We start from the raw sequence: 57,312 nt of genomic DNA, 5'->3' as shown, positions 1-57,312 counted from the left end.
TTTTTCTTATTTATTCAGCTCTTCTTGTTAGCTATTTAGGATGGATTCAGCCATTTCATTTCCCAGTAGCTCCACAGGAAGAAAATGGTTGCCCTGGAATGAGGTTAAAGGACTGTGAAGACCAAGTGACAAAACATTTCACAGGCAGGCCCCACAGTCTGCACCCAGATTAGCAAATGGGTGCTGAAGTCTCAGACCCTCTAATCCTGGCCTGCTGGCTCAGGGGCTCTGCCCAGGTATTGAAATCCAAATGGAGTTTAATCATTAGGGTGGAGACTCCTTTATCAGTGAATTTCTATTTGAGATAGGGTAATAGAAACCAAATGTCTTTGATGTCAACAGAGGCAATGTGTGCAACACAAGCCACCACAAAGGGAAGGAACCTGCCATCTGCCTCAAAGCTCAGAGAAAGACATTTTTTCTTCCTCATCATCTTTTTGTATAGCAGATTGCATCTATGCTTTCTGTTTAAAGACTGATTTGTGGTTTGTTTGGGTTTTGGGTTTTGGGGTTTTTTTTTTTAATTGAATCCTCCTCCTTTGCAGAGGATTTTAAGTCTTCCGTGGGGCTGTCCCACAAAACAGACAGGAGAGGATGAAGTCATTGATTCTGTGACTCTCAGGCCTGCTGTGGGATTGGTTGTGGCAATACGAATCTTCTTTATAGAAGAAACTGTTGAGGTTTTGCACATTTTGCAGGCCCACCATCACAGTTTTACAGGAAGGCACTATGCATTCACCATTAAAGAGCATACAAAAAGATTGAATAAGTATACAAGATGCAAAAACTACTTTTACACAACTGTTCTAGATGTCTTCTCAGACAGACAAAAGACTTACACACTATTTACAGAGATACCATCCCTGTATGATAACAGAGAGAAAACTATAAAGGTTCACATCAAAAAGTAGTGTCTGTGAAGCCATTGTCACATTTGAAGTCTAGAGCTGCCCATGATGATCTACATAATGCCTGGCATGGTCCTGCTAGTTGCCTGCCACAGTGCTGTGCTCCTGCTCTCTCTTGGATTTTTCACTCCTCACACAGGAGTGTGATTTGGTTAAGCATTTGTAGTCAAAATAGGTTACACAAAAGGCCAATTGCTTCATTCATTGAACCTTGAAAAATGTTTTGAGTTCCTTGATATATGAGGATTACTGAAGAAAAATAGATTAATAACAGCTGCAATAGCAAGTGTGTCTTTTGTCAAGATAGGAAGGTGCCTTAAAGGCTCCAAAATACATTCTTTTGTGGTCATCCTTGTCCAAAAGCTGTGTGTAAAGTAATATCTAAAATAGGGAGAGTGGAAACAAAATATTCACACTGTCAGTGAGTACTCCTTAGCCTTTGAGCACATAGTTCATGGCACCAAACAGAAAAGAACTATTCCCATCAAATACCTATGCAGCTGTCAGGTAAAAATTATATACCAGATCCTGTGAATGGACACACTGATTTATGAAGCAGTTACTCTTTTAAGTAATTTATAATTACCAGTTTAAAATATATTTTCTGAGAATCTCAAGAAGTTTTTGAATATTGTCTATAAACACATTAGAGTTCAGGACACAACTAGTTGTTTTGAATAGAGTTTAGTATGCACCTCTGTACTTGACTGAAAAGGTTTGCAAATGTTTTTAGTTAGAAAGCCCAAAATAATAAATCTCTTTCCAAAATTACTCTTACATAGAAACCTAAAGCTGGGATTTATCAAGAAAATACATTTTCTTTTTGAAATTTTAAAATTCCATTCTATGGCCTTAAAAACAATATGAGTCATGGTTTGGAGAGAAATCTGTAACAACAAAAAAAAAAAAACCAAACAAAACAACAACAAAAAAACCCCCCCAAAAAAAACCACTGCCAGAATTCTGATGTTTAAATCTCAAATTCATGTCCAGGTTTTTGACTATTTCTTGACAAATTTTAGATTTCATCAAACACATTTGCAACAGGAACATTTGCTTTGATTATTTAGCTCTAAATACATATTCAGTGTATGGAACGGGATTACGTTTTACTGTCAAGTTGTTCCAGAGTAGGTTTACCCTGGATATGAGGAAATATTTCTTCATGGAAAGGATTATCAAGCATTGGAACAGGCTACCCAGGGAAGTGGTTCACAATCCCTGTGAGTATTCAAAAGATATGTAGATGTGACATTTAGAGATATGGTGTAGTGGGACTTTGAAGTGTTAGGTTTATGGCTGGACTTGGTGGTCTTAAATGTCTTTTCCAACCTAAATGATGTTATGAATCTATGATATTATTGAAGAAAAGAAATCATGTAAATGCCAGAGGGAATCTTTCCTAAAGAAGATTTGGCCATACTATCTAATTCAGATATTTGAAGCACATTTATGTGTTTGTGAAACGTTACAGAAATTATTTAAATTTTTCTTCTTCAGCAAAGTATTTAGGCTGAAGTTTGCCTTTTAAACAGGGGTTTCAGGTCTGCTGCTTCCCATAGTGTTAAAAGTGAAGCAAGCCTGGCATGCCATGTGTTGTGAAAACATCAGGTGCCAAGAGCATGTCCTGCGGGTGGCTGGGATACACAGAAGTTAAATGTGAAATACTGCCAAGCAACTTTAAAGGGATGGGCTCCAGGCATGCTGGAGTCAGCAGAGCATTCTCCTGGGGTTTTACTTGCTTAACTGATAGAGCTATCTCCAGTGGCAGCTAGAAGCCAGACATAATTTTCAAGACTTAATGTGTTTCTGTCTTATCTTGATGATCAGTAGTTGGCTGGAGACCACAGACAAAGAAAGAATCGGGGATGGGGAATAGACAAGGTGACCGTGTTTACTTTGTCAATGGACTACAAATAGTTGGTATGTACTAACTGTTTACTTGTAGCCCAGACAGTTGTTGCCCTGTCTCCCGATGAAGCAGTTGGAGTCTATTTGTATTCCCTTCAGTTCACAGCGGTTTAGAAACAATACAGTGAGCTCTGTGTTTAACTTCACTTTTTATTTCATTTGAAGCTGTTTGTGACAGTACATGAGAGGGGACTCAGCTATGATAGAAATTGATAGAGGGAAAACTGGCATCAGCCCAGTTGCCAAAAGACTGTAAAAAACTGCTTAATTCTAAAAGAAAGAGGAGCTTTTCTGTAGAGCAGAAATTGTGCCTGAAATGCATGATACTCCATTTGTCAAGTAGTCCTTCTTTCATGAAATTAAATCAGAGCAAAACTAAATTGAAATCACATAAAACTGACTCAAGACTAAAAAGAAATATAGGCAGTATTAGCCAAAGCAGCAAACCAATACCAGATAAGGAATAAAATATCCTAAAATGTTGTATTTTATACCTGGGGGGGAACAGAGAAGAGTGGCTATTACTGCTGGCTGTTTGTGGAAAGTGCTCATCTGGTACGTGATCAATAGTGTAAAGCCCTAAATTCAGACAGACTGTGTTTTGCTCCCACCTGAAAGCCATTATTTGGAATTTGCTTGCCCCTGGAGCAAAACCAACAACACTATTGATCCTGCCATGGTTTTTATGGCTGAGAAACAAATTTCCACTTTCTTAATGGCAACAGTGCCAGCATTTCTTTCCTCCTTTCAGCCACCTTGAAAGCAAACAGCTTCACACAGCATTTAACCAATGTGGTGTTCATTGTAAGGACCAGATGTGCAGCACGCAGGACATGGCCCAAATGCAATTTTGTGAGTGTGGCACTAGTAAGTCAGTACTGGATATCAGTTCTTCCTCTAAAATCACTTTACACAAATTGTCCTGCTCTGCAGTGACAAAAATATTGCTGGGCAAGACCTCCAAAAGCTGAATGGGTCAATGAATATTGCCATGTCAAAGCTCAGATTTGTATGCCTGCATTAGCTGCTAGCTGGTTAGCAAGTTACCTCATCTTCCTGTGTCCTTTCTTTGGCCCTGACTGACTTGGCCTACTTAGGAAATGCTACTTACCCAGGTCTTGTATAGAATTCAGCACCCTTGTGCTTTAAGTGATACTCTTAGAATCTGTGTGGATATTTACATTGCCCTCCCCACTCTTGTAGCATCTGAACGCTTCATATTTGAATGCATTTAACTCCAGCATCTCCCCAGCATTGTTAACCAGGACAGTCTGTGTGTACAGGAGTACAGCACGGCAGGGTTAAAGCTTCCACAAGAAATGTGGCAGTCAGAAACTAAGTTTGGGTCACCCAAAGCACCAAATTTCTCTTTCACAATTAAAGTTTTTCTTCTAAGCTAATCGACTAACAGTAAAAAGGGCAGAGCTCAGCATGCCAGAGCAGTGAGCCTGTAACAATTTCCATTACAGATATATAAGGATATATAGTATTTCTGTCCTTTAAAAATTGAAGCGATGCTAAAGCCGTTGTGACAAATAAATAATGAGGCCTTTTCAAAGGGGTTCAAAGGCATCTATGACTCTACCTCTGCTGTTTTACAGATACCATATGTGGCCTAATTATTTTTTTAGTAAAGCAAATTTTAAGTAAATCCTGCCCTGCAGAGTAAAGATGTTAGTCCAGCAAACCTTTCATCAGAGCAAGGATCACCTCTCCCCTGCCTCCTTTTGTGATTCAGGGTGCATGGTTACAAGCTTTGATCTTCGCCTGGAAGCCTTGCATCTCTGCAACTGGCTCCAGATAAAAATGACTCCAGCCAAATATTGCAACAAATGTTAAGATTAAAACCAAAAATCCCCACATCTGCAAATTTGCTCTCAAGCCCCTGCTTTCTTTGAAGAAAATTTCAATCCTGTTTCTTACTGGGCTGTGATGGGTGGCTCCTGGTTAATCTCTGTCTGTCTCCCTGGTAACAGTCAAAGGAGAGGACACAGAGGTGGGCAGGGACTGAGCCTCCAGCCACTGTTCCTCTTATCATGGTCCATCAGCAGGTGTCCTTTCCTCATATCCAGGAACAATAAATACAGCCTGTGGCTAAGGGAACCACCACACAGCTTTCTTCAGAAGTCTCAAAGACCAGTAGCTGGACTCCAGGTTTCGAGACATGCCTGCTCTAACTGTATGCAGGCACTGCAATTGCCATGATAGTTAAACTGATCTTTTTTTCACTTTAGTCAGTCTTTGTTCAAGCATGCACTACAGACATATATTACTACAGTATTTCTACAATCAGACATACTGAGCCATCATTTTTTGTGCAATCTGAATGTTTAGCTGGTGTGGCAACAGTAAATCACAGTTTACTGTGTTCACAAAATCAATCTGCGTGTATATTTGCTTGATGTTTTTTCCCCACTGTGTAAATGAGCAGCTGCATATTTACAAAAAAAAAAAAAAAGGAGAACTGATAGAGCAACATGGGTGCCACAGGTTATGCTTCTGCCAACATCTGACTGACCTGTAGCACTCTCCAAGTAATGGCAATCTACTCTGCATGCTCACTTTTAATAACTGTTCTGCAAGACTCTTGCTAAAAATGATAAATTATAATGACTTGCTGTCAAACCAAGTTCAAAGGTAACATCTGCTCATTAAAAACATCAAAATAATTTTCCCTTACTTAATGCATTTTCCCTTACTTAAATGTGACCTGTGAGTGTAGTGAAAAGGATGTCAAATTGGTATATTCCTTAAATGTAAATGATGACACTGAAAATGGCACAAGGTAAGGAATTTGACCTACTTGAACCAAGTCACTTCCAGAAGAGAATCAGAAGCTCCCATAAATTATTCTCTTTCCTGACAGAAAATGGCTATCAAAAATGACTGAATTATGGATAATGATCTGGCTTCAGATCCAGCCTTGGACCCAGTGCAGTCATGGGTGTCCAGCAAAGGCATTTAGGCACATTTTTCTCCTGAAACTGGTGACAATTCTTCAGCCCTTGAGTCTACCAAAAGTCAGCTCTCCAAAAGCAAAGCATCAAAAGATAGTTGGATGCCTCTAAGACATAGCTGCGGCTAACAAAAACTTTAAAGCACAGCTCTGCAGTGGCTCAGAAATTACCTACTCCCTGGGAAGCCTGGCAGGACGCTGACTCAGAGATACACAGTTATTTATTTCTAAGACAGTTCCTATGGAGACTAAGTTTGCCAGGATAGGTATTAGCTCTTATTAGATGATCTTTGTCTCACATGCTCTCATTTCGCTTGCCTCTGTTCTGTCCATCAGCTGAGACTCAGGGGACCTCTCCAATCAGCCCCACTGGCTCACAAGGCAGCACACACGGTTTTGGGTAGAGCCAGAGCTCGGCCAAACACAGGCCTGGCATGGGCTGGTTTCATGCACTGATGGGAAGGGGCACAGCAGCTCTCCTCCTGCAGAGCAGCACCAAGGGCACAGCTAGAGCTTCAGTAACACCTCATTACCTGGAGTGACAAAGCTGAGTCAGGTTTTAGGATGAATCGGGTTTTCTTGTAGGTTGTGAGACAGTCACTGAGAAAAACACAGAGAAAAACATCTAACTAATTGAGAGACCAAATACTCTTCCTTACTCTATGTTTTATACATGGAGTATTATGCGTTTAGAAATCTGCCTGTAATACCATGCTCTACATGCAAGAGAAAGGCTTCTTTCACCAGAGATCTTGCCACCTACTTTCAGATGGCAATCAGATGAGAGAAATATTACAGAAGAATATCTCTGGAGACCGAGAGGAATTTGATTAATTTCATAAAATTACAAGACGACTTGGTAGAAACATCAGCAATGTGGACAGGTGCAGGAGCCTGCTGGATAAAGGGGAACACTCATCCAATTTCACACCAGTTGCTGAATGCCAGAGACAGTCAGGTGAGAGACATCATGGTGTCTGCAGCATCTCTGGAGCCTGTGTGAGCTGAGCTCTGTGCATGGGGCAGAGGTGCCTCTGCATGGGAGGTGGAGCTCATGGTTTTGCTCTGGGCACACGTGGGATCCAGATGGCACCAGGAGTTAAAAGAGCCTGCACAGCTGGCTCAGCCTGCAGACCTGCCACTCCTTGGGTTAAGCAGCTTCGTGCAGTCATTTCACTGCAAAATGGTAGCAAGAGCAGCGGTGTGAAAGTGTGGCCCAAGGACATACCTGCATAGATTTAGCAAGAATGGGACTTTTACTGACTTTTAGTAAGGCTCTAACTTCTTAAGAAATACATGGAGCACCTGTCAAAGAGAAGTTATCATCAGGCCTAAGTCAGCCTGGTTAGGTATTCAGTTCCTCTGCTTTGAGGTGAGATAATGGATATAGAGAAACCACATTTGCTGGGATAAAACACCATTCTGGCAACAAAGCATGAAAAGAAAAACTGACAGTTTTTTAAAATATATTTTTAGTTCCTGGGACCTTCCATGCTGTAATTTTTTTCTACTTATTTAAACAGATACTGTAATTTTACCAGTAGCTTAGAGTAAAGAAGGCAGGTAAGGAGGAATCAATGGGGGGTTGTCTTTAGTTTCAAAAAGGCTGGGATTAATAACCTAACATTTAGGTATAAACATGTAAATTATATCTAATGCATTGTCTCAGTGTGCTACATCTCAGTATAAACACAAAAAGCTACCATTTCTGAAAAAAATGTATTTCAATCTAGCATCAGTAATAGTTGATGATACAATATTATGAACATACTTATTTTAGCCTAATATCCAAGATAGATATTATACAGTAAATCCACCTATTAATTTCTGCTAATATTTCCACTAATATTTCATGTAACCAGATGGGGAAATAAATTTTTTATATTAAAAGTTACAGAATTCTGAATGAGTACTTTATCACTCTGTTAGCTGTTAGCACAGCTCTTCACTATGGAGAAGTTGGGAACCAGTTAAGATGAAAAAGGGTCTGAGTAAGGTGCAGCTTACCTATTATAAATAGAAAAGTCAGATAATGAGTTAAAAAAGCTGAAGATCTAAGCAAAGCATTTTGTGGAAATTTTTAATTTAATGAAAATATTTTTTTCCAATTAGTTATAGGTGTTAATTTTTAATATCATTTTTTGGTGCTATGAACAGAAAAAGTACACCTCTGGTATAATTTGCTTTCATACAGTTTAATGTAATTATAATGTATTAATAAATAGTTGAAATGCTGCATTATTTGAGCAATTTTAAATGTAGGCAGCTTCATTCAAAAAAATATGTAATTACTTTTCTCCTGAATAGATACAGATACCCACAACAGTGTTACAAATTTAATTCTGTATTTTCAGGTGTCTATTAGAATTAATAGAAGTTGGGACCTTTAGCATGTCACAGAATAGGGATCCGAATTTCCAGTCAAAATACTCAGTTAATAACAGAAGTCTGTGTCTTTTATAGTGCTTGACCAAAGAAAGTGTCTCTTCTACATTGTAAAACAGTGGAAGAGACAAGGGCCATTAGCACAAGCAAAACATTTTCACTTGATAAGTCAGTCTGGGCTGTTTTTTCTGTCATGTCAGCAGTGTCTGAAGACAAAGGAGGCACAGCATACCCAGGAGACAGCATGTCTGCCCAACCCTGTTTCTGGGAGATCTCTTAATTTGTTTTTGAATCCACATAGCAAACCTTAGAGGTGTCAAAATTTAATATGCTGCATAGAATGCTGCAGCCACTGATACTGTGGGGCATGTGAAAGGCTGTACCAAATCAGTCTCCTTGGGAAACGTACTTCTATACTTTTTCTCCACCTCCCTGGCTGTCACAACAATCCCTTGATTATGCAGTAAGACCTGGTCTTGTCTCGAGTGATTTGATAAGCAGTTGATAACCAACAGTTCATTAAGCTCTTGGGATATATAAGGCACAAGGTTTTCAGCATGCCTGTGCACTTGGAGGGTTTGACAGCTCCCTGTACAGCAGCCCAGGAGCCACTGGAAGATGTTATTCACTGCAAAAATACTTGTTTTTGCAGTGAGTGGTTTCCTAAGAGTGGCAACAGGCTTTGACATTGGATTATCCACAAAATGTGTAATGATACCCAAGGAGATGGGCATGTGCCACAAGATTGGATACTCTGAAATGAGACTTCCCAACCTGATGGGACATACAAGCATGGCAGAAGTTATCCTAAAATCCACCACCTGGCAGCACCTTGTACACACAGACTGTCACCCTCACGTGAGGACGTTCCTGTGCTCCCTGTTCGCACCCATCTGTTTAGATACGTAAGTACCACAGCACAGTACAAAACTCCAGCCTTTATTTGCAAGAACAGGAATGAAATCAAATGCATGTTTATAATAATCTAAAGGTGATCTCCACTTTTTCTGAAGTAATTCTGTTAGCCTTTTTGTATTCATAAGAAAAAAATACTGAAAACTTTTTCCACTTCAACTTTAATTTACATTGGGAACACGAACGGTGTTGTCAAAGGATATAATGTTTTATTTTGTTACAGCTGAACTTTATTCTTATTCATTTAGGGTTGAAGCACCTACTGGGAGTAGAATCAGGCTCATACTGAAGCTTTTCTCAGGTTGTCAAAAAAGCATTTTAAAAATCATAACTAAATATTGTAAACTCAATCCATACACAGACCGCTTGCATAATTTGCACAGCTGCTGCTTCTAGAATTATATTATTATTGAAGGAGGTGAAATATCAGCGAAGATTATGTACTTTGCACAGGAATCACTGTTGCAATAGTTTCTGATATCACGGAGTTAACTGACTGAGCCTGGTATTTCTGCCCACAACAGGTTTATCCATCCTTGCAGGAGTATGTGTGTTGCTGTCCGTGACAGCTGTGCCCCTGTGCTCCTCTGTCATGGACATCCCTGGCCTGACAGCCTGGACTGCGATCGATTCCCTGGAGATGAGGACATGTGCCTGGCACCTCTTACTAAGGACTATAAATACATGCATAAAGGTAGCTGGAAGATGGCTGAGGGGAGGGTGGCCATACCCTGTGTTCCAGGGAGATACAAGGAGATACTAGGGACACTGTTCCCAGACATTCTGTGATCTTGTAAATGGAATTAAGTCTACCTTTTCTACCTTTCATGTTCATGCAGATAGGTGGGAGAGTGCCAGTGTTGGCTGTGTAAGCAGACCTCTGGTGCTGTAAGTCAGCAGTGCAGCAGGCTCTGCTTTGATAGTGGAGGAAAGCAATGAACTCTGCAAAGCTGTGGGCAGTGTCATACCCACAGCAGCACACCGTGTTTGAATTTTCACTGATAAATTTATGTATACAACAAGTTGGTTCTCAGATCAGCTTAGGAAAGTTGTCATGATTTTATCTGATTTTCCTTAAAGAAACATGAGCTATCATGGCGTTAATGTTCAAATCTTCAAATGCCCTCACACTTTCTAACTTCTGGGGAAGAGTAGGATTCAGTTGCAGCTAGCACACCCAAATTCATACATAGTCACAGTCTTAGAGCAGCTGAACCCAGAGTGACTGAGAGAATCAGCCACCTAACTAACCCCTTACCACCCACTGTAGCTGTGTTAAAAATAATACTATATTTGTTGCTTTATTGGTTGCTGATGATTGAGCTTGTCAGTCCGAGCAAGGACTGAATGTGCATGGATTAAACTCCTTTCCATCCCTAGCCATGTTTTCAGAGAAGTGACTTTTTACCTATTACCTATTATCACTGGCCTGTTGTCTATTTTCTCTGTCATCCCTGTGGCTAAACAGTGGGCTCTCAGCTTTGACAGCAGAAGATTAAATCAAATTATTCTAAAAGATAACAATGAGACTTTGTAATTTCTTATCAGTTCTACCAAAGCCTGCCTGCCAGACTTGCCCAGCTGTGGAGGAATTCTTTACACACAAAAGAGTTCTCGAAGTTTTCTGTGACAGTAACTTTGGTAAGTCCTTGCTAATGTAGCTGGTGTTAAAGAGACTAACGACTCTTCGTCTAAATGCTTTAAAAATAGGATTACAGTTAGTGTCAGTTTCTGCAGGAATTTCAAAGGATTAAGAGTTTGGCTGCTAACTTAACTTTAGCTGGTTTCCAGAACATGTTCTTTCTAATCTAAATATAAGGAGGATTTACTTCGCATGAAAGATTTACTAATTATCTAGTTTCCAACCAAATAGCTGTTCTGGTCTAGTTGACTACAGTGTAGTGCAACATGCTTTATGGAAAATATTTCTCTCAAAAGCAGCCAAATAAGCAAGTTTGCCTTTTGTTAGCATTTAAACTCAAAGTAAAGCTTTGGTGTTTTAGAAGTGTATGGTGTATCCTTCTACTTTTGTGCACAAATTTTTTGTGATACCTAGCTTACTGAAAGGAGACTCAGAAAATCATATCAGTAAAAAGAATTCTTACCTCGAGTTGTGTTGGAGTGATGAGTGGAGTTTGCCCTAGAGACCTCCTGGATAGCCCTTTGATGTCAGTGCAAAGAATTTCAGGGACTTTGGCTAGCGTTAGATCAAGAAATACAGAGAAATGTCATAGTAAAATGTGTTGGCGGAGTCAAGTGGGGTAGGTAGATGCCTATAATGAAAAGGGAATAGCTCAAAAATATCTCTCAGCAAGCTATTTTTGCCTAAGGATTCCACACATGGAGAAAGTGAGTTTCAGGAAAATTACTTGGGCAATTGCTGGGTAGCCTTGTGATGCAAGAACAACACAAACAGCTTACAATATGTAATTACCCAAAAGTCTGACATAACATGGTGATGGTAAAAATAAATTTGTCACACTTGTGAAAAATTTTTTTCCTAGTCACCTAATTTAATGGAAAAAACCCCTTTTCTACATAAACTTGATTTCTCAAAAATGTTTTAAACTTTATACTGCTGCTAGAAAAGGCCTCATCATGCTGTGTCAGAATAAATTATTATCATATTTTAAAGGAATTATCCTGCTTTTACTGCTAGTGTTTCTCTCTGCATTTGAGAAATGGAGTGACTAGCTTTTTCTTTTCTTTTTTCCTTAGCAGTGAAAGTAAAGCTGTCCAAGAAGAGACCAGCATTAGAGGACCAAGAGTATAACATTGAATGCCAGGTAGAATTCATTACCCAGGGCTCACTCTTGCCTTATGAAACTCAGAGTATGATACAACAGTGGCTGCTAATTAATGAAAAATGTACAGAGAGGATGACTCCAACCCACCGTCCCATGGTGTATCTCTTTGTGGGGAATATTGAAGAGGGCATCATTTTAGTAAACCAGATTTATCGCTGGCAGAGGAAGGACTCCCAGCTGACTTTGGCTACTCAGAAGTGGAGATACCATAAATGTTTGTAAATATTTATCATGTTATTTGTAAAAAGATGATTATACTTCTCATGCCAAACCTATCTTGTAAATAGGAATGTATTATAAGTTGAATATAAAGCTTTAATTTCCTTTTAAATTTTATTGTAAGTTGAACTTAAACCTCAGTGTTATCAGGCTTCCTTTCTGTAGTGTTACAGCTACTCTCATCCAGTTTGAACCTTGACAGCTATGGATAACTATTTCTTTGAGTTATGATTTTAAAAAAAATTGTAATATGTTCAAAAACTGGCATAAACCAGTTTCAAATCCACCGGACTGCTTTTAAAGTGTTTGTCTATACCACCCACTCTACCATTTTCTCCAGTTGCCTAAACTTTCCCTCGCCTAATGTTTCACGAATCCACCTCATTTTCTCCCGGTGATGGTTTTTGAAAGGAGGCAGCCCTCTGCTGGTTGCTTTGCCGGAATCAGAGTGAAATAAAGAGTGGAATAGTACCTGTAAACACGGTATGGTTGGCCCCAGTCGCAAGAAGATTTGGTTACTGGGTGTTATAAATCAGATCCCTGCTACTGAAAAGTCCCTTTTCATTTTCAGACACATTACAAAAGTCAATGTATAAACTTCACCAGTTCTCCAAATGATCTGCGGGGGACTAATGGAGTCACAATATTTAAAAAAAAAAAAAAAGTTTAATATTACAGTAGGCACATGATTAGTATCTTCATGGTCAGTGCAATACACTGACATTAAAGACTACATGAAGATGGACAGAACTCGACTTAATTTTAGTTTTATAAGTGTGAATAACAAACACAGTAACAGGTGATTGATGATACATAAATTAGAAACTATTTCAGTAATACCATGCTTATTATGATCATATTTTCTTGAAACAAATGTGGGAAAGTTTATGGGCAGTAGATTTCTAAAACCTACATCTATAATGATCTGGGTTTCCAATACGTTGCCCAAAAGTGCAGGTTTGTATCAGGTTCTCGAATTTGATGACACCTGTTCCATCACTTCCTACCATGAGCTGGGAAACCAGTGGAAACCGAGGGACAAAGCGGTCAGAAATGAAGCTGTGAGCACACAGGGCCGGCTGCCCCTCGGACGGGCAGGAGAGACATCAGCGCCCGGGCTGACCTGCTGAGCCACGGCACCTGCGGAAATACAGGAGTAATCCCTTTACTTATTTTCTTTACGTCAGAAGGTACCACAGCCCGGGGCCGTGGGTTGTTTTGCTCTTGGGCCAGTTCCACAGGAAAACCCTTCCAGCGTTTGGGCTCCCCGGGCACAGCCTCAGCGCCCAGGGCCCTCCGGCTGGCGATGCCGCTTTGCCAGCCCCGCCCGGCCCGGCTCGGCAGCTCCGGCACAGCGCGGCCGGGGGAACCCAGCACCGGCATTCGAACCGCGCTCCCGGGGGAATCTAGCACCGGCATTCGAACCGCGCTCCCGGGGGAATCCAGCACCGGCATTCGAACCGCGCTCCCGGGGGACTCTAGCACCGGCATTCGAACCGCGCTCCCGGCGCGCCCGGGGCAGGGAGCTGCGCTCGGCACACCCACAGCCGGGCCGCGGGGCCGAGGCGCACCGCCTCCCGGCCCGGCCCGCCCGCCGGCCAGGCCCGCCTCCTCGCCCTCGGAAGGCGTCGGCCGGGTACGAGCTGGGGTGGCTCTGTGAGAGGCTGCCGAGGGCTGCTGGGCTTCCCGAAGGGGAACGGCGGAGCGGGGCGGGCCCGCGGCCCAGGGTACGCGACCTCCGCGTCTGCCGTGTGATCGCATCCGCTGGCCGCGCGTTGCCTTCTTTATCTCTCCTCACTGTCTCTCAGGGGTTTTTAAAAGACCGATAAAGTTTTAAGCGCAGCAGACCGCTGTAGCTGTTCGGCGCGTGGTGTATGAAATCCTGTGGCTCGTATTTAGTGGCTTTGTAGCTCAAGTTCTCTCAGCAGCGGTTTGGCCTCGCCCCGCAGGTAGGTCTGTGGCGTGGAGGGAGGAGGCGGCCTGTGCTCGGAGCCGGGCGGGCCGGGGGGCTCGGGAGGCAGGGTACCCCTGCTCCGGACAGGCAGCGCTCGGGAAGCAGGGTACCCCTGCTCCGGACAGGCAGCGCTCGGGAGGCAGGGTACCCCTGCTCCGGACAGGCAGCGCTCGGGAGGCAGGGTACCCCTGCTCCGGACAGGCAGCTCTCGGGGAGGCAGGGTACCCCTGCTCCGGACAGGCAGCGCTCGGGAGGCAGGGTACCCCTGCTCCGGACAGGCAGCGCTCGGGAAGCAGGGTACCCCTGCTCCGGACAGGCAGGCTCGGGAGGCAGGGTACCCCTGCTCCGGACAGGCAGCGCTCGGGAGGCAGGGTACTCCTGCTCCGGACAGGCAGCGCTCGGGAGGCAGGGTACCCCTGCTCCAGACAGGCAGCGCTCGGGAGGCAGGGTACCCCTGCTCCGGCCAGGCAGCGCTCAGGTCTCCAACACTCGGGTACTGTGAATCCTGCCTGCCCGCACCCCATTGCGCTGCGTGCAGTTCTGTCAGTCTGAGTCCCAAGTGTTCTTTGATTTCATTCTGTAAGTACAAAGTCTAAAGTGCAAAACTGCCTTGCAAGCAGGTATGCTCTGTACTTATATTCTCACTTGGTAGTGTAATAGTAACCGGTGTAAGTTTACGTTTGATGTGAAATATGTGTCATGGGATTTTTTGTTCTGCTCAGTCTGTAGCAATGGCTTCAGGAACAGCGCTGATTTATGATGAGGAGATGACCACTCACAAACTGCTTTGGAGTGAGTAAGTCACTGCTGTTTTTATTAATAGATTCTTACTAGAACTTGTGAGAGCAGTACCAAATAAATGCATGTTTTGTAAATGTAATGGGAAGTACCTAGTGATAGGTACCCTGTCATTTTCTGAGCGAACAGAAAATCTTTCCTTTAGGAGAAAAAAAATTACTTTATTCCCAATTTGTATCTAGATACTGTAATGACAATCTGAAACTGGATTTGAGAAACTGTAGGCATCCAGTCTGGGAGGCATTAATAAGAAGTGTTAGGATAAGGCATCTGAGTAGCCCCTGAAATGAAGTATTTTAGCTAATTAAATTGTTTGTAAAGCTAAAGTATTATTGATCTTGGAAAAAGTATGTAGATAGACTCACTCAGCTGAAACCTGTCAATTAGACTCAGTTAGAAATTAGTATATTACTTAAATTTGTATAAATTAGAGCACTTCCTTTGCAGTGCTCAGAGTAACGATCCATTGTTGTCTTCTCTCTCAAACCTACTTCTCTGTTCACCTTCATTGTAACCTACAGCTTTTAATTTCAGCATTCCCATGTCTGTAGTTAAGCATTGCAACTCTTACCAGTGAGAGAGGAAACAAAAAATGATGCTATTGTATTGGTTTATTCTTGGAATTTTTTTTGCTTACATATTTTAGAATAAATTTCTGACTCAGTTCCAAAACAGAAAGTATTTAAAGATTTTTTTTTTTTTCTATTTACTCTCATGTGCTTCTTTTAGGGTAATGAATCTTCTTACAATAGGGAGTTAAAAGCTAGGCTTCATGAAGTATATTCACCTGTTCTCCTACAGTATTATAGTAATATAATTATTGCTTATTTTTTAGTCCCATTTGTGATATTGAAGTGCCAGAAAGACTTTCATCCTCCTATGAGCAGCTTAAAAGTTACCATCTTGTGGAAAGATGTGTCCATGTGCCTGCCAGAGAAGGAAGTGAGGAGGAGATCCTGTTGGTTCACAGGTCTGAAACTTAACTTTCATTCAGATTAATTCAAGGAAACAGCAGATCTCTAATCTCCAGATCATATTTTGATCCATCTGAAAAGAGTGCTCCAAAATTCAATGGTGTCCATTAATTTTAATGGAAAATGTGTCACAGTGTTGAGTATGGTGTAAGTGCTGAATTATGAATCTGCTGTTCCACTAAACCTACATTTTCACTCTGTGCGATCTTAAGCAAAGAATGCTGATTTATACATAGGAATAAAAGTAAACTTCTAAAAAATATTTGTAGTTGCTTACTTAAGTGTTGTGTTAATCTCTCTCTCCCCTTCAGTTCAGAGCACTTGGAAGTGGCAAAAAGCACTCAGACAATGAATGAGGAGGAGCTGAAAAGAGTGTCTGAAAATTATGATGCTTTTTTCTTTCATCCGGTGTGTAAGTTAAACTGCTTCCTCTATTGGGAGTTACAATTATTTGTGTTACTGCATCTGAGTGGCATTTTTCTAAGTAGAGGAAAATCAAAAATACATTTTTTGCTGCTTATGTAGTCTTGCATTTATTTATGTTATTATGGTTATCTGTTTCTAGTTTAGTATAATTCTGTAAATTGGTCAAGTGTCCTGTCATCTATTTTGTGGTTGTATCATACCAGTATAACGCACTACTCAAATTCTGGTTTTATTTTTGTCACTTAATATCACTGCAGACCATTAGTGACCTGCAAATCACATTTTGGTAATAATTGCTCTTAAGTGTTGTGCTATAAAATGAAGATGAAGTCTTCTGTGTTATGTTTCCATAGGGTTTCATTCCTTATTTTCTAAGATGCCTTGTTATTCCACTCAATGCGTCCATCTCATGTTTTTTAACTGCTCCACAGAGAAAATTCTTATAAAGATTATCGTGATCACTGGTAATCCTAGGGGAAAGCACATTGAAATCTGTGTTGCAAAGTTCTGTTTCAACTATCTTCATACAGCTTCAGTGGAGTAGAGTTAATGTGAAGACAGTTTACTGATGGGATGCTAAAGCATGTCATGCATGCTGGTTTAAGCTGATGAGTTTCTCCTTCTCAGAGCACTTACCACTGTGCCAGATTAGCAGTAGGAGCAACTTTGCAGCTGGTGGACGCTGTGATGTCAGGAAAAGTGCGCAATGGAATGGCATTAGTAAGGTAAGAAAATATGTGAGAAAGTTTTCACTTCTTAGCAAAATTTCTTTCGTTGTGAATGACTTCGTAAAACTTTGGTTCAGGCCTCCAGGTCACCACAGCCAGAGAAATGCAGCTAACGGGTTCTGTTTGTTCAACAATGTCGCTATTGCAGCAGAATATGCAAAACTGAAATATGGTCTACAGAGGTAAGTGCATGGTTGACTCCAGAGACGTTTTTCATATGTAAACAACAGTTAGACTTTGTACTGCTTTAGATTAATGTCTAGAGTTTTCTGGATGTCATGTTGCTTTTGGTTCAGAGCAACATCTTTTGTTGATAGCTTCTGTAGATTAAGGTGCTGTGGCTCTTCCTCTGAATGTTTTCTTTTACTGATCTGTACAGAATCCTGATTGTTGACTGGGATGTGCACCATGGGCAAGGAACTCAATATATATTTGAAGAAGATCCAAGGTTTGAAGGATTTTTTTCTTCTTTAATGTCAGCTGTTTAAAGATTGACTGCTTTTATAGAGAATAAGATTTCTTAAACTTCTGAAACTTGCAAAACATTCACCTTGCTATTTTAGTCTCTCTGTTTTTCACTTGTTATAAAATAGAGGGAAATACCTAAATCAAAATATACTGTAAATCTGTTCTGCATTAAAGAATAACAAACAAAATGAGCAATATGGTTACCTTGGTTTGCCAGTACTCAGATAGTACATCTATTCTCTATTCATAAATTTCTCAGTTAAAGTCTTCAAGTAGTAGTTAAATAAAATACATGGGTTTTTTTTTTTTTTGTTTTTGGAAAAGCTACATAAGTAGGTTCTAGAAACAAGTCTCCTGTTCTGAAAATTCTGTGTATTTGATCTGTATGGAGTGCATGCCTACAAGACATTTTTAGCATGTTAATTTTTAGGTTAATTTTGGCATAGGACCTACTGTACCACTTTTCACAGTCTAAGTCCTTTGAGAGAACTAAGAAGAAAGGACAGTTTTATTTTCTTGCTTTCAGGCAATACAGTCACCAGGTTCAGGATATAAAGTAATTTCCACAATCTTTTTGTCAAATAGGACTTTTTAATTTTTTTTTCAGTGTTTTGTATTTTTCTTGGCATCGCTATGAACATCAGGAATTTTGGCCATCACTCAAAGAATCCGATTATGATGCTGTGGGTCTGGGAAAAGGAAAAGGTTTTAACATAAATTTGCCTTGGAATAAGGTAAATATTGTTTACAGCACGACAAAGCAAGTGCAATAGCTTTGTATCTCATGCTTTATGTAACACTTTCTGAGTAAGTGCACTGCTGCACTTGCCTGGCAGATGTCTTACACAGTGTATATCCTTCCTGTCAGGGGAATGTCTGCTGGAAAATATGGCTTAGAATGTGATAATGTTTGAAAGATAAAAGGTAGAGAAAAACTTACTCGCTCATTTTTACTTGAATATCTTGCCTAGCCATCAAATCAGAAAGTGTTTCAAGAGATGGTTACATCTGTCCTAGTTCAGCAGAGAACTGTAACTCATTGAGATTAAAAATGGTGGGTATTTATGCACTTTACTTATGTAGAGGTTCTTTTACTGTACTTCATAAGTTTCCCTAATCTTTAACTTTTCCTATCTTTCCCCAAAGTCTTGAAGAACCTTAGAAAATTTGTCATTCCAACAGGAAAACGTGACCAGTGTTTCTCATATTTTTCAGGTTGGGATGGGAAATGCAGATTATCTTGCTGCGTTTTTCCATGTGTTGCTTCCAATGGCTTTTGAGGTAATTTCTTACTGCCAAAGAGTACTTTCTAAGTGTTTCTTAAGCAGGTACCATTGAATATTTTACAGGAATGCAGTAATTGCCAGTAGCACAGTTAATACATTTATTCTGCTGGTATGATGTTGCCCTGATCAACTGAATAGTATTTATGGAATTTTAGCTTTTAAATATTCAATATAATGATCTGCAATTTCTCCAGCAGAAACAGAAATAGTGTAAAAAGAAAATGTATTCAAGGAGTATCCTTATTGGTGCTCATATTCTAACTGAAATAACAGCTGATCATGGTACAGTTGAAATCCCGTACTAAATTGAAAATATGACTTAAGGATGTGCTACAACTGTCTCTCTTTTATAACAGTTTGATCCTGAACTGGTTATTGTCTCCTCTGGATACGATTCTGGAATTGGTGACCCTGAAGTAAGTAACTTGTGGTCTTTGTGTTGTCAGTTATGAATCTATTAGGAAAATATTCCTCCTGCTTTAATGTCCTGTGGTTGCAAAGTGGAATTCACTTTGATCAAGATAAAAATACATGCTTGAGTCTTTAGGCTGACCCAAGTTCATTAACACTACAAGAAGACGTAAAGAGAGATTATCCCATATGTGTAATTACTGTGTTGCTTTTTTCACCTTCCTTAAATGCAGTTGGTTCAGCATTCTGTTTCATATAATGAGAGGCAAATGTTCTGGTATTCTAACTCAGACTTGGGTATTTCAGTTTGTTTGTTTGGTTTTCTTACCAGTGTTTTTGAATCAAGGTGTCATCTCTTAAAATTTTTTCTTTGCTTTAGGGTGAGATGAATGCCACTCCTGAGGTTTTTGCCCACCTGACCCATTTCCTGATGCAGTTAGCTAATGGAAAGCTGTGTGTCATCCTAGAGGTAAAGGCTTTTAAAATGTACCGCCAGGGGAAGGGTCTTTTATTAGAACTGTTTAGGGTAAACTAGAAGCTAGGAAGTGAAACTTCTCAACAAAATAATTTCCTCTTTTTATCTTTCTTTTGAGTATCAGAAATTCAAAAATGGCTAAGATTTGACAGCGGTCTTACACTTTAGAGTTTTAAAGCAAAGGAGCCATATGCTCATCATTCAGAAAAACATATCCTCCACAAATCTGTTCAGTTCTTGTGAACAGTGATTAGTCTACTGCTCTTGACAGTCTCAAACTTATTAAATGTATTTAGTGAACAGGCTGTTTTTACAAGTGTGTCCTATTCCCAGAGACTTTATAAAACCTTTACTCTAAATATACCCTTAGTAATGGAGGACTTAGAAAATTCCCTCTTATTGGTTTAAAGACTGTATGCAGGCTCTTTAGGAGCTCTTTTTTATTCTTTTTTTAAAACAATTAAAATGTTTTCTCCTTTTGAAATCTAGACTTCAACTCCCTATTTCTGCTGCATGTTAGAAAACTGTGGCTTTTCAAGTAAATAAAAGTGTGTGGAAATATTGCTGCCAACAAGGTCTTCAAGAGTGAACTGTATATTGATTGACTCACTTCACCTCTTGTTTTGCATGACCTTTCTTCCATCATCCTTCTCTCTCGCAGGTTATTAGACATATTTTTGTCTATTAGCAGAAGTGCACATAAGCAGTCACTCCTCCCACCGATGGTGTGACTGCTCCCTAGGTGATAGATAGCTTCCTGCTTGCCACCTGCAGTCTTAAATCCATCTTGTTCTCCAAATTCTGCCAAACTATTAGGCAACCACATCTTAAAAGTGTCAGGCTGTGGGAGATTTCTCTTGTACAGCCATTTTAGAGGACTGTGATAGCATTTGCCATCTAAAGAATCTTCTACAAGGATTGTGGAAGATGGCATGTTGTACATGGGAATGGAGAAGGCATGTGTTTTCATGGCAAAGTAATTACTGATTTCTGAAGTTACTTGAACTATGATGAAGTGAGTTCAATCATGAGATGCCAGTGAAGTTTAGCAGGTAGCTACTAACTTACTGTTTTCATATTGAAAAACCATGTACTTAGATATACTTGTATATCATCCTCTGTTTCTGTAAATACAGGTATATTTCAAAAGTATAGTTTTTTTTCTATGTTGCAATTCAGAGAGATGTTGAAAGTACTTGTCCCTTATTTGACACAAAATACTTTTTAGGGTGGATACCACTTGAAATCATTGGGTGAATCAGTCTGCATGACTGTAAAAACTTTGCTTGGAGATCCTGTACCTCAAATAACGGGAGAAATGGCACCTTGTCTAAGGTAAGCATATAAAGAATTTTAGAACACCTAATGTGTTTATCAAAGAGACTAAAGACATGCATGCTTTGGCATTTTGCTGAAGTAAGGTTTTAACATGATAGTTTATAATATATTATTTTCCACTTTGGATAACTTGCATTTTTAAAAAGTCATCCAAGGTACAGTTTTATATACTTTTGTTTCTGAAATTATTTCAAGTTGTGAGATCTTACAGTATAAAACCGTAAGTCATTTTATCCTTAGACCTTTTTATCCTATAGAAATCCATCTCACTCAAGGCTGAGATAATCCTGCTGTAATCAAGGCAATACCAGTTAACTACAGCCAGTATTTGGGAAAGTATGCAACTGCAAGGATTAGTGCTTCAGATCCCAGGGCCCCTTCAGTTGCTGTAGTACAGCAGTAGCTGGGGCTAACCTTTCCCTCATCAGTGAGAGTTGAAGCTATGAAAGAGCCAGTCTTGATGAATACTTGTGTTTCTGGAATTTGGAGCATTGAGGCCTGGGGTCCAAAAGCATTTGACTATGTAGAGCTGTACCAACATAACTACATTTCAAGTCTAACTTCTTTTTAGAGACACTGTGTTTGCACAGTGGTGAATCTGACCTAGTAGAGTGTTCTGAACCTTGGGCCTGAATCAGTCTCACATCTAAAGAGCGTCTTTCTCTCTACCTGTCTGTACTATCTCCTCCACATCTCCATGTTCTGTCCTCCATTTTTCTCCTACCTCAGTAGCTGTCCTGTGCCTTTTCCAGCAGAAATGCTCCTCATGCACTTTGGTGGCAGTAACTACCAGTTGGCTGTGTTAGGTTAAAACTCAGAGGTTAGATCAGTCAGGGCAGCAGTGTGGATATACATAGCCTGTGGGCTGAGTTGCATTTGGTAAACTGATGGAGCAAAGCTGGTTCTGCTCCTAGCATATCCCATAAGCCCTCTGTGTCCTCTTTTTCTTCTCTACCAGCTGTGGTATCTCAGGTTGCTATCCATCCTATGTAACAGAGAGTTGATTACATACTTACCCAATATATCAGTCCAGCTCTTGAATGCTTTACAAGTAATCTCCAAGTAGGTGGAATTTCTTCTGGATTTAATATGACCTGAATTATCAGTCCTGAATATGGACTGATATCAGTCCAGCTCTTGAATGCTTTACAAGTAATCTCCAAGTAGGTGGAATTTCTTCTGGATTTAATATGACCTGAATTATCAGTCCTGAATATGGACTGATATCAGTCCAGCTCTTGAATGCTTTACAAGTAATCTCCAAGTAGGTGGAATTTCTTCTGGATTTTATATGACCTGAATTATCAGTCCTGAATATGGACTGATATGTTGGGTAAGTATGTAATCAACTCTCTGTTACATAGGATGGATAGCAACCTGAGATACCACAGCTGGTAGAGAAGAAAAAGAGGACACAGAGGGCTTATGGGGTATGCTAGGAGCAGAATAACCAGCTAATGTAATAGGACCATTTGCCCATTGTGCTGCATATACCAGTGATAATAAAAAGGAGACTTCAACACAAGGCATAGCAGGGTATGTGATTTACTTGGTTCCTGAACAGATTGTCTTGCTTTTGAGTCAGTCAACTTAAATCTTTACATTGTGTAGATAAAATCTCTTGGCAAGTCATTGACAGACAGGAGAAATTTTCCCTGAACTCAGACAGGTGTGCTTCCTCCAACAGCAGGGTTGGGATTTCACTCAATGTGTAAATGTGTGTACATGTTGTATGTATTCTTCACTTTTCTTTTTTGACTTTTTAATATTTTCAAGCAATTTTCCTGTTGACTCTCATTCTCTTTATCTTTCTGTTTTGCATACCTGGAAGAGATCAGAGTTTGTTCATTTTCAGTTGGAATTTTTGGTTTTGTTTTTTTGTTGAGGTAAGTTACGAATCCTCTATTTTCATCATTGCTGATACTATTAATCTGGTTTCTTTTGTAGTGCTGTTGAATCTATTCAAAATGTGAGAGCAGCACATAAACCCTACTGGAAATGGTTGACGTATGAAGGTAGCTTCTCTTTATTCAAACAAATGTTATTGATAAATGGATTTATACAGAAATTGAAACTTATTAAAATTAATACCACTGGATTAAAGTGACTGAACAAGCAGTTATTCATCAAGTGACTGATGAAGCAGTATGAGGCTTCATTCAAGGTCATGTCTTCAGCTGGTCTGAAAAGAACTTTCTGAAGCTGGCAAATACTAAATGCTAAAAAGTAGTACTCTGATATCTTTGTTTGAGGATGCTGGTTTTTGTGTCAGAAATATAGGCATAAGTTTTATTACAATATATGACCTTTCACTAGATTAGAACAAATGTAGTAACACTGAAAAAAATAACATCTGTGTCAGATAACATTATAGCTAGTGCATGGGAGTAAATAAGCATACTATTAATACAGATATATTCTATTTTGTAAATAAATATATCCAAATATGAACACATTGCTTTTAAACTAATACCTGTGAAACCCCTCTTTTTCTCTAGATACATCATTTTTACAGAATTTGAGCACCAAATCACACTTACTAAAGAAGGCTAATTCAAATCCCTCTACAGAACATGAATCTAAGATAACTAACAACAACAAAACCGTCAAAGTAGAAAAGTTTTTGGAATTGCACATGAAAAATATTCTATTTCCAGTGCCTCCCATCAAAACAGCAACAGGAGAGCCTGAAGGTTCAAAACATTTTCTCCCTGCACATGTTCATTTGGTGAAGGAAATGGATAAAACTGAAATAAAAGCTCTTGTCAGGTTGGTCCTATTTATTTAATTTTCAACATAATTAAGAGGATGAGAGGTCTCTGTACAGACTGTCATCTAGCTATTTGTCTGCCATGGTCATCTTTTTGGCTTTAGACTGCTCAATTACAGCCAGAATTTCTTCCTTTGAAAAATAAAGACATTTATGTTGTATAGCATTCATAGGCTGAAATCCTTTAAAGAGCTAATTAGAGTACTTTTCTCTAAAACTCTTTCAACTGTGATAGGACTGCTAATGCAAAAGTATTAATTTAGAAAGAGATTTTGCTAGGAAGCTGTCTTAAAGCTTTGTACTCAATTTTATCTGGAAAAAATACCAAACTGCTCTGATTTGAGAAACTCAATGTTTTGTCTTGTCTTCATATAATTTTGACAGAACTCTGTTTCCTGAACATCATCAGACATATTTTTTTCTTTCCAGTGCAGCATGGAGATAGGTTTAGGGAGCAGAAGACTGTCAGGCACCAGTGTTGTCATCTTTCTGCTAGAGCTGGGTTTCTGACAATCAGTGTGTAGCACCTATACAAAATGTACCCCATTAATACTAATTGCAAAGCACTTTATCAGTGTCCTTTTCAAAGACATTATTGCCTGTAACCTAGTTTTTCTTAATATAATTTATTTTACAGTGCCTTTTATGCAGACCTTGTGAAAGAGGACAAAACTTTGCTCTCTCTTGGCAGTATGTTGGCGATCCTAGATAAAATACTTAAGAAAGAGGTAATAATATATTGCCTTGATCTTGGAGGGGAGGGGTGGAGTTTGACTCCTGATTTTTTGCTTCTACTATATTTCTGTCTAGATATTAGTTGTTGTTCATCTCCCTAGTCCACTAATCTCAGCTAGAATGTGTTTAGCTATGAAAGTGAACATGCAAGATGAGAAAACAACTATTCAGGGATAGCTGTTAACCCCAAGCCATCTTTCTGATGATATTTGGGCAAGTCATTGTCCAGACTTTCTGTATGTAGTCACAGAATAAGTCTTTAAGAACCTTCTCATTGCTCTCTGACCTACAGGGGAGCCAGAAAATAACACTTCTAGTTGAGAGGAGCAGAAGTTGGTGTATCAAGCACCAGTGAGCAAGAAATCTGAAGAAACGTCTCAAAACTTTCTGTGTCTGAATGTGCAAAGTTTCCACAGAGTAAATTTTGACTTACATGTGCATGCACACACACACACTCTTTAGTGGTGTTTTCAGCAGCTCTACTCTATGCTGTGATTCTGAACAGAGTAATTCTAGTTCAATATTTTGATTCTTGCAGGGCCAGGAGTGAAGAGGGTGCAGGCTTAGAGGGTGCATCTTTGTATTTAAGTGTAAATACTTGGAGGAGCATAGAAGAAAAACTGCAAACACGTTAAAAAAATTACATCATAATAAGTCACTCTTCCTTTGAGTGAAAAGCTCTCTTGAAAGTACCAGACCTGCAAGGAAGAGTAATTACCACAATGGCCTCTTCCTTCTGAGACATCTTGCTGTTGGAAGTCACACATGTAGATCTTGGGGACAAATTTCTGACATTGTAAACTGCACATAGCTCCAGGAGAGCCTATAAATAGACTTTTAAAAATGGTTACTAGCAAAAAGAAGTAGAACTTTTAATGAGTTGAGGATGGAAGTTAACTTTTTGTGCTGACAAAGAGAAGTGAGAAGGCGAAACATCTTTTTGCTTAACTTTCATGTAGAGTTCAAAGCACTACCCACAGCACAAATGAACACTGAAGGGTTGACTGAACAGTACTGTAATTGTATTTTCCAGAAAAGAACAGATTGCTAAGGTTAAAAGAAGAGTCAGAATATTCAGGAGCAACCTCCTTTTCACAGGGCATATTTTTCTGCTGCAGTTTGCAGACTGTCTAGAGATCCAGTAAACATGGCCTTCTCCTGGAAAAGCTATTTTTACAGTTGCCTTTTAGTACAGCACTGTATTTTTGAAATAATAGCGCAATTTATGGCATAATAGTCAAATATGGCCTTTCTGTAGAGAATGAATTAATAACATTTTTTTAAACCTTTTCTTCTTGTTCCTTATGATTAAAATCCCTTGATACACATAAACAAGGAAAAAATACAGTTGTTGCACTTAAAAAATGACATGATCTTTGCAGCATTAATTGCTTCTAAATGAAAAATGTTTTTCGTAGGTGTGTAATGGAATTGCAGCATCACCCACAGCTGCTCTTTCTGCTGCTGTTGCACTAAGACATTCCGTTCGTTTTGGATTTCAAAGGTAAATTTGTATGTTTTGCATTTAGAGACCTTTTACATAATATTAAAATCAGATACTAAGTGTGACAAATAGGGCAAATTGTCTCTGAAACTTTGATTTTAAAACAAATAGCGTGTCCCTATGCATAGCATTTTCAAAATGTAATCCAGATAACAGTGTGTATGCCAACAAAAAACCTTTTGCCTTTCTAAAGGCAAAATATTTGGAAGGATGATTGCTGTGCTAGCCTACACATTCTTTGTCAGATTTCAATTGGTTTTAGCCTGAGGACAATTTCTTGATTTTGTTTTTCCTCCCCAGTATTTGATGTGAGAAATGGGGCTCTCTTGAGCTGTCCTAAATATGTTTTATATCTATTTTTAATGGACCTTATTCAGAAACATATACATTCTTTTTAATGCTTTCAATCTACATGCAGACTTTTATACAAATTGCACTAACTGAAATAAAAATTACTTGCAAATGTATATATATTTTTGTTTCCTGCAGAGTGCTTTGTGTATTTGTTGGAGACATGCAGATCATACCAAACACAGAAGATGGGTGAGGTCTCTCTTGCATTAGGGGATACAGTCCCAAGGGCTTTCTAAATGTTCCTAAGTGTCCATATGTGTGATGAAATCTGCACTAAGGAATCAGTCATGAGCTGACATTCATTAAGTTTAGCTTGAGACATAATACAAAACATCCCCAAATACATCTTCAAAGATAAAGTATTGTTTCTAAATGCTACTTTATGCATTTAGTAGTAGATTTAAAATGTAATCCTTCTGTATGAATTGAAATTTAAATTGTTATTGAAAATTGAAAATAAAACGTAATAAAGAAGGAAATTATTAATGATAATAGGATCTGTGTGCCCTATAACTGCAGGAGGCACATACTGCTGATGCAGAGTTCCTTACTGAATGTCTTCTTTACTTATATATAACTTTTTTCCACTTCCCTTTTTTCTTAGAAGGAATTTGCCAATAGTCTTTAATCCTCTTTTTAAAAATACCATAAAAATATTTCAGTTTTAATTGTTTACATTCTGGCATGCAGTAATGTAAATAGTTATTTGCTCTTGTATTATGAATTAGCATTTAATGAATGATGAAAGAAAATATCCCATTTTTATCCCATTGGGAAATATTGGTTAAATACTCAAGTGTAGTTTTTATTTACAGAAAAATGCTCATCATACACATCTGTGAGAAAGAACAGTCTGGAAAGACCAGCTCCAAACACTGCATTTCTCTAAACTGGAAAGAGGTAAGATTCATTTTCTCGAAACAACATAGGAGAAAAACTTATTAAACTGAAATACTAGACTATATTTAGAAATTTTTAAAATGACATTGAGAATTACACCCCTTACTCCATTTTGGACCTTTGAAGTTTTTTTTTGCCTTTTTTTCCCCTTGCCAGGGTACTACTCCTTCACAGAGCTTTAGAGTGAATTAGAATGCATAGGTTTGAGGAAACCTTCCATAGTTACTGCACTTCATCTTCAGCAAAGCAGAGTTACAGTACGAAGACACTAAGGAAAATCTGAATAATCCCTCATGTTTAATATAAAAATTGCTGGGAAAACAGATCAGTATCCTGTTTCCTGGGACAATCAAAAGCTTTTTGAGCTTCACCTCTCTATTTTGTTTTATATCTGGGAATTTGGGGCTTTGTATTTGTGCTAACCAATTTCTTGCTGTTATTAAAGGATGCTGAAGGAAATGATTTCTTTGCTGCTGTACTTGGATTCATTCTTCCTGTAGCATATAGTTATCAACCAAACTTAACATTAATAGCTGTTGGACCAAACAGGAATCTTGGAATAAGTGGGATTTCTCTGCTTGTTGCTTTACTACAAGGATTAGCTGAGTCTCGAATTTTTGCCATCATTGAGGTAAGAAGTGGTGCCAAGCTGTGGTACTTCCAAGTGTCTATATTTACCCTGTCTTTGGTACCCCCGAGTTCACAGCACAAACTGCCCAAATTTCTTTCTGTCCTGAGAACAAGACAAGACACAGTTGCACACCAAGCTGTAGGCAGCTGTCAGCAGCCTGCACAATGGAGAAGCTGAGGCATGAACACAAGCCCATGGTTATAGCTGTGGACCATAGAAGTTCTGACAATGTGCCATAAGTTCCATTTTTATCTGGGATCCACAGCTCAGAGTTGTCTCCTGAAAAGAGGCACTTCTGTCTGTTAAATCATCTGGCTTCTTTCCATCAAATGTGATTGAAAGCAGCCTGTTGACCTGTTCATAACAGACCACTAAGTTTTCTCCCCTGTCCTGTGCTTTGTCACACATGACTTCCAGTGTGTGGAACATAAATCAGAATGGCACATACCTTTCAAGTGAACTTAATTGTGAGAATACATAACTGAGGGCCAGTCTACCCAGCTTTGTGTTTCTGGTAGAGCGCACAGAGAAGAATATAAAAAAATACAGGGAACCTTTCCTAGGCTAGCTTTTTCCATATTTTACCACATTAAGAAAGCCTAAATTTAGGAGTTGGAGGCTGTATCCAGACCAGTGATCAGTGCCAGTGAGCGTATCTTCCATGAATTTGTCTAATCACATAAAGAACTCAATTTACACTCTTGGCCTCTCCAGCATCCTGTGGTTTTGAGAAACACAGCTTCTGTCTTTGATCTGTGAAACAGTAAGTTTTGGTTACTGTTACACCTTCTAGTTCTTCTTCAATGAGAAACAACAAAAAATTGTTCATGTATGCTTATTCTAGTCTGTTCCCCAGCAAGTATCCAATTAAAGCCATGCTATTCATTAAGCTGCCAGTTAAATGGATTTTGACATAATTTATTCTGTAGTTTTCTCAAATGTTGTTTAATTTACAGTGCTGATACATAAATTGTCTAAGCAAAAGTAATTTGTACATTGATATGCAGTATCCATAAATAATGTATTTGTACATTACTAATTAGCAGTATGAAATGGAGAGAATTATTGATAGTCTGAATTGTAAACTCAGACAATAAAAGGATATTAGGCACACATGCTAAAAAAAATTATTGATACTTTTATATTGGTACCCTGCAGGTAGTTTCATAACAGGATCATGATTTTCTAATGCACATGCTTGGCTTTTTAGAATACTTGAAAACAAAAATTCTCTCTTAAAAACAAACTAGGGTTACAGTCCTCCAAATATAATCTTCATATAGCATCAACATTTTAAAGTATAGTGTCTGCAAGAAAATTACATTGATTTAAACTGTGAGAAGTACAAAAGAGTAATTTCTTGATTAAGCAAAATATATCACTATTTTCTACTCATAGAAGGTAAATGGTGCTTGAAGTAAGCAAGTTCAGCTCCCCTTACATTATAATATTTTCTGTCCTTAACCAAGCATTATTTCTTTTCAATCATAAAGGGAAAAGTGAGATTCTTTCTCTACTTGAAAGAAACAAGTTTTACAACAGATAAAAGTTAATTTACATTTTTCAGAAAAAACTCCATTTGAACACATTTTTATTTGAAAATGGGAGGTTGCTCATTCTTGCTACTAATAATAGCAATTTAATTACAAGATTTTGTTTTAAAATATTTCATGTATCATTGAAACAAAGACAGCTCGGTTCACAGGGGTATTTTTTCTTCCTAATTAGGACACGGAAGTAAATTTAATGCAAACTATAGCCAAAGCATTAGTGGGTGCTTCTACACCTCCCTTTGGAATTTATGTACCTCCTTCCCAAGAAAAACTAAATAAAATAAAAACATTAAGAGACCAGTTTCAGCAGGAATGGAAAATGCTTCAGTGTTCAGGTAAGTTGTCTGATTTTATCTTAAACTCTTACATAGTATAAGTTTCTGAAAAGATTATTTAATAAATACAGCTGGGTCCTGTAAGTCAGTGGGACATTTAAAGTCAGTGGGAGCAGATTAATGTGAAAATGGTAAACTCTGAATGCTTCTGATTCTGCCACTTGAGCCACAAAGCACCAAATTTCATAGCATAACAACTGTACTCTTGGGACTTCAAAGACTGTTACTCCAAAATTTTGGAATGAAATTACCAAAACAAGTGCTTAATGAGTGGGTAACAAGATAGGCCCTGGCTCTGATTGCTAATGTGTTTTGTGAATATAGTGCCAAACCAGGTGATATTTTTATTTGTTTAACTGTCCACAAATAATTTCATGTAACTGAATAGTGATTAGTTATGCTGCAAGTACAGTCACAAAGAGCTGAAGATTGGGCACTGCATTTGTATAGGAATCAGGTTAGACAGGTATGAATGTTTTCAAGCCTACTTGCCTAGAAATGTTTGTCTGCTGAATGACTCTTGTTTTCAACAGAAAAAAAGCAATTATAAAGGTGGGCATCTCTCGCTAAAAGAAAAGTCCATGCTCTCTTTCAGAAGAAATGGCCAATACCAGGGGTGTGGTTCCAATAAAAATGTTCTTGTGGGGTCAGGAATTGTGGTATGAGCTTGATTAATAACTGGTTTTCTTATTGCTGTTCTTTTCAGTGAAGGATGGAATTTCAAGAAATTGATTTCACTTCCAGAATCATTTTACAAAGCAGAAGAAAAAGAAAATATGAGGACTTCACTCTGCCCTTTTTTTTCTAACATAAATTGTCTATATAACAAACTCCAAATCTCCAGAGATTTAGTAGTGGCCTAAGGCTACATCATGTAAATTCTCAAAATTAAACAAACATCCCAAGGCAGTAGCCATGGTATGCCTCGTTTTGTAGTATCCCAGATATGATTTAGGGATCATGTTCAAGAGCACTTTTCTCTTGTTCAGAAGTGACTTCAATAATTTTACCTTTTGATTTCAGACACTTCAAATTATGTTTATACTGGTTTTGCTACTGGGATCAACTTTATACAGTCTGGAATAATTAAATCTGTCTTTGCAGCTGTCTTTTTTAATTGTTTGCAGTGGTTCCCTTCTTGTTTGTTTTGGTTTTCAGATATTGCTGGAGGGGCAATGGTACCCATCCTTGAACATTTTGAAATTAAAATCTTTTTCAAAAGAAAATAAAAGCCATGTGAAAGATTATCACTAAGAAGAGCTGAAGAACATGATGATGTTGTGTTTCAGTTTAGAATTCTTTAAATTTCTAAATCCAAAAAAGTATTTAAATTGGAAACTGGCCCATGACCAAATTTTAGCTTCATCACTTTTCCTTACAGGAAATTTGTTTGTTTCCTAACGGGAGATTTTGTCATTCTTCCCTCTGTCACTCTCTCCCCTAAATGCCTCCTCCCCCTCTTTTTTTTTTTTTTTTTAACTCAGGATTTTCAATGCAAAAGCATTTTCTGAGAAATAGCTCAGCTCTTTCCCCTTTCCCTGCCTTTGTTCAATGGAATTCATCATGTTTGAATGACTTAAATGTTGCATTTTGATATGTATTTTTCTAAGCCTTTATTAAAACATTATGTAAGGGGGGGAAAAGCGTACTCTTGATGGAATTTGTTCGCAAAGACTGTCAGAAGGCTGCAGTTGCCTCCTGCGGCTCGGGACCAGCGTGGTTCATTGCTCTCTGGCGCTAGCGTGTTGTTATTTTTTTATCAGCTGAGTGCCGACAACGTTGATGGCGAGTAGCGCAGGAATGGCGCACAATTCGTGATCGGTCCCAACCGGCGTTTTCAGTATCGCAGTTTCAGTGCCGGTGCCCCAGTGTCGCTGTTTCAGCGGCGGTATCTCACTGTCGGTATCTCACAGTCGCTGTCTCACAGTCGCTGCCTCAGTGTCTCTGCTGCCGGCGCCCTGCGGCAGCGCTGGGCCGCGCGGCGCTGCTGTGCCCCAGCGGGGCGGGCCCTGTCGCGCCCGGGTGACGTCGGCAGCGCCGGGAGGAGGCGGCGGGAGGAGGCGGCGGAGCGGTCCCGCTGCCGCTGGTCCGGGCAGCGCCCCAGGTACGGCCCGGGCGGGGCGGGACGGGCGGGACGGGCCGGGGGCAGCCCCGCGGGACAGCGCTGGTGGCGGGGCGGCGGAGGGCTCGGCGCGCCGTGCTCGGGCCCAGCGGGATGCGCGGGGTGAGCCCCGCCGCAGGCAGCTGTTCCGGGGTGCCGGCACCCCGCGCCTCCTCGGCGGGCGCTCCGGAGTGCCGCAGCGGCGGCGGCTGCGCTCCGGCCCAGCCGGGCGGTCGCCTCCAGTCACCATCAGCAGCCGCGGCTGCCCACGTCCTCTGGGCCGCGCGGCCCCGCGGCTGAGGGCATCGCCGCGCGGGAGGGACGTGGTGCATGTCTCCTGGGAAAAGGTGGTGTTCCCGCAGGAATCCGGGATTGAACCAGCACAGCCTTCTCTTGTCTGTTTCAGTCTGCTGAGAAAAATTGGGCGTCTGGAATTAAGCTTCCTGCACCATCACCTCATTGATGATCAAAGTTAAAAGTGTGGTTTTTATAGCTTCTGTCCTAAATATGTGGGAGATCAGTTTTCTTTCCTTCTGGGCTTTCTCAGTTTAGGTTAAAGCATACTCATCGATTTCTTATATACCTTACAAGTTTCTTCCTTTTCCTGCTATTTTTCAGGTCTTCCTTCACATGAAATCAGACACCCAGACTGTAACTGCCAAAACCTGACAATTTCATTTGAAATGGAGAGCATCACTCAGTTGTTCAATGATTTGTGTGAAGCACACTTGACAGGTTTGCCATGGAAGGTTCATTTAGGCAGGCAGAAGATCAGCAAGAGAAGGGCTAAGCAAAATCTTAAAAGGGTTGCTTATAACGCCCTGTTCATGAACCTTTTTCAAGATGAGGCTCATAAGCTGCAATCAAACGTTTCTAGACTTCCAGTGAAAAACAAAATTTTGATGCTGTCTTTCAACTTGAGAGTTGCTGGCCTGGGTGCTCAAGCGGATAGACTGGAGAATCTTGTGGAGGAACTAGAAACAGCTGAATGCTTACCATTTACTGAAGTTAATTCTGTCTTAGATCTCTTGGTACAGCTTGCTGGAACAGGTCCTCCTCAGCTGGTACCACAAAAAAAGGACTATTTTCTGAACAACAAATATGTTGGGAGAAATGTGAAATACCAGGGTTATGATTATTATGATGTGAGTGTGTTTGAAGCTGACATACAATCTCTGATAACGAATGAAGAATGTCAGTTCAACGACACGATTCAAAAGACACTTCAGATAATGGAGGCTGCACCCGGCACTGGGCTCCCTGCCATAGGGCTGTTCTCACAGAGCTATCCTGCTGGGGACAAGTTTGAGAAAGAGACGCGCGTCTCACTCTTCGGTGCTCTTGTCCACAGCCGTACATATGATATGGACATCAAGCTGGATTTACCACCAGTGCCTGACAATGCCGATTTGTCTGGACTTGCAATTAAAGTACGGTATCATTTGTTTTGGACTAACGAGTGTATGCATGCTTTTGTGTGCCACTTTGAAACTGTAGTTTAAAATGTAGGTAATAGTTTAGTTGGTGATAGAAGCGTACAGCACTGGAATTTAGGATGAAGCAGGGATCCTTTCCTTTGCAGAAAGGTTTTTCAACATGGAGATAGATGAGCAGTAACAAAAACCTGGGTCTTGCCCTATAGCTGTGTCAAAACCCATATCTGCCCATAGACTTTATGAATTTAAGACATCAGCTGTATCCATGCTTTCCCTACCTTAGCAACCTTTTGCTTGCATTTTTCTCTGCTCTGTTGAACTCCTCTGCTTTGTGCTTACTTGTTAGTGCTCAGACTGACTGCGTAAGCATCCCTGTCTGAATGTTTGTGCTTTGCTGTTCAGATCATGTTATCTAACTTGCTGTAGTGTTGTCTTGGCTTGTATCTTAAAGCATCTTTTCGCATTGAATGTCCGGTTCTTGTTATCCTTTTACTTTTTTAATGTGTACAGTTTCTGCTGTATCTTTTTTTCCATTTTGCTGTCCATTCTGTTTATTCTTGCTAGTTTATTCTCATAGAAGTACTAGGTGCACTTCTAGGGTTTTTTTTATTTCTTTCCGTTTTTACTGTGTGTAGGTAGGCTTATTTATAGCCTACCTTTAGATCCTCATCTTGTTCCCTCTACTTAACATATGGATAGATCTTGCAATTCCCTTAATTCAGAGCCTGAATTGAAATTTGAAGACAGACACATTAAATAGAAATAGAAGAACCTTGTGCCATTCAATGTGCACATGTGGGTGTAAATTGTAACCTTAGGGGAGGCAGAACCTTTTTGAATTAGTGCTGTACTCTTTCCAGCTGACTGGAAAATTTGGAATTTCTTGAGGAATATGCTGCTTTTTATATGAGTGTGATTGTCTTTTACTAAAACAGAAAAATTCTGCACATATGGTTCCTGTTGAGTGGGAGTTGAGGATGTGGTTTATACACTGTTTGGACACTTACAGATTTTTTGCATATGAATAAGGGAATTAACTATGTTAGTCATAGTTAACAAAACGTTTACAAATTTGAAGATTTGGGGCCTGGATCATTTGCCTTGAACAAACGGCAGAGCATTATGATTTTATTAATGCTACATATTGTTGAATATCCATACCTGAAATTCTCACTTTGTAGAACTATATGCTTACCAAACAAGGAAGTTTTAAGTTTAACACCAACAAGCTTAGTATAGTATTTTGAAGGTGATTGTTTTTTTATGTATACTCATTAATACCTGTAGAGACTCATAAAATGAAAAGAATGCTTACAGTAATGATTTAAAATTTGTGTAAAGGGAGGACAGGTGAGAGAGGTTGGGTCATGTAGAGGCACTTGGTCGCAAACAGTGGCAAAACATCTTTTTTATTAGTGTAAGTATCTTCATTAAAATGTTCTCATGTCTGACATTTGAGCTCTTTCTGACAGGTTCCCCAAAGTATAGACCAGTCAGAAGATGAAGGATTCCAGTCAGCATCCAATCTGACTCCTGATTCTCAGTCAGAGCCGAGCATGACTCCAGACATAGACTTGTGGGATGCAGTGCTTACATATGGACCCAGCAAACGAAGATGTTGGGAAAGAATTGGATAGTATGTGTCTGATCTTGCTGGTAAACTTACTGTGCACCATATGCAAATGGATGAAAGTGCATTGCACCTTAGTTCCAAATAGCATCAGGATAAATAGTGAAATGGGCATGTGTAATTGACAGAATTCAGTACACTGCATTAATAGGGATAAAGGAATAAAGGTTTCAACACACTAGTTCTTAGAGTGCAGCAGTTTCATAGGAAGAGATAAAATCATCTTTGTCAAAAAATGAAGGGATTAGGAAAACACTGTATGAAATGCAGCATTTTTCTAACTATTTTAACTACTTATTTGCTGTGCAATTTGTCTGGCTAAAATGATTCCCGATTTTCAGTTTCAAAAGAGAAAGTGGTAATTTTAGAGCGGTAGAAGAATTAAACAAATGTCTCCCAGTATTGTAGAGTATTGTATTCCTTTTCCTGGCCTGTAGACAAACCAGAAAATTATGACAGATTTCTTGATGGTCTAGTTAGACTTCTAGTTCATTTGGCTGTTGAGTAGAAGATGCGTCTCCTGAGAGAAGGTTCTCTACAGTCCTGTTAAGGCTTCCCTAAAATGGAAGATAAAAGAAAAGGCAGGTATGGCAGGTATCTTCCTTACATTTCAGATGGACAGTGGTATGCCTGATTCTTGGAGAAAATTTGCTCTGTATTTTTTCTGTAATTTTAAATAATGATCTAGTGGTGTACTATTACAGTGTTAAACAGTGGTTTTTCAGCTCTGAGCCTTAGAAGGTCAGAAACTCAGAAGTTCCCTGTTCTGATTTTTCAAAGCCACTGTAGCCCCCTTGTGCTTTTTTCCTAGTGCAAGACAATTTTTCATGTTACTGTTTTGACTGTAAGGGTTTAAGGGTCATATATAGACCATATACATGACAGATTTTGTGTAATACCGGCTACTAGAATTCAGAATTTTTGGAATAATTGGAAACAGAAGTTGTTTGGAGGGGATAAATCTTCACTGTGAAGAGGTAAAATGTGTTAATAAAAGTTCATTCTAGCACTTTGAGCATGTTTTTCTTTAACTTATTTGAATATTAGTGTTGAATGAACCATGGAAATGTGGGTATGTTGGCCTCATTTTCCTAGTATGAAAACTGCATCAGGGAAGTCCACAAAAGCAGCTGGTAACATGGATTCTGTCTCTTAACTGATGATCAAATTATCTGCGTGTTTCTTCTTGTATACTGAGTTTGTTCTTTCTTGTATACTGAGTTTGAGCTACAGTTTCATTGAATGAATATTCCCTTAAAAATGTACTGTACTGCAAGTAACTTACGTGAGGAATTCTGTCTGTGTAAAATTCTGAGATGCTTTTTTCTTTCTGTGTGAGATGTATTTCCTTCTTTTCACATAATCACCTTGTAATGTTGTGTTTACTCTGACACAGCCCACCTGGTAAAAAAGAGGAACCTTATCTTACTGAAGCTGGGAGAGAAGCTTTTGACAAATTTTACAAACTTCGAGAGGGCGAATTGCAACTGTTTACTAGTACTGTACTTCAGCTTCCTCAGCTTGTGCTGATGAAAGAGCCTGAACTGGTTAAGGATGTCTTAAATGTCCTCATTGGTGTGGTATCCACTACATTTTCACTCAATCAGGTATGGAAGATTTTAATCTCTACTTCTTAGTCAAATCCTTTTGGTTTTTTCTTCATAGAGGTTTCCTCTCCAATACATTTATTTCTCTTGAGATCCTGCAGTTGTGGCTAGTGTTAAAAGGTCATATGTTGCCTAATGTCAATAAGGCAGTATTTATATATTGAAGTTTCAATTATGTTAGGCTAAGAGTGCTTGTAGTTCTCTAAGGGAAAATAGATTTATGAGTACTTGAATATAGATGTGTAAATAATTTTGTAGATTGGATTTTCTTCAAGGAGTTAGATAATAAGTCTTATTCAATATGTTTGAAGGTATCATTCATACTCTGAAATTTGGCTACAATTCAATGTTTGTCTCACTGTCCTAGCTATATAGTCTCAGTCACTTGAGTATCTAAACTGAAAATTTGTGTGCTATTGTTTTTGTGTGTAAATGTTTTCTATTTTAAATCAGAATACAGCTATGAAATAGTTGAATCTACCTTTTTTTTTCCTCCCTATGTCCTTTTAGGCTGCTCAGTCCTTTGTGATAAAGGAGGGGGTGTATGTATCTGGAACATCACCAGAGACAATGCATAACCTGCTCTCGGAGGTTGCGGAGTATGGAACCTATTACACACGGCTAAGTCGTTTCTCTCTTCAGCCAGTTTTGGATTCCTCATACAGCAAAGGACTTGTGTTTCAGGTAAAGCAATTGTGTTAAATCAACTGGATTTAGTGGGCCAATTATCTGAGGTAAGAGAAGGTGACTTTGGTTTTGTTTTAAGCTGGAATTTCTGCATTCTGCCAAACTGCAAAGTATTTTAAGTGTAATGCTCCATCCCAGGTCAGCAATCAATAGTGCCACTGTGTTTAAATTACACTTGCTTGCTTGCTTAGTTGCTTACTTGCGCTGAAACATGCAGTAAAATGTCTTTTTTACCCAAAGTGTGATTTGTTTAGTCATGTTGTTCTGTTGTGGACTATAGAATTATAATTTTTAAATTATTTAAGAACATTACGTATTTATAAAATTAAAATACAAGAACTTTCTGAGTACACTGTGTGTTTATATATATGTAATCTTTTTTAAAATTAAAAACTGAAGTGGAGAAATAGGGTACTCAATAGCTTTAATTACTTCTCCTTGGTTCAAAATTAAGTGTAAATTTTCCTTGTCAGTCCTCTGGATATTATGTTGAGCTGTACATACACTGTCTAATATTTGGTGATTTAATCTCTCTCTAATGCGTAGAATTAAGTTAGGATTAGTTATGAAAATGTATTCATTCTGAATATTTGATTTACAGCAATGTTATTCAATTTCTGTTAAGGAGGTATTCTTGTTAGATAAGGTTCTAGATGAGTTTTTTGCAGTATCCAGTTTAGGCATAAAAGTAAGGGGACAGGTTTCCTTAGGTTGGTATTACAGAGAACGAGGAGGTCCTCAAAGGGCAAGTCAAGAAGCTGAGCCAAGATGCTTTATTACACTGTGCATGAGTACAGACTCTGTGCACTGGATGTATGAAGAGTGTAGAGGAGTCATCTGGCTAATTGGAATGTCTGAAGTTGCATGGACCCTCACTTGTCCCTCACTTTAGTGTACAAGTCCCCCTTATCTGCATATGCCATTTATTTTAGCAAAAGGTTTGTTTTCATGATGATGCAATTGAGATGAGACATTGATAGACTATTAACAACTTGTATGGTAAGACTTTAAATATTTTTCTCTTCATGCCAGGCATTCACAAGTGGACTGAGAAAGTATCTTCAATATTACCGAGCCTGTGTTTTGTCAACACCTCCTACTTTAAGTCTTCTAACAATCAGCTTTCTCTTCAGAAAATTAGGTCGTCAGTTGAGGTAAGAAAATGGTATTAAATGTTTATGATTTTCATAGCAGAAAAAATGCAGTCTCTTCACGTACACTAAAAGAGACCATATTACATAGGCATTCTTATTTAGCCCGTCAGTATTTTTGCTTTTTTTTAACAGAAATTTTTTTTATATATCCAGAATATTCTAGGGAAAACATATAAGGTCTTAATAGTCAGTTTCTTTGTTAGCCCTGTTATTATTCAGCAGATACAGTATGGTGGTTGTATATACAAATTCAGGAAAGTTCATCACTGGGATCTTGGAGACTTCTGGTTGAAATTTTTATATATGTTTTAATACTGTTTTTTAGGTATTTAGCTGAACTTTGTGGCATAGGAACAACAGCACTGGGGATCAGTGGTGGATCTGGTGCTTCATTTCCTACGGTGATGTTTTGTTTGATGTTTTTATGTTTAGTTTGGGTTGCAATGTTAATATTCTTCAAAATGATCTTGGATTTTACATGAGGATACTTAGTGTTGGTTTCTCTGCTAGCAAAGATATGATCCTGGACCTCCAGTTAGAATACTATAAGTATCTCCAGATACTTAAAAATTTGGAATTTTGTCCTGTGTTTTCAATCCCTAAAATAAACAAAGGGCCCAAAACAAGCTTTCTAGTCATGTGAATCCAACTCTAAACATACTGATTTCACTCTAGAGACTATAAAGTGAGCTTGAAGTAACTAACTCAGGTAAAGTGATCTTGACTGCAGATAGATGGAGGAAGTGAGATGAATCCTGCCTTCTGTGTCTAGTGAAACATGTAAAGCCATGCATTTATGAGTATTTTGTTATTAAAGTTGTAGTGAAGTTTGCTGCCTAATGTTACAATATTTTTCATTTTTAGGGTGTTAAATTGCTTTCATATCTGTACAAAGAGGCTCTCAACAATTGTAGCAATGAGCATTATCCAGTTCTTCTGTCTTTGTTGAAGACAAGCTGTGAACCATACACAAGGTGTGTCCATACTGTTTTCTGCATAATTGAGTTTAAGAGTTATAAATTGGTAATCTGGTGAGTAACTCTGCATGTTTAACAATGGCATTTAATATTTTCAGAGAAAAATATGTCTGTATCTTAAATATATATTAAAATGAATTAATTTTGCTGTTCTTTCCCTCTCTTTTTCAGCTCAGTAGCAACATAAGGTGTTTATGTATAACCAGATTAGTACATAAATACATGTAAATAAGACTTCTTTCTTGCTGTTGGTCGTGAAGATTCATACTGGAATTTAAGACTTGGATACACTACTTGTCTTTTTTTTTCTCATATCTGATTTAAAATCCTGAAACTGGAAACTGACAAATGTCTCATGTACAAACTGGGGAAGGTTATGCTTTTCTCCTCTGTCTTTTTTTTCACGGGCTTTTTAGTAAGCAAAAACGAATAAAATATCTGTTGTATGTTAAGTAGATGGAACTAACTGATAATAGAAGTAATTAAAAGTAGAGTTCCTTAGATTGCAACAGTTTTGTTAAGCAGTGCATATGAATATAGAAGTTATTACTTTATAGACTTCTGAAGAGATGGTAATTTTTTAATAGCTGTTTACAGGAATTATAGCTGTAGTCCATCATCAGTTTGCAATGTTAGTTAATAGATGTAATGATACCTTGAAGAGAAAACAAAAGTCTGTCAAAATGCTCTAAATTTTAAGATTTTGCCCATGGCCACCCTTCTTGTGTTTTCTTCCTTCTACATGAAATAATCTTCAGAGAAGCTTAATTTCAGATTTACCAGAAGACTGGCTGAAATATCTTCACAGCTCCTACTCTGCTATTTATAGAAGGAAGTCAGATTTTTAAAATACCAAGGGCATCACATGGAACCTAAAAAAATCTGGAAGTATCACACTAGTGTGATTCCTAAATTGATTGCAGATATGTATTGAAACGTCAATTATACTCAATCAGGACTGCACTGGAAGGAAGCCTCTATTATCTGCAAAAAGTGTTATCCCACTCATTTATTAACCTGAAAGAAATTAAATAATACATGTTGTTGCTCAAATAAACAATAGAAGCATCAGATTTAATGCTTGAAATGTTCTTAACTTTTTCCTTACGACTTTAAAACTGAACAGTGGTTGCTACGTTAAATTCTTCCTCTTTGCCGCATACTATTAAGTAAAAAAAAATCTTCAAGGACCTCTGAGCCTTTTTACCTATAACATCAGATTGTGTTGTATAAAAAATTGCAGGTTTTTTATTTCTTCAAAAGTTTGGCCCACACAGAGATAATATGAAAAAGCATGACTAAATATTGCAGAACAGTCGTTCTCATTATTGCATGTATATTAAAAACGCCTCTAGGTCTGGGGGAAAAGTGCTTCGTATTGCATCTTTGTTTAATGCCCTTTTAGTTTCTCCTTGCTAAAATTACCTCTATTTAAAAGAAGTCCTTTCTGCATTTCTCTCACTGTGCTGCAAAGTTTCCTATAAGTTTCTATATACACTTAGTAAATTGATATGCAGAAAGAAAATGATTGTTTTAATTGAGGCACTGTTCTCTTATCTAAACTAATTATCACTGAAATGTTCTGTTTAAGAAAAGTGTAGGCCACAATCTCTTGTATATTTAAATAGCAGTGTCACATCACTTAATTGCTGGGCTTTTTGTCCTGCCCATAGCTTGTGTCTTTTGGGATTTTAAAGAACATACAAACTGCTTGGTTGTAATAAAGGTGGGAAGGCAAGAGGATTGATTTTCAATATTGTACAATTTTTTTTTTTTAGATTTATCTATGATTGGGTATACAGTGGTGTATTCAGAGATGTTTATGGAGAATTTATGATTCAGGTGAATGAGGATTATCTTTGTTTCAGAGGTATAGTATATATATGGACCATTTCTAATTTACATAATTTATGCTGTTATTTAAATAACTAAAATATATGTTTTCATGTTTTTGTTATGTAGATAAACATTACTGGACTCATGGTTATGTTTTGATTTCAAAAGAAGTAGAAGACTGTGTCCCTGTATTTCTTAAACATATTGCTAATGATGTATACATATGTGGGAAAACCATAAATTTGCTGAAATTGTGCTGTCCTAGGGTAAGTTCTGGGTTGGTTCCTTTCTATTACATTGAGAAAATCATGCTTTTTTAGAGCAAGAGTCCAGGTTTTTTGCAAGTTCACTCCTTTATCAAAAGCCAGTATTGCATAAGTAGGATCATGAAAGGCAATTACTTGCTCTCAGATACTTGTTAGTTAATTATCCATTCCACTTGCTACCACCACACTGCAGAAATACACATTTTAACAGATTTGTTGTATACAATGCACATGCTATATTTCTTACTTTTCTTTGGATTGAAACAGAAATGTTTTAGGTGTCCAAGCAAGTGCCTTCCACTTCTTGCACTACTCCTTTTTGGTTTAAAGCTGCCTCACTTACCAGGTCTTGGCTCAGTTCTGCATAACTCTTCCAGCTGTATCACTAAATTTTCAAGAAGTGCTTAAATAGTTCAGTGTATTGATATTTTGCAGAACGATTCTTGTCCTTGATAGGAAAAACATGTTCAACTCCTTTATGTCTTCCCTCTTCTCTCTATATGTTTAAAAATAAAACAACCAGAGAGCTGTCTGAAGTCTGTAGACATTCCCAGGTAGCCAGCATTCTCTTTAAGATGAGAGCTGCTCAATCTCAGCAGAGCAGAGCCACTCATTATCAGCTATTTAGTATCAGGTATAAGCCTATTACCTCTAATGTGATGTCTCTCTGCCTGTTCTCCTGAATCTGCTCTGGTAACCATTCCCAAACCATGACTCAGGTGTACCAGTGGTACCAGGCTCTTTATAAAAGTGTCAGCCATCATTTCCACGATAAGTTACAGCTTTATCTATCACTAATGCAGTATCTTCCCCCAGGTCATATGGCACTCAGGCTCAGTCATTTTCCATCTGTCTGAGAGTGCCAGGCACATTTCATCCCTTTTTGATAATGCCCTCAAGATGGGTTTTTCCTTCTGACTAGGCTAGTAGTACATTCCCAGAAATATAGCCCTGGGCATCCCATCTTCTGGCTTTAACCAGGAGACTGGGGGAATCCGGTGTGAGTCTGCATGTGTCCTTGTTTGGTTTTTTCTTTCAAGCTCAGTTATCTGTTTTCTGCACTTAATAGAGTACCTTCAGAGATTTAGGCATGTTGAGGCAGAGTAGAAAGACCAAGGATACGTAAAGATTAGTGCTCTGCAGTGTGCAGTGGCCATGGATTTGAGAGTTATGTCTTGTGTGGAGCTCTCTCCTGTGGATGTGTTAGTTCTGTCCCAGAGAGTTCCTACTGACTGGGGATCTGGGGGGGCTGTAAGTGAACAGAACCTAACTTTTGACAGGAGAGATGCGTTCAGAGCTGAGTTACTCATGCTTAGTTAATTTAGATATTCAGAAGAGGAAAATTTGAGACATTTAGAACATGATTAGTATAAATGTATGTATTAGATTTTCAGCAGCAAAGACAGACCTCTAAGAATTTGACCTGTGATCCAAGTTGTGGAGCATTGTACCTTTGTCTCCTACTGTGAATTATATAAGTGCTAAGAGATGATACTAATAAAAATTTTAGATCCTGTATGGAGGTTTGTGTCAGTGTCTTGAAGCATGACTAAGTTAAAAAAAATATATAATGTGAATTCATAATATAAAACTTTACACTTTAAAAAATGTATATAAAAGGAAATTTCTCATTTTTCAGCATTATATATGCTGGTCAGATATACCTGTTCCCCGGATTTCAGTTATTTTTTCTCTTGAAGAACTGAAAGAAATAGAGAGAGATTGTGCAGTGTATGTAGGTCGAATGGAAAGAATTGCCCGATACAGTTCCATAAGCAAGGAGGAAAAGGTAAATGAATAAAGGAATAAATACCTCATTATGATTGTTTTTAAATACTCAAAAAACTCATTTTTGTTATAGCTTCTAAATAATTCATATTTATAGTCAGAATTTTTAATGGATTAATTGCAGTTTTAATTGCTGTCAGAGCAAATAAACTTACTTAATATAGTTTTTAAAAGTATAGGTGGTGTGTTGACATTTTTTATCCTTTCATGTATTAAATGAGTGTTAGACTTCAGTCTTAGTTCTTTGCAGCAGCGGATTTGTCCTCCTACTGAAAAGATTGTTAGATTCTAATTTAACAAACGAGACAAGCTAATTAGTAACCAGATAAGATTATTTGTAATTTCCATAGCTATTTGTTTTTTCAGAACATTTTAGCTACAGACGTCTGTCTTTCAGATTCCATCAATTTAGTGCATATCAGATGGATTTGGTTTATTTTGGAGTATTAACTTTCAATACTAGTTTGTAGATTTTCCATTTACTTATTTGTTTTATCCATATTTTTGTATTGTATTAATTTATTAATTATTATTATTAATTCATTAATAACCATTAAAAAATGGGCATATGTATTTGCAACAGTGTATTTCAAGTCTAAAATCGTAGAAGAAGTTCCACCTTGGTTTTCTGGTTGGTTTTTTTTTTAGGATTTGCGTGTGGAAATAGCCAAACAAGAATTAATTGTTCATGCTCGGGAAACTGCTAGCAAAGTACTAAAAGCCATTAGTGGTAAGTTATAGTGGCATTTTATGTGTTTTCTAGTGGGTTTATTAATGTAAACTAACAGTATCTTCATTTTAATACAGACAAGCAAATATCAGAACGAATGGCTTTGGATGCAAAGAAACGGGAACAGTTTCAGAAGCTGAAAGAGCAGTTTGCAAAGGACCAAGAGGTATCACTCTGTGTTTCTGGAGTCCAACTTTAATTTAGGCAAATTAATGACAGGATATGTTGTACTGAAGTTGGATTAATAGCTCATGGTGTACAAATAAAATCTTCTTGCAGATGTGTGTGTTACAGTTGGTATTGAGAGCAGCTTTTAAAAGTGTTAAATATTTATGCAGCGTCGTCTTGCGATAAAGCAGGAGGAGATTGATGATGATTTCAGCTATGCCCGAGAGCTCAGAGAGAGAGAAAAAAGACTGAAAGCTTTAGAAGAAGAACTGGAAAAAAAGGCAAGGTAAAGATATCTGAGTAGTCTCCAAAACCATCATAAAGACCTCAGGAAAAATTACTGTGTGTTAAAGTATATGGTAGTAGTAGTTCCCAGACATTGTTCTACAAGGACAATGTTTGCAGTTAGAACATGGATGTAAGGATTTTTGGTAATCTATGAGCCAGCAGTTTTGTTAGGAATGATTTGTGGCTGAAATATCTGGGACCCATTCATTTCTGCCAACCCTATCCAGTGTGGATTTGTTATAATCAAAATTTCAGGAAAAATATTTAACTACATCTTAAAATTTAAAAGAAGAGTCCACAGCAAAAATGGTCACATGTATGTCAAAGCAGAAGTAAAAAGCAGATGGAGTTAGATTGATATTTCACTTTCTCCTATTTTATCTAAAATTACTTAAGACAAACGAGTGACCTGCTAATAATAGTTACAGAAATACTTGTTGACTAAGAATACAGTCCCGTGTTTTCCACCTGATTATTCTCTGTGACTGAAGCCTCTGGCTTCTACATTTTAAAAACCAGTTCTCGGTTCTGAAGCGCTAAAAAGTCATATCCTTTAGAAAGGAACATGAAAATCAGTATATAAAAAAATCCGTAACTTAGCTTTATTTTTATCTTCATATAGGCAGGAATTAATTGACCATTATAGCAAACTTTCTGATGATGCAGCCCGTAGAGAACAAAGAACATTATGGAAAATCCAGCGACACAAGTTGGAAACAGCCCGTCTTAAGTTTCTCTTAGAAGATCAAAAACGCATTGAGGTACCTCCTAAAAAGATTTAAGAAATGTAAATGAGAAAATTTGGTACTTGGTACTTAAAAGGTTTTTGTCTTTTTTTTGCTTGTAGGAAATGCTTGAAAAACTTCCAGATGGAAATTACAGGAGAAAATTAGATATTATTCCTTATAAACAGTGCCAGTTGGCTTTGGATAAAAACCCTATTGAGAAAGATCCACCGTCACAGGTGAGTTTATTTTCTTACACAAACTTCAAGTTGCTGTTCCAAGTTTCCCTAAAGGGACTTCATTTCATGGTTCATTTCAGTTCAGTAAGCACACGGTTCACTGTAACAGCAAGGTGAGTAGTTATCATTTATAGTACCTCAGAAAAATTGGAAAATTTTCAATCCTATAATAAGGTGATACCCTAGTTAGTAGGTTAATTATGTGGCTAGCCATACAGTATTGTAATTATTTCTTTTTTAGGTGTCTTTTGTGAAACCTCTGCATTCTGAAGAGACAGAATCTGAGCCTGAACAGGAATGTGCTGCTTCTGCTGACAAAGCACTGCCCGTGCCAGAGCCAGAAAATAATAATGCTGATGAGCATTTTCAGCCTAAACCAACAGGATCTGAAAGCAATCTCCAAAATTCAGAGAAAGCATGCAGTCCTCTAGACAGTGCTGCCTCTTTGCCTGAATCCAATGTGAGTATAGAAGATTTCTTATCAAAGTCACAAGGTGAACAACCTGTTGCTGTTAGGATGCAAGGATCTTCGCTAGATGAAGCATTCCGAAATATTAACTCAGATCTTTCTGAGACTTTGCAAGTAAGTGAAAGTCAGTCTGTCTCGAAAGGAGCACCAGAAGAAGACAATGCACCATTGCATCAACAAAGCGAGTATGATTTTAATACAGTTCTCAGACCATCTGCAGCTTGGCAGGGACATGTTAGAGTTGGGGAAAATGTATTTGATGTGGAGGACAGAAGGCCTCGGTGGAACATTCATGGACATGCATCTGATGCCAGCATCAGAGTGGGAGAATATGTATCTCAAGTGGACACTTATCAGCCACGTTCAAGTCCTTATGGGCATTCTTCAGATTCCCACATAAAAAGCGGCAGCTATACTTCTGAAGTTGAATCTAGACGACCCCGATGGAATATTCATGGGCATGTTTCTGAAGCTCATATTAAAATTGGGGAATATGCTTCAGAGGTAGAGACCTCGAGGCCTAGGTGGAACATCCATGGACATGCTTCAGAAGCCAATATTAAGATTGGAGAGTATGTATCAAATGTAGCTCCTACAAGGCCTCGATGGAGCGTCCATGGTCATGCATCTGATGCCAATATCAAGATTGGTGAAAATGTGTCAGAGGTGGTCTCAGCTAGGCCTCGTTGGAACATCCATGGGCACGCATCCCAGTCAAGCATCCAAATAGGGAAGTGGGCCCCATCTACAGAGAATGATCCAATACCTCATCGTAAAACCATTTCAGGTTCTTCATCTGACTCCACAGTTCAGACACTTCTGTACAGTGAAGAGTTATCTCCTGCTGAAGGGAGCAGAAAGGAAGCAAAACCATTACAAGTTAAGGAAAAGACTTTGCCACAGTCGCGGATGTCTGACGGTGTTACAGACTTCTCTGATGCTAATACTAAAGATGATATAAATGAAAATGCAATAGAAAAGAAACATGAAGGTAAAATAAAATTCGGTTTGTTCAGCCAGCATTTGTTTAAGAGCTTGTGAAGGTAACTGTAAATGTTTATTTTCTGAATGGGGACTTACTACTTAATTTCTTGCATAACTTTTCATATAGTGCTAGAATTCAGAGGAAAGAATTTGAGCTTAGTGTCTATATGAAAGAAGCAGAGCATTAAAAAAATTCTAGCCTGAAAAACAGGACTTTTGGGGTTTTTAATTTGAGAACATGTATAAAACTGCCTGGGTGGGGCTGTGGGGAGGTACTGTTACTGGTGTGGTTGTTTCCATGATAGTTTGTGCAGAAATTTTGAACAACTTCAGGTGTAGATCTGAAGCATTAACCAAGTATTATAAGTAACTCTAAGTAAATACTGTCTTTATTTGTATTTACAGTAATTGCAGATGTTGTCAACAAGGACCCTTCTCCAGATTCCTCACAGAGCTTGGAGGTAAGAAACAAAAGTAGTTGTTGAGAGGATTTATTTTTCCTTCGAAGAATTGAACACACTGGTAGTTAAGGTAATAAATTTCTCTCCTAATCTAGTAGTCACTGTTAAATCATATTGTCTTTATATTTCTGAAACATAGAGGTGAGTAGGCTCTTCTGTTTTCATTTGGAACAGCTAGGCAGTTACCTGTAGGAGTACATTAAGCCTGAGTAGACAAAGCCAGCATCGCTAATAAAATTTTTTCCATTTATGAATTTTAGAAAGAAGAACCTGAAAAAGTCATTCCACAAGATACTGGGTCTCAAGAAACTTTATTTTCTGAAGCTAATGCTCCTGCAGCTAAGGAGGAGGAAGGGGAAGAGGAAGATACATGGAAGAAAGAACAAGCTTACCTGAAAGCCTTATCGGATCAGTATTGTATTGAAAAGTATCAAGATAGTTATGATTTGATGTGTGAGTAGAACTTTTGGAACAGTAGATCAATAGATGATGTGGTAAATTTGAGCAAGAAACCTGAGTGCCAGCAAAACCTGTGACTTACCTGTGAATTACCAATGTTATGAACTCCTGTAGCCAAACAATTTGCTCCTAGGCACAAAGATGAGAAATACATGTTTATGAGAAAATCGTGGTATGATTTTCTAACCTAGAAGTGTTCGTATGTAGAGTTTAATAGGAACATATAATTAGGCTTCTTGAATATAATAACTTACAATGTTTGTGTATTTTTAAATTTAGCAGAACCACCAGTTTCTCATCTCTTGCATCATGTGATACCAAGATCATATACATTTCCTGTGGATCCTATGGTGCAGTCTGCAACAGACGAAACTGCTGTACAGCTGAGTGAGCTCTTGTCTCTGCCAGTGCTGATGAAACGTTCTATTACTGCTCCACTTGTATCTCAGTGAGTATTTGTTAATGTGTTATATTTTGAGATGGGAGTTGCAGATGGATCTCTTAAATATGCACTTTGCTCCAAAAAATAGTTCAGTAAATAGTCCATTGCTAATTAAAAAGTTCAGATCTGTGTGATAAATAGTAACATAAACTCAATATTTATGTGCAAATTAAAAATTTGAATGTCTGTTTGGAATATAAGGGCTCAGAGGGAAATGTTCACTCTCCAACTTGTAGATTACACAGCAGGGATTTTGACACCATTTGTTTCATTGTTCTTTTAAAAAGAAGGTGTAAAATATGTGTGCTAGATTTTATTTGAAAGGTGAAAGCTAAGGGAGTGAAAAAAGAAAAATCTTTTGATTACTTGAAAGTTCATCATATTGATCAGTGTATGTTTCTATGGGAACTCCAGCTTCATGGCTGTTTTGAAATATGAAAATACAGTTACAGTTACCTGTTCTTGTAATTGTTGGGATATATAGGGAAACCACATATATGTTGGACTGTTTAATTAGTATATCTAATAGTACTTTAAGTAAAAGTTTTTGTTACTTTGTGCAAGATTATCTTCTGTCATGAAAACAGTTACTCACAGACACTCCTTTTAAAATCTGCATTCCTGTAAGTTTGCATTTCCACCTGCTAGCTCTGAGTATGCTATACTCAAAGTTTGATGCAATGTAGAAAGATGTTATTGTCTAACTTAATTTTAGATACCTGGTTGGCTACCAGAATGATCTGTGTACAGATTCACACATCTAGCAAACCAAAGTGAGGAGCCTGACTTGTGTGCTGCCAGAATTAGCCTATCCCTGATAGGCAAGTTAAATTATTTAAAGCTAGGTTGAATACCTACACTATCCTGTAAACTGTAGTATAGACCTAGTATAGACCTGCCTTTAATATCTAGTGACAGAGATTAAATAAATTGATTTTTATCAATTAGTATATTCTTACTGGGGATTTAATAGTCTTTCTTAATATATTTGTGTAGGTGACAGAGATAAGAAGGCTATGGATAAAATGTTGCTCCAGGCCCAGAAATATGTTCTAAAGATCACTATGTAGCCAGTCTTAAAACACTTCCCCAGTACTGTTTTAAACCCAATTACCTGAAGGGGTAGGTTTTAATTCTGGTGTATTCTGGATAAAGATTTTTTTGCCTATATGAATAACATCTTGTCTTCGATATCAGAGTTAAGTACTGGAGCATTAATCAGATGTAGCCACAGCTGAATGTTAACTATAAGGAAGGAGTTACACGTAAGTGTGATACCTTTTCTGTGTTTTTATTCTTAGTGTTTCTCTTGTGAACAAAGCAATAGTTGATTACTACTTCGTGGAGCTGAACCTAGAGAAGCATTTTGAAGCACTGAGACACTTTTTGTTAATGGAAGACGGGGAGTTTGCTCAGTCACTCAGTGACCTGTTGTTTGAGAAGGTATTTGCATTGTTGTCTTAACCCTAGTGTTTGGGTTGTCTGCTTTACTTTGATACCTCTGAATTGATTTGGATGGGGATGAGGGAATGGTGTGAATTAGAATCTTGGCTTGTGCCATTTTCCTCTTTTGTAATGTGTTGAGAAGTCTGTAGCAAAGAGCTCTGTTAACATTGTAAGGACAGAGAAAAAATGTCTTGGACAGATAGACACTCATGGAAGGGTATTTCACTCTTTCCTGTGAAAATTGCTGCACTATTCTGTCCCCTCCTGGCTGCTGGCAGCAAGGCTGGAAGAGCCTGTTGCTGTTTGCTGAAATCCAGTGGAATGGCCTACCTACTCTTTCCTTAAATATCCTCAAACAGAGAGCAGAGGGGAGGGCATGTGGAGAGAGTGCTGGGCCTCTGATGAAGTAGTGTTTTCATGACTTGCTGCTATGTTCACGGAGAAGACAGCAAGGTAGGATGGATAGCCTGGGTTGATATAGGTGGTTGCCAGTGAAGATATGTGGCTGTATGAGAGTTAATGCATTTCTCTGAGTCCTGGAAATGCTTTGGACTCAGCTAGGGAAAGCACTTGGGGATTTAGACTTGATGAATAGCTTTATTTGTAAACATCTGAGAGTGCTGAGGTGATGAGATAGGCAGATTGAGGTCAGATAAATTCCAGTTGGTTCCCTGGCTTTCTGAAGACTCTCTGCAGGAGGAACTTGGAGCAGCTCCTGAATCACAGCAGACATACGAAAATAAATCAGTGCAGGTATGAGATTACCTTCATGCCGTGAGCAGCAAATAGTTCAGAAGTTTCCTCTTAGGCTGTTCATGCATCCATGTGGCAGAATTAAAAACTTCTAGTCAAGGTGGGATAGTCACCACTTTGCCATTCTGCTTTAATTCACCTGTGTTCAGGAGCCAAGACTTTTTATTAATATGGTGTAATTGGGATTTTTTTTTTTTACCACTAGCTTGGATCAGGACAAACACCTGGTGAATTGCTGAATCCACTGGTTCTTAATTCTATCTTAAATAAAGCACTTCAGTACAGTCTTCATGGTGACACCCAGCTTGCTTCCAATCTTTCTTTTGCCCTCAAGTATCTCCCAGAAATGTTCAAGCCCAACGCACCAGATGCTCTGAGTTGCTTAGAGCTCAGGTACAAGGTAAGAAAGAGCAAGTGGAATACTGCAGTTACACCGTGGTTCTTACGTACAATGGTAAAGTGAATATGTTCATAAGAATGCAGTATCTCTAAGAATGGAGTAAAGTAATTGTATAATGGAAACTACAGGATTTACTTAGCCTGACCACTGCATTACATTATTAAAATACATAATAATTGTTGAAATAGTTGTGTTTTAAATAATCTTTGAATTTCTAACAAAAAGTAGTATGATCAGCACTGTTATTTCTTGTAGGTTGACTGGCCTCTGAACATTGTCATAACTGAGAGCTGCATGAATAAATACAACAAGATCTTCTCCTTTTTGCTGCAGCTGAAGCACATGGTGTGGACCCTCAAGGATGTTTGGTTTCACTTAAAGCGCACTGGTAAATATGATGAGTGAACAAGAGAACATCCTGTTTAAAATGCCTTCAGCACCCTCTGCTAGACAATTGCATATACACAGTCATGTCAAACTTCAAAAGCCACAATTTTCTTAAGACTCTTCTTTGGCATTTTAAGCAGACCCTACTAACAGAAACCTTAATTTCTTTCAAAATTCTGATTTTAGATGGTCTCTGTGGATGATAATACATTTCTGATTTTATTTTCAGCTTTAATGAGTCGTGCATCAAATTCTGTTCAGTTTCGACAGCTCCAGCTGTATAAACATGAGATGCAGCATTTTGTGAAAGTAATTCAAGGTTACATTGCTAATCAGATTCTTCATGTTACATGGTGTGAATTTGGAAACAAACTGTCTTCTGTGGGCAACCTAGAAGAAATTCACAGAACACATGCTGAATACCTCAACAAAGCAATATTCAGGCAAGCTACCATACTTATTTTTGCTTCAAATCTATGTTAATGAAGTGGCCAGTTGTAGTCTAATGTATTTGTGCAAAACTGACTTTTATGTGACACACTAAGTAGTCTTTACATATGAAAGTGTTCTTATGTAAGAAACAAACTTCATGGCATCTTACAAGGTCTATACTTTGATACTTTTTCTCAGCTATCCATCCTTTTCACTTACCGGAGTCCTTGAATTACCTCCCTCTCCTGTTCTCCATGCCTCTGCAAGCTTCCAGTCTACTCAGGACAGCTCTAAACTAAGGGCACACTTGCACACACAGTTCTTTTTCTTTTTCACCCCCTCCTTGTTAATAGCCTGTTTAAATTACTGCAGTTCCATTCATTGTGAGTAGTGTGTGCAGTAAGCCTTGCTAGAGGATTTAGCTTGTAAAAGCAATCTCCTGTACATTGTATGTGCTTTTAATATATGTGCAGTATCAGGGCCGGACTTGGAAGGGACAAAAAGAAGCCTCTGTCCAGATTTATGAGTAGTGCTAGAGGCACCTGTCTTTTAAGAATCACAGGCTTTTAGCCCCTTGGTTACTGTATGTGAGGCAGAGGAGTGATGTGACTAAGAGGAAAGGAGTTTATTTGGTTTCTTCTTGAAGACTGTACACTGAAATGATAAAGTGGTGAGATGGAGGGAGATGATGAGGAACAGAAATTGTAAATAAGGAAAGAAATCTCTCATGTCTCTCTCAGTTTTAATCAGAAAAGACTTACCTAGAGCTGCTGTTTGGGTAACAGATGGTAGAATGAAAGTTTAAGGAAACTCAGAGCATGATGTTGTTAAATATAATTTCTTTTGCAAAGGCAGATGTCATTCTAGAAATCAGATACACAAGGGCAAGTATATGGTTTTTGGAAGTGCAAGTAAACTGTTTTAGATTTAGGCACCTTGTTTAAAATTTGTTGGCTGCAGTCTTGGGGATTTTTTTAAGCAATTACCTTCAACCTAAAGGATTGTCACTCCTTTGTATTTGTAGTCTTACAACCAATTAATTACATCAACTAATTTCTGAGGTCATTTTTGTTCTGTTAGGGGTCTGTTGACAGAGAAGGCAGCCTCTGTGATGAACATTATACACAGCATATTCAGCCTTATTTTGAAGTTCCGCAGCCAGCTCATCTCTCAGTCGTGGAGCTTTGATGCAGGGAAGCAAATGGCTGTTCATCCCAACTTTGGTCTGATGCAGCAGTCATACAATACCTTCAAGTATTACTCCCATTTCTTATTCAAAGGTAAGAAATTGCATAAAATCTAGATAGAAGAATAGGTCAACTGATAACTGGAATGTTTTGGTAGTATAATGTAAAAGTAGCAAGATGAGTATACTCGGAGAATGTTGGAAATGTAGTTCGCAAATGAAAACTGCTTTACTGTGGTTTGCAAAGATCTGCCATATACATCAATTAAGATGTCCACACAGGAAATCTAACAGATATTTCAAAACTGACTGTAAGTTTGTACTAATTTACAAAATAAGTATTTGGTGATTAGTTCTACGTATGTGCATACATTCTTTTTCTTTTCTCTGGAATTGAGTTCTGGAACTTTATATTGGCAGCAATGAGAGGTAGTTAGATGCCACTTAGAAGTAATTTTAGATATATATGCACTAGTTGAGTTCTGTCACTGGTATGAAATTAGAAAATTCTGATTCCTGTGTTGGAGTAAAGCTCAGAGAGCCTCCTAGCACATGCTCCAGGTGAGTGTTTTTAAACTACGTGGATCATTTGGCAAAAGTTCTTTCCTTTAACATGATAAAATTTCGTATCACTGTCAGCTTAGGCTATAATGTTATGAAATGGTTACCTTCCATTTCTCCTTCAGGTCTTGCTTGTGTTTTTAGTGCATTTCATATCCTTCCTCTAGTACAAAGGTGGTTCATGGGGTTTGGGTTCCTTTTTTTTTTTAGGAAAAAAAACTGAATCTTGAATTCCTGAAAGAGGTGCAACTGCTTTTCTTAGATCTATTTTTCTAGAATATTTTCTAGTTCAGACTATATTCTTCAGGAAATGAGCTGCCCGTTTTATTCTTTAAGGGTGTCCAAAAATGGTGTCAAAGGACCAAAAACAGATATTTCAGGATGAGTTAGAATGGCTGCTTCCAAATTCTGCAGGAAGTCAGAACACCTCTGGGAGCCACCTAAGCCCATACTACGAGATCTATGGTTGCTTCATGGACAGAGATTAATAGACCATTCCGTAAGGAAATTTGATGAGTGACCCAGTTCTTTACACCCTCTTTATTAAGCACTACCAAACAAATATGTGCTTGTTCATCTCCACTTGTACCTTCAGTCACCATGTATTGTAAAATGCTCTCTTTGCACAATGGGTTGATCCAGAATCCATTGAAAGCCAATACAAAGATGTCTGGACTTCAATGGCTTTGGCTCGGGCCCTAACTTCTAGAATACACTTCCCCTTCTTCCTTGCATGCTGCTGCTGCCTGCTAATTCCCTTGATATTAGTGCATGGGATATTTGTGAGCTTAGGGAGGTTCTGTTGGCTTTTTTCCTTCATAACTAAGGATGTTTAGAGCAGTCGGTTTGTTCGTTCATAGAGCCTGAGGGGTTTTTCCTAGAAATTTCTCTTTGGTTTTCTCTCTCAAAATGGACTTTGCTCAAGAAAATGTCAGCAGAACTGCTTCTTTCACAGAGGTCACCAGAGGACCTAAACATGCTTCCTGGTCAGTTGAAGTTATGATAAGAACACACTATTTTATTGTGAAAGATTCTATGATTTCTATATTTCTATGAAAGCAACTTGATAAGGAAATGCTCTATTAGAATAATACACTTTCACTCAGAACTGATACATAGTCTTTCTTTTGCATCTTATTTGAAATATTTTATAATTCCAGAAAGAAATACTGGACTTTTCTTATGTTAAAATATACATTTGTTTCTATTGGCCTCAGATTTCTGCATTATACTTTTTTTTTTTTTTAATTAAAAGGCACATATACAGACAAGGATGACTTTACAATATTAATCTTAGTTGTAGCTTATTTTATTTTTTCCGTTTTCTTCCAGTGGTAACAAAGCTTGTAAATAGGGGATACCAGCCACATTTGGAGGACTTTCTGCTGCGAATCAACTTTAATAACTACTACAAGGATAACTGAACTCTACAGAGTAAGGATCAGTGATAGCACAGTAAAACAGAAACTATATGTATATGCTTATAACTTACACAAGCTTATGCAAATACCACACAAGAGGCATTTTTCTTCAGTGAAATAGTCTGGCATCTAAAAGCTTGAAGAATATAGCCACCACATACAGAGCATGATGATGCTTAAAATCCACCAACCCTGCCAGTTGTTTGATCTGCTGAAAATTGATGTTGTCATTATTGCAGAGATAGAAAAGCTGAGTGCCTGCTCTTAATACAGGAGAGAGTGCAAAACTGTATATCTGTGAATGTGTAAATGTTGTATTTTCAGTGGTGTGAATTTCCTTCAATGTAAATACATGTATGTGAAATAAATTAACAGATACTTCCTAAAACTGTGGAGAGATGGGTATGAGGTACAAATATTCCCACAGATATTTGTACCTGTTATTTGATGTGGTTTATTTTCAAACTGATACTAATTCTTAATCTAAATATAACTAATTTCTTCAAGGCTCCTAGTCACAGTGGAAGAGGATATGATACGCCAAGGTGATCTGGTAGGAGAAGTAATATTTGACTATTCAAGCACTTGGTAATTGTTGGATTACTTGTGCCAAACTTAGTTACTTTATCCTTAAGTTAAGCTATGCATCTTACTTTGTCATGATTATTTGAAACACTTGAAACAGAAATTCAGCATCACAAAAGCAAAATAAAGCTTTAATTCCCAACATATTCCAACTCCTGCTTTCAAGTAAAGGATCAAATTTTCAGTTTGTTAATTTTCCTTTTCTTCTTTGGTTTTTTCCCCCTATATTATGGAAAGAGACAATTGAACTTTAATGTTATGAGAATGTTATAGAGAGGCCTGCAGCTTTGAAATATGTTGATTTTGAGTCACAGTTGCTTAAAATGTGGATATATTCATCAGAAATTCGTTGTCTCATTAAGGGACAGTTACTTAAAGCTACAGGCCTAGCTAGTATGTTACCAGGCCTGTGGAGTATTGAATAAAATTATTTTCTGATGATGCCTAGGTAGTTCTGATTTTTTTTCTGAACTAGAAGTAGGTATTAGAGTCAGAATATACCAACTGTGAAGTTGACCTGAGTGTTTCTGCACCTACTCTGGTTCCAAAGTCAGTGTGAAAACATGGTAATGCACAGTTGTAGCACACATCTTCTATGTTGTTTCTTTATCTGTGCTGTATTTAATTAGCTGTCTGCCTTCTGTTCTACCAAAAAGGGGATTGCAAGAGCAAGTGGCTTGCAGACTGAGCTGTGTTGTTGCCCGGGGAGGCAGAGAGCTGTATGTTTACCTGACTTGTTCTTCAGGAATTTATAGGACTGGGTATGTATGTGCAGACTGATGTCTTGTCCTGAAGCCACTGGACTTCCCCTCAGGGAGCAGCCTCCCAGCCTCTGCAGAGAGCAGTATCTGATGTTTGGGATCTTGTCGCTTGGCACTACACTGTGACTGCAGAAAGGCACAGCTTCAGCTTTCCCATGAACCCAGTGTAACTCCTGGGGAAAACCACAGCTACCTGCTGTCAGCTCTCCCAAATGCCTGAGGGCCTTAGCTGGCCAAACACAGGTAGCAAAGAGAGGCTAGTGGCAGCACTATTTAGAATACAGACTGTGATCTTACACTGGATGTGACACCATTGTGAAATGCTCCTGTTGGGTTCACATCTGTGAACAGTAGGGTTAATAGTAAATCTTTCAGGAAATAAGCATGAACAAGAATATTAAAATTGCAATTTGTATTACTTTTAACAGAAGAATCATATCTGTAGCACTTATTTGGAGAAAAAACCAAACCTGACCCACAAACAAAAAAAGCCCCCAAAGCAACCTACATAACATTCCAAAATACGAGCTGGCAGCAAAACATTCAGCAACTGTAGGTTTACAAGCTCATGAAGCAGAGTTACAGTGAAATCTCACCAAGACATGAAAAGGATCCCACTCTCACATGAGACTAGCCAGACATTCATCTCCAAGAGGTTCTCATTGCAGTTTTGTAATCTGAGTACTACTCGATTTTATGCAAGGGTATTTCAGGATATATGGTAGAGCCACAGGCTAAGTCTAATCAAGTATTAGACTTGTCTAAGTCTAATCAAGTATTTCCACAGAAAGCTTTTGATAAGAAGAGTCACTACTTCATTTTGAGCACAACTCAATGGCTTTTATATAACCAGAGTATTTGGCCAGTAAGAAATACTATTTTCAGAACCTGTTGCAAATACAAGCTGTAAAAATTAAGAAGTAAATTATGATTTAGGTATTTAGACTCCCAAATGCTATAAACTGTATTGCCTTCTCTCTGAAGAACTGAGCTAAGTGATAAAGTTTTAACCTGGACAAAATTTGGTCTAACTGTCCTAAACAACCTCCTGCTTCCACACTGCTCCAGGAACAAGAACAGAAGAAACTCAGTATCATCAGAGATTAAACTGCAACCCACCTTCTGAAATGAGAGCACTGGAAGAGCACAAGCATTCCACTTGGCTTTGGATCATTATGCTTCTTCAAACACA

The 57,312-nt window shown here is 38.4% G+C and overlaps 3 protein-coding genes across 8 annotated transcripts; all 3 read left to right on the top strand.

The window, feature by feature from the left end:
- The first annotated feature begins 8,778 nt into the window (after positions 1–8,778).
- LOC146443270 (secreted frizzled-related protein 2-like) lies at positions 8,779–12,362 on the top strand. The gene is made up of 4 exons (XM_085079290.1): positions 8,779–9,065; positions 9,600–9,772; positions 10,624–10,716; positions 11,794–12,362. Exons 1-4 carry the CDS (start codon positions 8,779–8,781, stop codon positions 12,102–12,104), a joined length of 864 nt encoding a protein of 287 aa, XP_084935416.1. The 3' UTR covers positions 12,105–12,362.
- Positions 12,363–13,707: 1,345 nt separating this feature from the next.
- Positions 13,708–31,009, top strand: HDAC10 (histone deacetylase 10). Of its 4 annotated transcripts, XM_085041727.1 has the most exons (22): positions 13,745–13,828; positions 13,910–14,050; positions 14,778–14,851; positions 15,689–15,823; positions 16,139–16,235; positions 16,881–16,978; positions 17,059–17,163; positions 17,361–17,429; positions 18,057–18,183; positions 18,665–18,730; positions 19,092–19,151; positions 19,526–19,615; positions 20,850–20,956; positions 22,907–22,974; positions 23,458–23,728; positions 24,367–24,457; positions 25,883–25,968; positions 26,458–26,511; positions 27,138–27,222; positions 27,668–27,853; positions 29,582–29,741; positions 30,448–31,009. In XM_085041727.1, the coding sequence occupies exons 3-22, from the start codon at positions 14,787–14,789 to the stop codon at positions 30,471–30,473; spliced, it is 2,046 nt and encodes a 681-aa protein (XP_084897853.1). In that variant the 5' UTR covers positions 13,745–13,828; positions 13,910–14,050; positions 14,778–14,786; the 3' UTR covers positions 30,474–31,009. The 4 variants fall into 4 exon arrangements, with proteins under 4 accessions (XP_084897860.1, XP_084897850.1, XP_084897856.1 ...); XM_085041734.1 differs by having other exon boundaries at positions 13,708–14,050; positions 14,778–14,847; XM_085041724.1 differs by having other exon boundaries at positions 13,708–14,050.
- A 689-nt stretch (positions 31,010–31,698) lies between these two features.
- On the top strand, positions 31,699–55,162 carry TUBGCP6 (tubulin gamma complex component 6). Of its 3 annotated transcripts, none has more exons than XM_085041714.1 (27): positions 31,699–31,845; positions 32,461–33,272; positions 34,751–34,914; positions 36,305–36,515; positions 37,026–37,199; positions 38,235–38,356; positions 38,682–38,757; positions 39,221–39,330; positions 41,112–41,203; positions 41,296–41,435; positions 43,075–43,224; positions 43,872–43,953; positions 44,031–44,119; positions 44,292–44,407; positions 45,032–45,170; positions 45,257–45,373; positions 45,615–46,833; positions 47,232–47,287; positions 47,548–47,740; positions 48,026–48,194; positions 49,490–49,631; positions 50,593–50,787; positions 51,043–51,175; positions 51,404–51,617; positions 52,687–52,886; positions 53,690–53,852; positions 54,686–55,162. In XM_085041714.1, the coding sequence occupies exons 2-26, from the start codon at positions 32,526–32,528 to the stop codon at positions 53,839–53,841; spliced, it is 5,202 nt and encodes a 1,733-aa protein (XP_084897840.1). In that variant the 5' UTR covers positions 31,699–31,845; positions 32,461–32,525; the 3' UTR covers positions 53,842–53,852; positions 54,686–55,162. The 3 variants fall into 3 exon arrangements, with proteins under 3 accessions (XP_084897840.1, XP_084897842.1, XP_084897846.1); XM_085041716.1 differs by lacking the exon at positions 54,686–55,162 and adding an exon at positions 54,214–54,489; XM_085041720.1 differs by lacking the exon at positions 53,690–53,852.
- The last annotated feature ends 2,150 nt before the right edge of the window (positions 55,163–57,312 follow it).

Source organism: Lichenostomus cassidix, chromosome 1Aa (genome assembly GCF_008360975.1).
Source record: "Lichenostomus cassidix isolate B80296 chromosome 1Aa, HeHo_3.0, whole genome shotgun sequence".
Taxonomy (NCBI): Eukaryota; Metazoa; Chordata; class Aves; order Passeriformes; family Meliphagidae; genus Lichenostomus; species Lichenostomus cassidix.
This window is presented reverse-complemented; position numbering and strand designations above follow the sequence as displayed.

What these genes read in the sequence shown, in the direction of transcription:
- LOC146443270 (XM_085079290.1), top strand. Translation starts at nt 8,779, where the DNA reads ATGTTATTCACTGCAAAAATACTTGTTTTTGCAGTGAGTGGTTTCCTA. An exon ending in GCACCCATCTGTTTAGATAC is followed by an intron (nt 9,066 to 9,599) that starts GTAAGTACCACA and finishes TGCCCACAACAG; the next exon opens with GTTTATCCATCCTTGCAGGA. An exon ending in TAAATACATGCATAAAGGTA is followed by an intron (nt 9,773 to 10,623) that starts GCTGGAAGATGG and finishes ATTTCTTATCAG; the next exon opens with TTCTACCAAAGCCTGCCTGC.
- HDAC10 (XM_085041724.1), top strand. Translation starts at nt 14,787, where the DNA reads ATGGCTTCAGGAACAGCGCTGATTTATGATGAGGAGATGACCACTCAC. An exon ending in AGCTGTGTGTCATCCTAGAG is followed by an intron (nt 19,616 to 20,849) that starts GTAAAGGCTTTT and finishes AATACTTTTTAG; the next exon opens with GGTGGATACCACTTGAAATC. An exon ending in GAAATGGTTGACGTATGAAG is followed by an intron (nt 22,975 to 23,457) that starts GTAGCTTCTCTT and finishes CTTTTTCTCTAG; the next exon opens with ATACATCATTTTTACAGAAT.
- TUBGCP6 (XM_085041714.1), top strand. Translation starts at nt 32,526, where the DNA reads ATGGAGAGCATCACTCAGTTGTTCAATGATTTGTGTGAAGCACACTTG. An exon ending in ATTCCTCACAGAGCTTGGAG is followed by an intron (nt 47,288 to 47,547) that starts GTAAGAAACAAA and finishes TATGAATTTTAG; the next exon opens with AAAGAAGAACCTGAAAAAGT. An exon ending in GCTTAGAGCTCAGGTACAAG is followed by an intron (nt 50,788 to 51,042) that starts GTAAGAAAGAGC and finishes TATTTCTTGTAG; the next exon opens with GTTGACTGGCCTCTGAACAT.